Below are 71815 nucleotides of genomic sequence, written 5' to 3' on the forward strand. Positions count from 1 at the left end.
TTTAGTGGTTCTTATTGGAGACACTGTCCCACCATTATGCACTCTCTTTTTATTGGAAGAGCTAGAGTCATTCTGAGAAGTCACCAGATTAGCTTTCCATTGGCTGCTATTAACCCACTCTGAATAAGCACTACCACTGGTTTGTTGTTCGCTTTGACACCTGCTGGTGCAGATTTCGCACCTACCTCCTTGTTCTGCTGAACTCCAGAACCACCACCCATTTCCTCTTGCTGGACTGCAATGCCATTGTGCTATCCGGAGTTAGGTAGCTGGCTGCTATGGTTGCTAGGTGCATTATCCTTTAGCTCCTCCTCTTTTTTACCATCCTCATTCATTGGATCCTCCTTTTTTCCATTTTCTTTATCTTCATTTGTGGTAGAGTCCATGTCAATGACCTGAGGCTCACCATCGGACATATCTTTCTCAACACGCAATTGCAGCTCATAAACAAAATCCCCAATCACTATATCCACAAGGTTAGGGATAAGGTTGGGATCTAGCACGGCTACCTTCATTCTTGCACGACCAAACTTCTTAGTGAATTTCATATCTACAGTTCGGGGAACACCTAAAAGCCAATCGCCCAAATAATAGGAAATTCCTGAAACCTTGTCAATTTCATATTTATAAACTTCATTCTCAATCCCTTTCTCAAAACGAATTTTATCTTTCACTGTCTTTGTGTCCATTGGACCCTAGTTCACCACGCAATCCAATAGATCAGAGGATGGGAAATTAGTGATAAAGGTATCATTACCTTTCTCCTCAATCACCCACTTATTTTTGTCAGGTAGTACTTTTTCAAGTTCCGCTGCCAACTGATCAGCTGTTAGAGAACCCTCCAAAACACGTATCACAACTGATTTTTTCCTCTAAATTCAACTTGGGATTCTCAGCGACTGAAATAAAATAAAAGCCCAAACCTTCGGTTGCATAACCACATGGAATAGCAGTAGTCTGCATTTTTTTTATATTTAGGCAAGTTTTAGTGACATGTTCTCCATAGCAAATCAACATAGTGGCACAGTGCAAACTGCCATGGTATGGCCTTTAGTGTGACAGCAATAACAAAAATGGTTTACCCTTGCTTTTTTTATTTCCTTGGTGGGAAGACTCTGGCATGTCACTTGTCACGATTGAGACATTGGTGTTTGGTGGGACTGCGATGTTAAGAGCTTTGGATGCAGCCGGTGTCAATGTCGTAGTCGTGGTAGACGTAGATGCCTGTGGTGCAGCCCCCATGGTCGGTGCCCTTGCTAATGCGCCCCGGCAAATTTTCTTTGAACCAACTTTGCAACAATTGATTTAGGCCAAAGACAATCTCTGGAGGAAGCAGTGTTACCTAACACTAGAGCTTTTTCAGCTCTAGCCAATTGATCACCATGAACCCCGCATCCAGAGCCTCCATGAACTCTGGCGTCGATAGGCTATACTCCACTAGTTCTTCGTCGTCGGAGTCGTCTTCACCTTCATGTGCCCAGAACTTCGATGGAATCACATGTGCTGGTGAAGCATCGCGCGATGGCACACTGCCCAAGAACTGGCTTCGGCCGACGGGAAGCCTCCACAGCCAATACTATGGCCCTCTAAAGAGCCTCGCAGCCATGCTGGCTGTATGGGAAGAACAATGCTACTTTGTGTCATGGGTACCCTACTGAGTACTGTCCTTGCTCTACATCTTGTGTTTCAGTTGTAGCCTACATGATTTCTACCTTCTTGATTTTTCATCAGTATGTCTTCGATACAAAATGTTAACAATGGCACTGTATATGTTATTTTAGCATCATATTTGCAGAATTATTGCAGTGCACGTATGACATCTCAGGATCTGATTTCAAGATCCATCGGGGACTAGCTAGCTATCAAATAAGTTAGCCCATCCGGCCTTGCAATTTTCCCTATCAAATGAGCAGATGCCAGCACGCCATGCCTGAAACAAACCAATCATACCTGTTTGACCTCAAGATATGACAGATCCGCTCGTAACACCTTCTTGATCATATTGATGATCGATCACTACTAGTAATAGTGGCTGGCCGGTCGTCATGAACCTGCTGGTTTGACCACCAAGTTGAGTTCGATCGTGCCGTGGCAAATTATTTCAATCATGCGCGGATGTACTCGATTGAATGGAAGATCAGCATGCACAACACAGCAGGATCTCTCTACTTTATTCATGAACAAACAACTCTAGTTGCTGTGGACTATGGTCTACCTACAGCATATCAAAAGCTACAATTTGATTTCAAGATCGAATACCATATTCTAGAAGTATTATAAAAACAAGTTGGTCGTGTATATAAATAAATATACACACTAGCAAGCTATACTTAAGAGTATATCATCATATCAGTTATTAATTACTAGGGCTTTATTATATCCCTGTGCTATCCGCCTATAAATAGTACCCCTAACAAGCTGCGATCCATTCACAATAAATTGCAGTGCCCAGATCAGAGATACACGCACAGCGCTAAAGCAGTAGCTACCTGCAGTCTGATCTGCAGGCACGATAGCTACCTAGCTACTGTTGTGCTGTGCAGGAGTACGGCGTGGTAGCTAGCCATGGCGAAGAAAGTGGCAGTGCTGGCAACACTGCTGGCGCTAAACCTCCTTTTGTTCAGCTTCGGGGAGGCATGCGGATATGATGGGGCTGGGAGCGGAGGCACTGGAGGTAGTGGTGGGGGCAGCAACGGCGGAGGTGGCAGTGGCAGCGCAGGCACCGGTGGAGGCGGCAGCGGAGGGGGAGGGAGCGGAGTCACTGGAGGGAGCAGTGGGGGCAACACCGGTGGGGGCGGTAGCGGAGCAGGTGGGAGTGGTGGAGGCGCCAACGGAGCAGGTGGGAGCGGTGGAGCCGGTAGTGGAGGAGGTGGGAGCGGAGGCGCCGGAGGGAGCAGTGGGGGCAGCAACGGTGGAGGTGGTAGTGGCGGAGGCGGCAGCGGAGCAGGTGGGAGCGGTGGAGCCGGTAGCGGAGGGGATGGGAGCGGAGGCGTTGGAGGGAGCAGTGGGGGCGGCAGCAGCGGAGGTGGTAGTGGCAGGGGCGGCATCAGTGGAGGTGGCAGCGGAGCAGGTGGGAGCAGTGGAGGCAGCAGCGGAGCAGGTGGTAGCGGAAGTGGAGGCGGCGGGACGCTCGGGCGTTGCCCCATGGACACGCTGAAGCTGGGTGTGTGCGCCAACGTGCTGAATGGACTGATCAACTTGAACCTGGGGACGCCGCCTAAGACGCCGTGCTGCACGCTGATTCAGGGGCTGGCAGACCTAGAGTGTAATACCCGATTTTAAGGACAAAACCAGATATACACTATATATGAGTTTTAGTAGTCAAATCTCACATATAGCTACAAATAAGGGGTAATATCAAAAGACAATGCATAAATTATATAACGTACATAGTATAAGAGAGATAACCTTTAGTATCAAACAGCGGATACACAACTCCAACTTCGGGTATTAACTTCACTCTACAGGATCCAACTGACTGGTTGATCACAAGCCTAAACTTCTCCTGAGGTTTGAGAGAAATAGCAAGAGTGAGTCCATGTCGAACTCCACAAGTATAGCAACTAGATTGTATAGCTCCCACAATCTCATGATCAATGTGACATAAATAATGTAAAGCATTAAACAATAAACAATGAGCATATTTAACATATAAGAATCATCACCCTTAATGTAGATGTCCCCAAGGCCGCTCCTGACCGTGAGCTCGGCTAGTATACTAGTTTTTAACCCTCTGCAGAGGTTGTACATCTTTACCCATGAGTCATGATTTACCCTTTCGCCCGAGGTAGCTAATCTCTTAACCCCCTTCCTAGGGAGGTCGGCAGGGATCACTATGAAGTCTTTCAAAGGTTCGTCTAATAAGTTAGGGCCGCTTGGTTTCATTAGTCAGTCCATGTGATTCACCCGCAGGAATCCACGGTCTGCTATTCCCCAATTGCGCCACAACGGGTAACCGCTAACGAGCTAGAAAAGTTACTCATACTTAACTAAAGCCAGAGCCATTATAGCCCTCATGGTTGCACTGTTGTCCCAGGTGATCACGTACAGACAAATCATCAAGTTGCTAAGAAGTCATTTTTATCGTTTATTACTTAACATTAATCTAGTCACACGATCATGGTCACAGAAATAAAATCGAAATGCTATACTTGCCTTGATCCAAATGCTCTTGCTGATTCTGCTGATCTTGATCACCGAAGTACTCTTGTGCACCACGAATTATTCACCGTCTAAACTCGATCATCGATCACACAAACAATCGGAGAAAACATACACGAAGCAAACAAGGCTACAATTAGAACAGTACACCAATCATATGAAAACAGTATGAAAAGTTTATAAAATGATTCTACGCATCGCTACGATCTCACAGACGTAAAGATCACGAAAATCGGAGCTAAAACGGAGGAGATATGAATTTTCTAAGATTTTATATAGAAAAACAATTAATTAAATAGTACCACGAATTTAAAAAGTTTCAAAACAGTGAGATAATATTTTTAACATGTAAAGCTCGTAAATACGAACCTAACGCAATTTGAATGGACCAAATCGGATTTAAAATGAGCATGTTATAAGCAATTTAAATCTGGTGGCAAAACTGTAAATACTGAAAACGTATTTTGATTCAATCCGGGAGCATTTACGTTTTCTACACAGCAAAGCGTATTGTGGAAAGGCGCCAGGGACAGCGGGTTCCAATCCCCAAAACTCCAAGGACTCTTTAGCAAGAGTGCCAGGCGAAGGGGTATGTCAGGTTCTCGGCCGTTGATCTTGAATCGAACGGTCTGGATTAGAAACTGGGGAGGGAGAGAGGGGTGTCCCGGCCGGAACAGTACCAACACGGCGGCGCCATGGCTGGGGCTCGCCGGAGCTTTGCCAGAAAGCGATTCGGGCCTCGGTTTTCGACGAGATTAGCACAGGGAGATAGAGAAGCTTCGTGCGAACTTACCTAGGGCAAAACGCGAAGGCGAGGAGGGCTCGGAGATGACTGGCCACGTGACCCGGCGGATAGAAGCTCCTGCAGAAGTTTGGCGGTGAATAGGGCGACAAGGAGAGAAAATAACCGAGATTGGGAAGTGCAGGGAGGCTCACCACCTCCAACCGAAACGCGGCACACGATTTTCGGTGCTCGGGACGTAGCAGGGGACAGAAGCCACGGCGGCGGATCCTTTTTCTCCGACGAGATCCGAAATCGCGACAAGGGCCGCAATCCGAGCTCTTGAGCCTTGCAGGTAGGGAAGAGGGGATGCGGAGAAGATCTCGGGGCTTTATAGGGTGTCTGAAGCGCAAAATTCGGCAACAAATCCCGGCCGAGTTGGGATTGGCACGCTCGGTGGTCCTCAGGCGGAGTCCGGCTCGGTTACGCGAGGGAGAAGAAAGCCGGGGTCACTGCCACGCGGGCCCCGGTGTCAGCGACAGAAGAGAGAAAGGGGAGGGAAAGGCGCGCGGCTGGGCCAACTACTGGGCCGCGGTGCTGCAGAGCTGCTGCTGGAGCTTGGGCCAAACGCGGGGTCTGGGCAGGCTTCCTGCTGCGTATCGGGCCGAGAGGAAGGGGAGGAGGGAACGTACTGGGCCTCGGCCACAGGTCTAGGCCAAGAGCAGGTAAGTTCTCTTTTCTTCTTTTTTTTCTTTTTCTTTTAATCAAAAGCCTACTTCAAATCCATTTAAAAATCTGTTTGAACCATTTTCAAACTTTGGTCAAAATCACTCATCTCAGAAATAAAATGCACCAGCATGTTTCACACACAATTGTTGCTAAGACTTATGATAAATTTTATTTTAAAGAAAAATATTATTCTTTCTATATTTTCATGAGCACAAAAACAATAAATTAAATTGTTTTTCACCTATTTCGAAATGAGCAAAATTTTGGGTGTTACAAATCTACCCCCCTTAAAATGAATCTCGTTCTCGAGATTCGGATGAGACGCGGATTCCAAATGAGAAACAAGAACAAGATCTTGATATCTACTTCAACTTCACAACTTGTATTCCAAAAGCAAACACTCATGTCTCGGGATCACAACTTGTGAACAAAACTTCCATAAAATGTCTATTATTCGTAATTGCTCACTGTCCATCTTGACTACCAACTTTTCAACTTATACAACTCGAAGACATGATACCTCGGCATGGATATGCCTCCTCAGGTAGGAGTGGACCACCTTGATACTCAATTCTTTTCCCTGATGGTGCAGTTAAGAATATTTTCCACTGGGTAGCATAGATCACTGCCTTGTGTGCACATAACCATCCATTGCCAAGAACCAAAGGAATATTGAGTGACTCTAGCACAATGAGGTTTACAGTGAAGTTTTCCTTCTTTATGACAAGATTGATATTTGAGCAAACCTGATCTACCTGTATTTCTCCCATTGGGGTTTGAACTAACAATGGCTTTCTCGTCGGACACTTCACCCGTTCGATTGTCTTTACCAAGTCGGCGGATATGAAAGAATGCGAAGCACTTCGGTCAAACAGAGCAAAAACTAGTACTGAGTCCACTTGAATATAGCCTCCCACCACTTTGGTGGCTCCTTGAATGTTATGCCTATCCACATTGTTCAGTCTTCCATTGATATAATTTTGCTGCACTTTATTTCCAGGAGCATGCCTCTTACGAGCTTTCCTTTTACGCTTCCGTCGTTGTGGATTTTGATTTGATTCATTATCAACTTGCTCTTCAATATTATTATTTTGATAACACTCAGCTTTGTCATACTCATAGCATCTTTCTTCAAAGGCAAAATGATCATATTCTTCCCACCTATCCATGAGAGGCGTCATATTATGCTCCGAATCCATGGGACACTACACTCCCTGTCATCAAGTGACCAACGTCAGTAACACGGCAAGGATAGATGATCATAACCATAGAATATCTCAGAAGACAATTATCACTTCAAAATGCATCATCCTGATATCAGGGTACTACCCCCCTTAAAATTAGATTGATTGGGGAGACATTAGGGACTAGTCCTCATAACCTTTTTAAATGCTGCACATCATATAGTCTTTAAAATTCGTTGTACCGAGTCTCTTGATCCATCCAACATTATGCAATTCTTCTCCATGTAACCCCTTTATTTGGGCTACCCCACTTAAGAAAGGTCAACCAGGGGACACAAGAAAGGTAGCTAGCATGTTTTCCAGACAAGTTAACTAACATTGAGAACTTATGACATCCCAAAGAGCTTCTGTGCAAGAGAACAAGCATGTATCCTGAAATTTTCCCACGATATGAAAACACCAGCATAGAAAAACAGGTATAAATCTCATTCTGTTAATCCAATAGAGTTGTAGCTTATACCATTAGAAAGATTATGAAATTCCCTACAACTTTCATGTAGAAGACCTCCTTAGATTCTGTCTTTAAGCTTAGGTAAAACAACCAAACATAATATCCTTCCTGATAATGTCTCAGCAAAGGTGCAGTAACTTCCAGAAATTATATCTCGAGCTACTTAACTCATCTAGAGATGATCCTTATATTGTTGGAAAGCTTATGAAATCCTCTACATCTTTCGTATACAACGCTTTCCCAGATTTTGTCTTTAACTTGGCTGAAAATAGAAAATGCCAGATCTGTCCAGATCTTGAAACAGAACAGAAACATCCAACTGTAAATATCATATCTCAGGTTCTACTTATCCAAATGACTTCCAGCTTATACTGTTGGAAAGCTTAGAAAATTGTCTTCAACTTTTCTATAGAGAACTTTTCCAAATTCCATAGCTATGTTTGTCTCAAACAGTAAGCAACCAAAACTGATCCAGATTCTTGGCAGCACAGTTGTATCATCTTGTGATTTTTTTAACTTCTAAACCATAATAGCTATGAGGGTGATTCTTGTGGTCAGAGAAAGATCTTGGAGTCTATTTGTTCCCAGAAAAATTTGAGAAACTTTGCACGATCGAACCTTTAGATACACCAGAATTATTGCAGACTGCTCTAGAAAACAGCAAGGGATAGAAACAGGATATAACCAAACCCAACTACTTATGTCATTACTCCTTATGCCTTAGGCCTATAAACTAAATGATGTTGTGGAGAAACCTCACAAGATCATTGCACTCATTACAAAGATCCAAATCAAGCATAAGCATAATAACAAACCAATTAAGCACACTTCACTCAATTTGCGATACTATCGTTCGCTTCATAGCAAGGGTAGATATCTTAAAACACCTATTCCAACGATGCAAGAAGGTGGTAAGAAAAAGTTCTAAAAGCATATCAAGCAAGGAGTGGGGATGAGAATAAGTACTTTTAAAATAAGCATCAAGGTGAAGATGAATAGCAATGAAAAGGATATAGTATGGAGAAAAATATCAAGGTTTATAGAGCAAGGATTTTATGACAATTCCAAAACCTTAAGACGACAAATTTCTAACTAGGCTTGCGTCCTACAGTCAGCATTGCTCTGATACCACTTTGTAATACCCGATTTTAAGGACAAAACCAGATATACACTATATATGAGTTTTAGTAGTCAAATCTCACATATAGCTACAAATAAGGGGTAATATCAAAAGACAATGCATAAATTATATAACGTACATAGTATAAGAGAGATAACCTTTAGTATCAAACAGCGGATACACAACTCCAACTTCGGGTATTAACTTCACTCTACAGGATCCAACTGACTGGTTGATCACAAGCCTAAACTTCTCCTGAGGTTTGAGAGAAATAGCAAGAGTGAGTCCATGTCGAACTCCACAAGTATAGCAACTAGATTGTATAGCTCCCACAATCTCATGATCAATGTGACATAAATAATGTAAAGCATTAAACAATAAACAATGAGCATATTTAACATATAAGAATCATCACCCTTAATGTAGATGTCCCCAAGGCCGCTCCTGACCGTGAGCTCGGCTAGTATACTAGTTTTTAACCCTCTGCAGAGGTTGTACATCTTTACCCATGAGTCATGATTTACCCTTTCGCCCGAGGTAGCTAATCTCTTAACCCCCTTCCTAGGGAGGTCGGCAGGGATCACTATGAAGTCTTTCAAAGGTTCGTCTAATAAGTTAGGGCCGCTTGGTTTCATTAGTCAGTCCATGTGATTCACCCGCAGGAATCCACGGTCTGCTATTCCCCAATTGCGCCACAACGGGTAACCGCTAACGAGCTAGAAAAGTTACTCATACTTAACTAAAGCCAGAGCCATTATAGCCCTCATGGTTGCACTGTTGTCCCAGGTGATCACGTACAGACAAATCATCAAGTTGCTAAGAAGTCATTTTTATCGTTTATTACTTAACATTAATCTAGTCACACGATCATGGTCACAGAAATAAAATCGAAATGCTATACTTGCCTTGATCCAAATGCTCTTGCTGATTCTGCTGATCTTGATCACCGAAGTACTCTTGTGCACCACGAATTATTCACCGTCTAAACTCGATCATCGATCACACAAACAATCGGAGAAAACATACACGAAGCAAACAAGGCTACAATTAGAACAGTACACCAATCATATGAAAACAGTATGAAAAGTTTATAAAATGATTCTACGCATCGCTACGATCTCACAGACGTAAAGATCACGAAAATCGGAGCTAAAACGGAGGAGATATGAATTTTCTAAGATTTTATATAGAAAAACAATTAATTAAATAGTACCACGAATTTAAAAAGTTTCAAAACAGTGAGATAATATTTTTAACATGTAAAGCTCGTAAATACGAACCTAACGCAATTTGAATGGACCAAATCGGATTTAAAATGAGCATGTTATAAGCAATTTAAATCTGGTGGCAAAACTGTAAATACTGAAAACGTATTTTGATTCAATCCGGGAGCATTTACGTTTTCTACACAGCAAAGCGTATTGTGGAAAGGCGCCAGGGACAGCGGGTTCCAATCCCCAAAACTCCAAGGACTCTTTAGCAAGAGTGCCAGGCGAAGGGGTATGTCAGGTTCTCGGCCGTTGATCTTGAATCGAACGGTCTGGATTAGAAACTGGGGAGGGAGAGAGGGGTGTCCCGGCCGGAACAGTACCAACACGGCGGCGCCATGGCTGGGGCTCGCCGGAGCTTTGCCAGAAAGCGATTCGGGCCTCGGTTTTCGACGAGATTAGCACAGGGAGATAGAGAAGCTTCGTGCGAACTTACCTAGGGCAAAACGCGAAGGTGAGGAGGGCTCGGAGATGACTGGCCACGTGACCGGCGGATAGAAGCTCCTGCAGAAGTTTGGCGGTGAATAGGGCGACAAGGAGAGAAAATAACCGAGATTGGGAAGTGCAGGGAGGCTCACCACCTCCAACCGAAACGCGGCACACGATTTTCGGTGCTCGGGACGTAGCAGGGGACAGAAGCCACGGCGGCGGATCCTTTTTCTCCGACGAGATCCGAAATCGCGACAAGGGCCGCAATCCGAGCTCTTGAGCCTTGCAGGTAGGGAAGAGGGGATGCGGAGAAGATCTCGGGGCTTTATAGGGTGTCTGAAGCGCAAAATTCGGCAACAAATCCCGGCCGAGTTGGGATTGGCACGCTCGGTGGTCCTCAGGCGGAGTCCGGCTCGGTTACGCGAGGGAGAAGAAAGCCGGGGTCACTGCCACGCGGGCCCCGGTGTCAGCGACAGAAGAGAGAAAGGGGAGGGAAAGGCGCGCGGCTGGGCCAACTACTGGGCCGCGGTGCTGCAGAGCTGCTGCTGGAGCTTGGGCCAAACGCGGGGTCTGGGCAGGCTTCCTGCTGCGTATCGGGCCGAGAGGAAGGGGAGGAGGGAACGTACTGGGCCTCGGCCACAGGTCTAGGCCAAGAGCAGGTAAGTTCTCTTTTCTTCTTTTTTTTCTTTTTCTTTTAATCAAAAGCCTACTTCAAATCCATTTAAAAATCTGTTTGAACCATTTTCAAACTTTGGTCAAAATCACTCATCTCAGAAATAAAATGCACCAGCATGTTTCACACACAATTGTTGCTAAGACTTATGATAAATTTTATTTTAAAGAAAAATATTATTCTTTCTATATTTTCATGAGCACAAAAACAATAAATTAAATTGTTTTTCACCTATTTCGAAATGAGCAAAATTTTGGGTGTTACATAGAGGCGGCAGTGTGCCTTTGCACCGCGCTCAAGGCTAACATCCTGGGGATCAACCTCAACCTGCCCATCAACCTCAGCCTCATTGCCAACTACTGTGGCAAGGATGTCCCCTCGGGCTTCTAGTGCTCCTGAAGAGCCATGATATCCATCCATCGTTGTCGATCCTTGCACGCACGCCCTGCACCCAGCAGTGCTAAATGATAACGATGATTTATTAGCAAGAAGTACAAGCTACTAGTGGTAGACATCACTATTTGTTCGTTGCTTTAATTTGTTTTGGTTTGCTTTACTTTGCTTTGGGTGTGTTTCTTAACGAATCTATCAGCATGTATGCATGCAGCGTGTCAATTCCGCTTTGTCCTGTTAAGTTTGTGATGGATGGGATCCAAGATCGATAATGTGGAGAGGCCTACCGGGACCTGACATGATGATGATCTCCATCTCTAAATATAAATACCATTACTACAGTGTGGCAATTATCTGTGTGATCTGATGGATGAATGTTAGTATTTGACAAGATGTTTATATGTGCTATATATTACACCGTTACATAAAAATATTGTAGTACAATTGTTATATACATCACAGGTGGCAGGTATATGCAGCAGGATCCAGCAAGTGTACGTGTTATACTCGTCCAAATGTGCTGCCTTAATTACCTTCGATGAATGCAAAGAACTACCACAGTGGGACGCACGTTGCTCTGCCGGTTTCGACTGGGCACTATTTGGCATCGTGAGCTGTGGCCATAGATATAGAGAAGCAAAAGTCGCGAGTCTCTGTATAGTGAGGGTGCGACTGCATGAACAGGCAACGCCGCTGAACTTGCTCACAGTTGGACTATAGGGCCGAGCCCTGACATCCTTTGGTATGGGCTAACGAAGCGAAATAATATTTCTAAAATCAAATGTTAATAGTAATCAATAGTTAGAAAGTATAAGCACATTTCCGATTTGCGGTTGACCATAAACTAGCCTCCGCATACCAATGAAAACGACTCTTGTAGCCACGTCGTGGCCACCGTTCTTAAATAATTAAGAACTTCTTAAATATAAAACAGGGATGAGTCCCCTCTCCTTCTTTTCCGTGGGGCTTCTCCAAAGACAAAGAAGGGAGGCCCCCCTATGCAAACGTTCCAAATTCGAAGGTATTGACGGTAGTTGTTGAGCTCTTCCAATGCTTTAATTTCTAGACTAAAAATGTTCCTTACCACCTGTTGAGTTCGTCTCGTTGTCAAGGCAAATTATTCCTAATCATGCATGGATGTACCCCAACTCTAAGTCAGAATGCATAATATCGATACTTCAGAAAATTAGTTAATGTCCAATGGTGGTAGTGCTTTTTATTGATATTTCTAGATTGGTGAGTATATCATTTTTGGACCAATATATCTTCGGTTATGAATTAGGAAAAAATACTTGATGTTCAATGGTTTAACATATATGTCTGGTTGGAGACATCCTATGCCAAACATTATTGTACGAAAGTTACAGATACTGGAGTTTTTTATAATCTGGTACAGTTAATTATTTGATTGTATGGTTAAAAGTCTATGAAAAAAGAAGGGACATTGCTGCTGGCATGAATGGTTGTGACACCCAAAAAAATTACAAATTTTGAAATAGGTGGAAATGATTTAATTCTGTATTTTTTTGTGCTCATGAAAATATAGAGAAATAATATTTTTCATCGAATTAAAATTTATTATAGGATTTAGCAACTTGTTTGTGCATTCATTTTTGGGGCATTTGTTTTATTGTTTGGTGTGGATTTAACTAAAGATCAAAACATCTCAAACAGATTTAAAAAGAATTTTGAAATGAGTTTGAAATGGCTTTTATATAAAAGAAAAACAAAAGAAAAGAAAAAAAAGGGAAACATCTCCCTCCATTTGTTTTGGCCCGAAGACCCCAAGCCCCTCCCCTCTTCCCTTCCGGCCCAGCACGCCACCCTTTTTCCATCTCTCGCTCGGCCCACTCCCTCTCCCGGCCCAACCGCACGCGGCCACTCCTTTCTCCCTGCGGCCCGCGTCCCTCCCTTCTCTCCCTGACAACCGGGCCCAGCTTGTCAGCCACCCTTTCCCTTCTTCAACCCCGCGTCGGGTGCGTGTAGGACTCTGTTACTACCGAAACTATCCAATCTTGTGGGGATTTTTGCCCGATTCGCGGACCTTGGTCCTTTAAAGGGGAACGGGGATCCTACCGCCTCCGTTTCTTCCTGTTTTCCTGGACTCGAGCTCCATCCTACCCTAGCATAGCTCGCAAACGCCGCCGCCATCCTGTAGACTGACTCCAAGCGCGGATCAGTGTTTCTACCACGACTCCGTTCCCGTAAGCTTGATGCCGGGCTTCGTAATGAATTTGCGAAGTCCCTGGATCTCTTTTCCCTTTATTTTTCGCTTCGGTTTGCTCAGTTCGTGTTGCCGAACCTCGCAGGGACCCAGGATCCGCCAAAACACGACGCAGGTCATCTCCGAGTTGTCCTTGCCTTCGATTTTGCCTCGGGGTGAGTTCGCCGTTTCCTCCTCTTACTCCCCCTGCTCTCAGTTTTGTTTTTGGTTCCCTAAATCGCCGATTAGATGAACTCCGACGAGCTCCTCCTCTTTCCGGCCATGGCGCCGCCGTCGGTGCCCTCTGTTCCGGCCAGCCAGCCGTTCCCCTCTCCCTTGATCTAATCTGCGCCATCGGTTTTGCGATCAGCGGCCGAGATCTCAACATACCCCTTCGCCTGTGATTTTGCTAAAGAGTCCCTGAATTTTTCCAGGAATCAACCCACACTCCTTAGCGCTTTCTATAGATTACGTTTTCTAAGTTGGAAAGCGTACTTTAGACCGGTTTAGCTCAGATTTCGCTTTCTGATATTTACAATTTTGCCACTGTATCCGTTTTAGCCATAAAATATTCATTTTAAATCCGTTTTGACCCATTCAAATTGCGTTAGGTTCATAATCATGATCTCTACATGTTAGTAAAATTATTTACTCAGTTTGAAACTTTTTATTTTCGTGATATTATTTAATTAATTACTTTTCTGTATAAAATCTTAGAAAATTCATAACTCCTCCGTTTTAACTCCGATTTTCGTGATCTTTACGTCTATGAAATCGTAGCGATGCGTAGAATCTTTTTATAAACTTTTCATACTGTTTTTATATGATTGGTGTACTGTTCTAATTGTAGCTTTGTTGCTTCGTGTATGTTTTCTTCGATTGTTTGTGTGACCGATGATCGGAATAGACGGTGAGCAATTCGTGATGAACCAGAGTACTTCATTGATCAAGATCAGAGCCTTGGGCAACTAGCAAGATCAGCAAGAGTATTTGGATTCAGGCAAGTATAGCATTTGGATTTTATTTCCGTGACCATGATCCTGTGACTAGATTAATGTTAAGTAATAAATGATAAAGATGACTTTTTAGCCACTTGATGATTTATCTGTAAGTGATAACCGGGACAACAGTGCAACCATGAGGGCTATAATGGCTCTGGCTTTAGTTAAGTATGAGTAACTTTTCTACCTCGTTAGCGGTTACCCGTTGTGGCGCAATTGGAGAATAGCAGACCGTGGATTCCTGCGGGTGAATCACATGGACTAACTAATGAAACCAAGCGGCCCTAACTTGTTAGACGAACCTTTGAAAGACTTCATAGTGATCCCTGCCGACCTCCCTTGGAAGGGGGTTAAGAGATTAGCTACCTCGGGCGAAAGGGTAAATCATGACTCATAGGTAAAGATGTGCAACCTCTGCAGAGGGCTAAAAACTAGTATACTAGCCGAGCTCACGGTCAGGAGCGGCCTTGGGGATTCTTGCTGTGACGATGATGATTCCTGTGTGTTAAATTTGCTCATTATTTATTATTTAATGCTTTACATTATTTATGTCACATTGATCATGATATTGTGGGAGCTATACAATCTAGTTGCTATACTTGTGGAGTTCGACATGGACTCACTCTTGCTATTTCCCCCACACCTCAGGAGAAGTTTTGGGCTTGTGATCAACCAGTCAGTTGGATCCTGTAGAGTGAAGTTAATACCCGAAGTTGGAGTTGTCTATCCGCTGCTTGATACTAAAGGTTATCTCTTTTATACTAAGTACGTTATATGTTTACGCATTGTCCTTTGATATTACCTCTTATTTGTAGCTATATGTGAGATTTGCCTTCTAAAACTCGCATATGGTGCATATCTGGTTTTGTCCTCAAAATCGGGTATTACAATGGTAGAGTGAACAATGGGTTTTGGGCGTCTATAGCATTATTTATTATAGCTTTATTTATCGTTTGTTATTGCTTGTATGATTGTGCTGGTACCGTCTCCTTGTCATCAAGTGGTTTTGCCTTTATAGCATGTCTAGTTTTTTCCGATCAATCGTAGAGGAAAATATGGTCCACAGGCTTAAGATTTTGAATTGTCTGCTAAATTTCAATACACCATACTAACCAGATTATCTAAATTTAAACTTACAACTTAATTTGATGTATATGCTACTTTATATCTTGTGGTACTTCTCTATAAATTATGATTTGGAGACATGATTTTGTGTTTAATTTTAGCTTATCCTGTTTTTATTTCAGTTAAATCACGCAATTTCAAGTCACATGTTTTTTTGCAGGAAAACACGCACCTCACGGCCACCTGCGGTCGAATCCCCAAGCTCTAGCTTTGTATGTTAGTCCCCTAATAACCACTCCACCTGTAAGACGCTTGTGTCATTTTAAAATATTCATCCTTCCCATTTTATGTCACTTTTGTTTCCAAATGTGTATTTGGGATTCTAAACGAATTCAAATGAAAAATTGCCAGCTACAAAGTTTTACAACGTTTTGAGATTTACAACTTTGGTTTTGGTCATTCTCCCATCCAAGGTCATTTCAAGAATTTGAATTTTAAATGTAAGGAAATTCAACCATAATTTGTGTTGGATAGATGATTTTAAATGAAAAGGTCGTAAACTACAAAGTTTCACAACTTTTTTAGATCTACAAGTTTTTTGGGGTGTTTTTCTCCATTTGAGGTTATTTGAAAATTTTAAATTTTTTAAATTTTATAAATGAAATGTAATTTTCGTTGGATAGATGATTTCATATGAAAAGTTGTCAACTACAAAGGTGCATAACTTTTTGAGATTTACCACTTTTGTTTTGGTCAATTATCCCACAAGGATCCTTAACTACCACTACACACTCACATATCAGTATAGAACGTATGGATTCCTGTGGTATTACCTTCTATGAAATCGTGCAAATCATCATAGCTACTTCAAATAAAAAAGTTATGAAATACAAAGTTGCATAACTGTTCGAGATTTACAACTTTTGTTTTGCTCGCTTCTCCATCCAAGATCATCAGTACACATACTTGCGACTATATAGCATACAGACTCCTTTGTTATGTACTCTCTTCGAAATCTGTGGTGTATATTTGGACATCCATACGATCTCAAATAAAAAAATCAGCTATAAGTTGTAGATCTCATTGAGTAGAACAGCTTTGGTATAAACTTCGTATTCATTGGATATCATATGAGAAATTATGAATTTTTGTAGCAGATTACTGCGGATTCAAGCCACGAACCGGCAGCGATGGATGACCCAATATCACTGCCGGTTTATGCAAAAACCACAAGTGATGGGCCGGCACGGAAATTCAGTTCTATAGTAGTGTTTATCTCTATGTTTTGCCATTTTTAATTATTGATTGCTCTACTGAAGTGTAAAATGTCATGAGTAGTTGTACATTAATTTTTCATATATTTACATACTTGTCGTATCAGCGTATCCTTAATTTTAGAAAATGCCATATCCATTGATCAATGCCCCCATGAACTCACTCTCCCTTCTCAGCATCATATTTGCAGAAGTATTGCAGTGCACGTATGACATCTCAGGATCTGATTTCAAGATCCATCGGGTACTAGCTAGCAAAGTTACCCATGCATGATCCGGCCTTGTAATATTCCCTATCAGATGTGCAGATGCAGCGCCATCACGCCATGCCTGAAACAAACCAATCATATCTCTTTGACCTCAAGATATGACAGATCCGCTCGTAACACCTTCTTGATCATATTGATGATCGATCACTACTAGTACTAATAGTTGGCCGGCCGGTCATCATGAACCTGCTGGTTTGACCACCAAGTTGAGTTCGATCAGGCCGTGGCAAATTAGTTCAATCGTGCGCGGATGTACTCGAATGGATGATAAGAATGCACAAGACAGCAGGATCTCTCTACTTTATTCAGGAACAAGCAACTCTAGTTGCTGTGGACTATGCTCTACCTACAGCATATGAAAAGGTACGATTTGATTTCAAGAACGAATACTATATTCTAGCAAGTATTATTAAAACAAGTTGGTCGTGTATACATACACACACACTAGCTACTATACTTAAGAGTATATCATCACCAGTTATTAATAACTAGGGCTTTATTATATCCCTGCACTCTCGGCCTATAAATAGTACCCCTAACAAGCTGCGATCCAATCACAAGCACAGTGCCAAAGGAGTGGCTACCTGCAGTCTGATCTGCAGGTACGCTAGCAATCTAGCTACTATCGTGCTCCATAGGAGTACGACGTGGTAGCTAGCCATGGCAAACAAAGTGGCCGTGCTGGCAACGCTGCTGGCGCTAAACCTCCTTTTGTTCGGCTTCGCGGAGGCATGCGGATATGATGGGGGTGGGAGCGGAGGCAACGGAGGGAGTGCTGGGGGCGGCAATGGCGGAGGTGGCAGTGGCGGAGGTGGCACCGGTGGAGGCAGCAGCGGAGGAGGTGGTAGCAGTGGAGGTGGAAGTGGAGGAGGAGGGAGCGGAGGCACCGGAGGGAGCAGTGGGGGCGGCACCGGTGGTGGCAGTGGCGGAGCAGGTGGGGGTGGTGGAGGCGGCAGCGGAGCAGGTGGGAGCGGTGGAGCCGGTAGCGGAGGGGGTGGGAGCGGAGGCGTCGGAGGGAGCAATGGAGGCGTCGGAGGGAGCAATGGAGGCGGCAGCAACGGAGGTGGTATTGGCGGAGGCGGCAATGGTGGAGGTGGCAGCGGAGCAGGCGGCAGCGGTGGAGGTGGAGGTGGTATTGGCGGAGGCGGCAATGGTGGAGGTGGCAGCGGAGCAGGCGGCAGCGGTGGAGGTGGTAGTGGAAGCGGAGGCGGCGGGACGCTCGGGCGTTGCCCTATGGACACGCTGAAGCTGGGCGTGTGTGCCAATGTGCTGAACGGGCTGATCAACTTGAACCTAGGGACGCCGCCCAAGACACCGTGCTGCACGCTGATTCAGGGGTTGGCGGACTTAGAGGCAGCGGTGTGCCTCTGCACCGCACTCAAAGCCAACATCCTGGGAATCAACCTCAACCTGCCCATCAACCTCAGCCTCCTCGTCAACTACTGTGGCAAGGGCGTCCCCTCAGGCTTCCAATGCTCCTGAAGAGCCATGATCCATCCATCGTCGTCGATCCTTACACACATGCCTTGCACCTGGCAGTGCTAAATGATAATGATGGTTTATTCGCAAGAAGTACAAGCTACTAGTAGTAGTAGACATCACTATTCGTTCGTTGCTTTAATTTGTTTTGTTTGTTGCTTTGCTTTGCTTTGGGTGTATTTCTTAACAAATCTATCAGCATGCATGCATGCAGCATGTCCATTCCACGTCGTCCAGTTAAGTTTGTGATGGATGGGATCCATGATCGATCGTGTCGAGAGGCCTGCCGGGACCTGACATGACGATGGTCTCCATCTATAAATATAAATACCATTACTACATTGTGGCATTTATCTGTGTGATCTGATGGATGAATGTTTGTATATGGCACATGATGTTTATATGTGCTATATATTACATCATTACATAAAAAATATTGTAGTACAATTGTTATACGTTACATCACAGGTGGCAGATATATGCAGCAGGATCCAGCAAGTGTGTACGTGTTATACTCATACAAATGTGCTGCCTTAGTTACCTTCGAAGAATGGAAAGAACTAGCACAGTGGCACGCGCTTTGCTCTGCCGATTTCTACTGGGCACTCTTTGGCGTCGTGAGATATAGAGAAGCAAAAGCCGCGAGTCTGTGTATAGTGAGGGTGCGACTGCATGAGCAGGCATCGCTTCCGAACTTGCTCACAATTGGGCTATAGGACTGAGCCCTGAAATCCTTTGGTATGGGCAAACGAAGCGAAAAAAAATCTATCTTTCTAAAATCAAATGTTGAATCGATAGTTACAAAGTATAAGCACATTCCCCCTTGCGGTGACCACAAACTAGCTCTTCCGCCGACCAATGAAAAGGACTCTTGGAGCCTCGTCGTGGCCATCATTCTTAAACAATTAAGAACTTCTTAAATATAAAACAGGGATGAGTCCCCTCTCCTCCTTTCCAGGGGTGTTTTCTCCGAAGAGAAAGAAGGGAGGCCCCCCTATGCAGACGTTCCAAATTCAAAGGTATTGACGGCAGTTGTTGAGCTCTTCCGATGCATTCTAGACTGAAAATGTTCCTTACCACCAGTCGAGTTCGTCTCGTTGTTAAGGCAAATTATTCCTAACCATGCATGGATGTACCCCCAACTCTAAATCAGAATGCCCAACGTACCACTGGTTCAGAAATTTAGTTAATGTCTAACAGTGCCTTGGATAGATGATTTCAAATGGAAAGGTCATCAACTATAAAGTTTTATAACTTTTCGAGATATATAACTTTTTTTGGGCCTTTCTCCATCCGAGGTGATTTGAAAAAATATAAATTCTAAATTTTATAAATCCAACTTAATTCTCGTTAGATAGATTATTTTAGACGAAAAGGTTGTATAACTATTCTAGATCTACCACTTTTATTTTGGTCACTTCTCCCTCTAGAATCCTTAACTACCACTACACACTCATTTATGAGTATAGAACATATGGATTCCTTTGGCATTACCTTGTATGAAATCGTACATTTCAAATAGAGACATCATATCGACATCAAATAAAAAAGTTGTGAACTACAAAGTTGCATAACTTTTCAAGATCTACAACTTTTGTTTTGGCCGGTTTCTCCATCCGAGATCATTAATTAATAGTACACAAACTTGCGACTATAGAGCATACGAACACTACTTGTTACGGAGGCTGGCAAAATCGATTTACCGAGGCAGGCATCACAACCGCCTCGGTTACAAGGTCATGGTAAATGATACCTTTTCTAAGGTCTTTAAAGAGAGAGGGAGGGGAGGGGGCAAGTTAGGCGCCGGCCTCCACACACGGGTCGCGAAAAAGGGACGGGGCATGTCGTGATGGGGAGAGAGGGGAGTGCGACTAAAAACCCTAAGTGGCTAAGTGCGGTATATATACGTTGAGCATGCTATCGGGCCAAGATGGCTTGTTTAGGCTCCGAGATGGGCCAGTTTTATTCGAGGTGGGTCTTATAGTATGCCCGCCTCGCTTAATGTATTATTCGAGGCATTTGTGTTAGATCAACTGCTTTGGTTAACTAATGTTAACCAAGGCAGGCATATTAAGGTGCCCACCTCGATTAATGGTCGACGTTAACCAAGGTGGTTGAAAATCCTACCCATCTCGGAGGCCTATTTCAAAACGTCTTGCAAAATATTTTTTAGTAGGGGTACTCCTTTGGTATTACCTCTATAAAATCCTCTTCTGGTGTATATTTGTAAATCCATATGATCTCAAATCAAAAACGTTTGAGCCACAAAGGTGTAGATCTCGTCGAGTACTACAACTTTGGTATAAAACTAGTCTTCATTGGACTTCATGTGAGAAAGTTATGACTTTTTTTGCAGCATATAACTGCCGGTTCAAGCCACGAACCAGCACTGATGACCCAATATCACACGATTTATGCAAAAAACCGTCAGTGACGGGCACACACTGCAATTCAGTTCTATAGTTATCTATGTTTTGCCACTTTTATTGATTGATTGCGCTACTGAAATGAAAAATGTTATGAGTTGTGGTATATTTACATACTTGTCGTATCGGTGTATCCTTGTTTTTGGAAAATGACATATCACCGTATCCGTATCCACGGATCAACGCCCCCACGCATGAACTTCACTTCCCGGCATCATATTTGCAGAATTTTTTCAGTGCATTGTTGCTTGCACGTACAACCTCTCAGGATCTCTGATTTCAAGATCCGTTGTGTACTAGCTAGCAAAGAAGTTAGCCGCCTTACAATTTTCCCTATCAGATGGGCAGATCCACGCTAGCACGCCATGCCTAAAACAAACCAATCATACCTCTTTGACCTCAAGACACTCGTAACACCTTCTTGATCATATTGATGATCGATCACTACTACTAATAGTTAGCCGGCCGGTTGTCATGAACCAGCTGCTTTGACCACCAAGTTGAGTTCGATCATCACGCTAGCCCATCACCGTGGCGAATTATTTCAATCGTGTGTGGATGTACTCGAATGAATGATTAGAATACACAGGACAGAAGGATCTGTCTACTTTATTCACGTACAAATAACTCTAGTGGTTGTGGTCTAGGTACAGCATATCAAAAGCTATACGATTTGATTTCAAGATCGAATACTATATTCTAGCAAGTATTATAAAAACAAGTTGGTCGTGTATATATATACACACACTAGCAAGCTATACTTAAGAGTATATCATCATCAGTCATTAATTACTAGGGCTTTATTATATCCCTGCGCTCTCCGCCTATAAATAGCCCCTAACAAGCCACGATCCATTCACAAGTTGCAGTGCCCAGATCAGAGATACACGCACAGTGCTAAAGCAGTAGCTACCTGCAGTCTGATCTGCAGGTACGATAGCTATCTAGCTACTGTTGTGCTGTGCAGGAGTACGGCGTGGTAGCTAGCCATGGCGAAGAAAGTGGCAGTGCTGGCAACGCTGCTGGCCCTAAACCTCCTTTTGTTCGGCTTCACGGAGGCATGTGAATATGATGAGGGTGGGAGCGGAGGCAACGGAGGGAGTGCTGGTGGCGGCACTGGCGGAGGTGGCACTGGTGGAGGCAGCAGTGGAGGAGGTGGTAGCGGTGGAGGTGGAAGTGGAGGGGGAGGGAGTGGAGGCACCGGAGGGAGCAATGGAGGCGGCACCGGTGGTGGCAGTGGAGCAGGTGGGGGTGGTGGAGGCAGCAGCGGAGCAGGTGGGAGCGGTGGAGCCGGTAGCGGTGGGGGTGGGAGCGGAGGCGCTGGAGGGAGCAGTGGGGGCGGCAGCAACGGAGGTGGTGGTAGTGGCGGAGGCGTCAATGGTGGAGGTGGCAGCAGTGGAGGTGGTAGCGGAAGCGGAGGCGGCGGGACGCTCGGGCGTTGCCCTATGGACACGCTAAAGCTGGGCGTGTGCGCCAATGTGCTGAACGGGCTGATCAACTTGAACCTAGGGACGCCGCCCAAGACGCCGTGCTGCACGCTGATTCAGGGGTTGGCGGACCTAGAGGCAGCGGTGTGCCTCTGCACCGCGCTCAAAGCCAACATCCTGGGAATCAACCTCAACCTGCCCATCAACCTCAGCCTCCTCGTCAACTACTGTGGCAAGGACGTCCCCTCAGGCTTCCAATGCTCCTGAAGAGCCATGAGCGCCATCCATCGTCGTCGATCCTTGCACGCACGCCCTGCGCCCGGCAGTGCTAAATGATAATGATGATTTTTATTCGCAAGAAGTACAAGCTATTACTAGTAGTAGACATCACTATTCTTCGTTGCTTTAATTTGTTATGCTTTGCTTTGCTTTGGTTGTGTTTCTTAACGAATCTATCATCATGCATGCATGCATGCACTGTGTCCATACCACATCGTCTTGTTATGTTTGTGATGGATGGGATCCATGATCGATAATGTTGAGAGGCCTCTGGCGGGACCTGACATGACCATGATCTCTATCTATAAATATAAATACCATTACTACAGTGTGGAAATTATCTGTGTCATCTGATGGATGAATATTAGTATTTGGTATGATGTTTATATATGCTTTATTTATATTACACCGTTACATAAAGATATATATTGTAGTACATATGTTATACGTAGGTCACAGGCAGCAGAAATAGGCAGCAGGATCCAGCAAGTGTATGTGTCATACTCATACAAATGTGCTACCCATCTTATAATCTTAGAGCATCTTCAGTAGTACTACATATTTCTCTATTGGGGTAGCCATCTATTTTTATACTACCTATATTTTGCTCCCAACTCTAGCAGCACTACCTAAATCAGACTACCTAGATTAATCCTAGCAGAGAATGACGTGTGGATCCCATGAGTGATCCTCTTGTCTCTCTATCATAGATGAACTCGGCCATGGCGGGGAGGGAGAGAGGCGCGTCCGACGCACAGCACTGCGTGGGGAGGTCGCGCGGGGTAGATGAGGTCCGGTGGGGACGAGGAGGCGCAAAGCCGTCTTGGAAGGTCGCACGCGCTGATGTTGGCTACTACGCTGGGGGCATAGCATGGCCGCCGCCGCATCGTCGGTGCTTCCACTATGGTCGGGCACCGCCGCGGAGTGCGATCTGGCGTCAGGCGCTGCCGGGGAGGGCCGCCAGGGAGGGATGGGAAGACGCTGGGGAGAGCCGATCTCGGGTCCTTGGCGGCGGCGAACAAAAGGCACGGGGAAGAAATCCTCAGACATATATAGAGAGGAAAAGGCGTAGAAGGAAATAGGTAGTGAGATTTGTTGGCCCAACATATGTAGGTAGTGGGAGGGGTAATTTGTTGGGCCAACAAAAATAGGTAGTCAAGTAGGTAGCTTGTTGGAGTAGGTTTTTTGATCTTCACTACCCAAATATAAGATAGGTAGTGAGTTTAGGTAGTCTGCTGGAGATGCTCTTATAAAGCAAAATCTCATTATCTATTTCTTTCAACATGCAAGCTATTCAACTAGACAATCCACTATCACACCCTACTACTTATTTCTCTCAACATGCAAGCTATCCAATTAGGCAATCCACTGTCACACACAATTAAAATCCACTAGCTCATGGAATTGTAATATCCACGTCAGCATGTTACCTATTTCTCTAAACATACAAGTTATCTAACTACACAATACACATTTTAACCTATTTATATTTCTTCTTCATAACTGCGGTAACGCATGGGGAATCCTCCTAGTTATCTAAATTTAAACTTGCAACTTAATTTTAAGTATGCTACTTTATAGATTGTGATACTTTTCTGTAAATTATGATTTCAAGACATGATTTTGGGTTTAACTTTGGCTTGCCCTATTTTTATTTCAGTTAAATCACATGATTTCAAGTCACACGATTTTTCCTAGGGAAAACACGCACCTTGCGGCCACCTACGGGCGAACCCCCAACCCCCAGCTTTGTGTGTTCGTCCCCTAACAACTCCACCTATAAAACGCTTGTCTCATTTTGGGATATTTGTCGTCCCTATTTTATGTCACTCTTATTTTTAAATATGTATTTGGAATTCTAAATGAATTCAAATGGAAAAATTGTCAGCTACAAAGTTTTATAACTTTTAAGATTTACAACTTTAGTTTTGATCATTTTCCCATCCAAGGTCATTTCAAGAATATGAATTTCAAATGTAAGGAAATTCAACTCTAATTTTTCTTGGATAGATGATTTCAAATGAAAAGATCATCAACTATAAAGTTTCATAACTTTTTTAGATCTATAACTTTTTTCGGGCGGTTCTCCATCTAAGGTCATTTGGAAATTCAAATTTTAAATTTTAAAAATTAATCATAATTTTCGTTGGATAAATGATTTCAGATGAAAAAATTATCACCTACAAAGTTATATAACTTTTTAAGATCTACCACTTTTGTTTTGGTCACTTCTCCCTCCAAGATCCTTACCTACCATTAGGCACTCGCTTATGAGTATAGAACGTATAGATTCCTTTGCTATTACATTCTATGAAATCGTACAAATCATCATAGCGACTTCAAATAATAAAATTATGAACTACAAAGTTACATAACTTTTGGAGATCTATAACTTTTATTTTGGTCACTTCTCCATCCAAGATCGTTAATTAGCAATACACATAAACTTGCGACTTTAGAGCATACAGACTCATTTGGTATTAACTCTACAAAATCTTGTGGTGTATATATATTCGGACATCCATAGGATCTCAAATAAAAAAAAATGAGCTACAAAGTTCTAGACCTTGTTGAGTACTACTATAGCTTTGGTACAAAGTCTATCTTAGGACATCATATGAGAAAGTTTCGAATTACTGGCGGTTCAAGCCACGAACCACCAGCGATGACCCCATATGAGTACCGGTGTTTATGCAAAAACCACTAGTGATGTGCCGGCACTGAAATTCAGTTCTATAGTAGTGTGTGCGTCTATGTTTTGCTATTTTTATTTATTAATTGCTCTACTGAAGTGAAAAATGTGATGAGTAGTTGTACTTTTTTTAAATTAGTATGTTTACATACTTGTCGTATCGGTGTATCCTCGGTTTTGAAAAAAGCCGTATCGCTGTATCTATATCCATTGATCAACGCCCCCATGCACGAACTCTCCCTTCGCAGCATCATATTTGCAGATTGCAGTGCACGTATGACCTCTCAGCATCGGATTTCAAGATCCATCGATCGGGTACTAGCTAGCAAATAAGTTAGCCATGATCCGGCCTTGCAATATTCCCTATCAGATGTGCACATGCTCGGGCCAGCACGCGATGCCTGAAACAAACCAATCATATCTCTTTGACCTCAAGATATGACAGATCCGCTCGTAACACCTTCTTGATCATATTGATCATCGATCACTACTAGTACTAATAGTTGGCCGGCCGGTCGTCATGAACCACCTGGTTTGACCACCAAGTTGAGTTCAATCGTCTCGCTAGCTCGCCACCGTGGCGAATTATTTGAGTCGTGCGTGGATGTACTCGAATTAATGATTAGAATGCACAACACAGCAGGATCTCTCAACTTTTTATTCACATACACACAACTCTAGTTGCTGTGGTCTACCTACAGCATATCAAAAGATACGATTTGATTTCAAGATCGAATACTATATACTAGCTAGTATTATAAATAACAAGTTGGTCGTGTATATATATGATTGTTTTTGCTACACTTAAGTATATCGTCATCAGTTATTAATTACTAGGGCATTATTATATCCCTGCGCTCTCCGCCTATAAATAGTGCCCCCAACAAGCTGCAAACGATCACAGGTTGCAGTGCCACAGTTCCAGGCAGGAGATCTGAGACATAAGCTCTAGCTACCTGCAGTCTGAGGATCTACGCTAGCTATCAAGCTATCTGTTGTGCTGCGTAGGAGTACGACGTGGTAGCTAGCCATGGTGAAGAAAGTGGCCGTGCTGGCGACGTTGCTGGCCCTCAACCTCCTTTTGTTTGGCTTCGCGGACGCATGCGGATATGATGGGGGCGGGAGCGGAGGCACCGGTGGGAGCGGCACTAGCGGAGGTGGTAGTGGCAGTGGCGGCACCAGTGGAGGCGGCAGCGGAGGAGGTGGAAGCGGTGGAGGCGGCAGTGGAGGGGGTGGGAACGGAGGCGCCGGAGGGAGCAGTGGGGGCGGCAGCATCGGAGGTGGCAGTGGCGGACGTGGCAGCGGTGGAGGTGGAAGTGGAGCAGGTGGCAGCGGTGGAGGTGGCAGTGGAGCAGGTGGGAATGGAGGAGGAGCGGGTGGGAGCGGTGGAGGCGGCAGCGGAAGTGGTGGTAGCGGCAGCGGAGGCGGTGGTAGCGGAAGCGGAGGCGGCGGGGCACTCGAGCGTTGCCCCATGGACACACTGAAGTTAGGTGTGTGCGCCAACGTGCTGAATGGGCTGATCAACGTGACCCTGGGGACACCGCCCAAGACACCATGCTGCACATTGATCCAGGGGCTGGCAGACCTAGAGGCGGCGGTGTGCCTCTGCACCGCGCTCAAGGCCAACATCCTGGGGATTAACCTCAATCTGCCCATCAACCTCAGCCTCCTCGTCAACTACTGCGGCAAGGACGTCCCCTCGGGCTTCCAGTGCTCCTGAAGAGCCATGATCCATCCAATCATGTCTCTCCATCCATCGTCGCCTCCTTCGATTCCTCCGTCGTCGTCGATCCATGCACGCACGCCGTGCACCCGGCAGTGCTAAATAATAATGTTGATTTCTTTGCAAGATGTACAAGCTACTCGTAGTAGACATCAATGTTCGTCCGATCCGTTGCTTCAATTTGTTTTGTTTTCCTTTGCTTTGATTGCTTTGGGTGTGTTTTTTCACGAATCTAACATCATGCATGCATACATGCAGCGTGTCCATAACGCTTCCTGTTAAGTTTGTCATGGATGGGATCGATGGTTGATCATGTCGAGAGGCCTTGCTGGACCTGACACGACGATGATCCCCAGCTGAAAATATAAATACCATTGTTACAGTGTGGTAATTGTCTGTGTGATTTGATTGATGAACGTTAGTATTTGGCCTGATGTTTATATGTGTACACTGTTACATACAGATGTAGAAAAGGTGGCACAACCACAGATACGTTACTACAAGGAGAAAGCGGGAACACCATGACACACAGGCTGAAAGCTGGAACACCATGACACACAGGCTCTTCGACAATGACACAAGAGGGTGAACGATGCCAGAACGTAATCATCGTCAGCCAAAGTAGGAGCTTAATCTGGCTTTCACCTAAGTCCTATGTCATAGAGGACTGCATTGCCCTCACAGACCGAAGAGAGGAGGCAACTAGAGGCTATTCAGCAACACTTCGGGAAGGAAATCGTCGTCGCTTGCTCAGCCAAGAGCTGCACTGAGCTTTTGCCCAGTAACCTCTCCCAAGTGCACCTGCTGCAGACACCTCAATGCCGCCACCACATTGTCACTTCCACCAAGAACACAAGCATGGGTGACGTTGACAATCTAAATGAACGGCGCTCTGCCCTCTCCGACAAGAGGCATAGGGGGAGGGCGCTCGTGGACATGCAGTCCACCGCGGGGCGGGCTCACTCGCAGCCAAACTATGTGCACCCCGTATGCACATGTATAAGATGCACCGCTGCATGGGCACCACTTGTGCCCAGAGCCCGAGCGGACAACTACAGCTCCTGTAGATCCGGTCATGCGGCTGTCGGGTCTAGGAAAATGGAAATCCATGGGAACACAGTCCTGGCGTCAGCATGCCTGAGCCAGACTGCCTGCCCCGGACCCCTGCACATGTGCATGAAGAAAAAAGAATGTCGTACCATAGCAAAGAAAAAAATAGATGCGGGGCAGGTTTGCTGCTAAGCTATTTGTATTTTTTCCGCTATCACAACTTTCACCGCTATTATGCGCTATAGCGCTGTTAAATTGCATTTGCTATGACAACTTGCGCCGCTATTACGCGCTATAGCGCCGCTATGACAAATCTTCTCGGTCTAACTCTCAAAACTTCATCTTAGACTAGATTATCAATTATTATTAGCAACTAATTTGGTATTTTGGACAATTAAGATTTCATGAACCATGCTGAAATTTCATATTGGTATCTAGTTATATTATCTAGACTTATGGAAACATATTTTTATTCATCAAAATTCATATTTATCATGTATTTTTCATCTATTACTCGTGTTTTCATGTATTTTTTATAAAAACACTATCAGTCGTAGTGCCGCTATAGCAGCGCTATAGCTACACAGCTGCTGAAAAAAGTTGCCGCTATTTATAATAGCCCGCTATTTTAAACTTTGTACCATAGAACAGCTCCACCAGATCAGAGGTGGAGCAGACGCCGGTCGGTAGGATCCCAACGGGCGGATGACGCCGGAGGGCTCGGCGTGGATGCACGAGCAAAGAAAAACATCCACGTCAGATGGGGGTAGGGGTGGGACCGATGCTACATCCGTCGGAGCTCTTCCGCTCGGTAGCACCGCAATGAGGAAATTCACAGTGGGACGCAAGCACCAACACAGGGCCATGTCAAGCAGCCTGCCTCCAACTAACCTACCAGACAGCCAGATCTACCCGTAGGTAGGCATCAGTGAGCCGACCGACCGTAAGTTACCTTGCAGTGGCCAACACCGCCTTGGTCGCGATGGCTAGCCATGGTCTAGCAGACCAAACCCCAGCCAGCCGCGCGCCTGGCTAGCCATGGCTGCTGGCCCCCGGCTGAGAGACGGGTATGCGGGATGCAGGGGCAAATCCAAACTCAAGAGTGACAGATCTGAGTCTGGGCCGGCCAGATCCGACCGCCCATAGACAAGGATGCATCTCTATGTTTGTTTGAATGCACATAAATAATCAATGAATTGACCAATAAAAACCGTATGGAAGTACAAAACACGGCGAAACATACACATAGAACGGAAATATGGAATGCAAACACGAGGACCCTAGTTTTCTCTCTTTTTATTAAAATATAAAATAAAATAATTAGAGCTAGCTTATATAATTCATTGTTGGAGCAATAGTTTAGTTTTTAGACAAACTAGAAGCCCGCCTCAAGAAATAGACCTATTAACCGAGGCGGCCCACTTAGAAAGTCTGTCTAGGTTAATATGTTCGAGCCCACAAGAAAGCTCATTCGGCCCAAACTCAGTCACAGCATACATAAAGAGTCAAAAACCTAGCCCATCTTGTCTCACTCCCTCACCTGGCCATCCGACTCCCTTACTCCTCTCCCCCTCGCCCCTGCCCTCCACTCCTTTCCCTGGCGTAGCCTCCTCCCCTCTCCTGACCTCTCTGGACCGCCGCCTCACTTCCCTTCCTCTCCCCTCCCTAGCCTGCCCCCTTCCCGACGATGCTCCCTCCCACTCTACCTTGGCGATGCCCCGTCCCCTTCCAAGAGGCTGGCTTTGGCTGCGTGCCGGGTGGCCCAACCCTTCGTGATGGTGTGCGCCATGGCCATGGCCATGAGAGATAGGCACGGCGGCGCGGTGGTCTAGTGGCCTAGAGGCGCACTGCCTTGATGGTGCGGCGACCTAGCACGCGACTATGCCAGGATCAGCCAAACTTGCACGCAGCAGTGCATGGCGGCGTCGGCCTCATGTGCGGGCCCGGTGGAGGCGGCGGCATCCACACGCGTAGGCCTAGTGGACGTTGTGGCGGATCAAGCTCCTACGATGTGAATCAAGCTCCTCCGATGTGAATGAACCTTCCTCTAGCGCGGAGGAGCCGGATCTGCTGGTAGGGCGCGTGGAGGAGGCGGATCCAGCTATGGCGACGCTTAGGGAGGCCTCCCTCGATGGCGGCAGAAGCCAGAGAGCAGCTACGGCAGTAGCGACCCATAGATGGGCTCGACGATCCTGTGGATGGGCTCACTAGGCCTATCCATGGATTTTTTTGACTTTTTTGTTTTCTATTAGATTAACTGAGGCGGGTAGGAAAACGCCTTGGAAAATATTTTTATTTACCGTGACCTTTCATCCGAAGCGTTGAGATTGCCCACCTTAGTGAATCCAGAATGCCCACCTCGGAAAAGAATTTATATAGTAGTGTGACCACCTTGGTTAATGTCAACCGAGGTGGATGGAAATCCTACCCACCACGGAGGCCTATTTCAAAACGTCTCGCAAAAGTTTTTTTATACTAGTGGGAACTCATTTGGTATTAACTCTATAAAGTCCTCTTATGGTGTATATCTGTAGAACCATGCGATCTCAAATCAAAAAAGTTCGAGCTACAAACCTGTAGATCTCGTCGAGTAGTACAACTTTGGTATAAAATTAGTTTTCATTGGACATCATACAAGAAAGTTATAATTTTTTTACAACATATCATTGTCGGTTCAAGCCACGAACCGGCAGTGATGACCCAATATCACTGTCGGTTTATACAAAAACCGTCCGACACTGAAATTCAGTTCTATAGTAGTGTTTGTGTCTATGTTTTGCCATTTTGATTTATTGACTTCTCTACTTAAGTATGAAAAATTAATGTTATGACTAGTTGTACTTTGGTTTTTGGTATATTTCACTACTACATAACAGGCCTTTGGTCACTTGCCCAAAATGAACAATAATCTCGGCCAAAACAGAGTCCGGGACAAAAACATATTTAGTCCCGGTTGGTGAGAAAAACCGGGACTAAAAGTCCCCTGCCCAACGGCTATTATGTCAGACATCGGCAGAGGGGACTTTTAGTCCCGGTTGTTCTCACCAACCGGGACAAAAGCCAAGCCTTTAGTCCCGGTTGGTGTTACCAACCGGGATTAAAAGCTTTTGTCCAGGTCCGTCCCACCGGCCGAGACTAGTGTTGGAATTTAGTCCCGGTTTTTAAAAGGAACCGGGATTAAATGTCCCTCCCCAGATTTGAACTCTTCTTCCCGTGGCCGAGCCCATCGATCTTCACTCTTTTGCTGTGTTCTTCATTTGGAGTTGCTTGTTCTAGCTTGCTCTCATCTCCGGCTATTGATTCATTTCATCGTTTCTACACCGTCATCGACTTGTTAAGAGGTCACTAGCTTCATCTTCTCAACATTTAGAAGCGGCGTATGGCATTTCCTAGTGTTATATTATTTTTTATTTTATGGTTTTTTTAAGAGGTTATTAGCTTCATCGCCATTTCAAAAGCGACGCGTTTTGTTAGAGAAATAGTGGTATTATGTTTTTTATTTTAATTAGTTTAGAAAAAATAAAATCATATAATACTTTAATTTGCAATTTTTGACCGATTTAGTTAGTTAATTATAACTAGTATACATACCACGTTTCATGATTATTTAAGAAAATAGAGAATTTTTGTGCTTTTTTAATTTAGCTTGTTTAGAAAAAATAGAAATATAGAATTTTAGGTTTTTTGTTACTTTAATTTCTCTATTAAAAATAAAAACATATAATACTTTAATTTGTAATTTTTGACCGATTTAGCTATTTAATTATAACTAGTATACATACCACATTTCATGATTATTTAGGAAAATAGAGAATTTTTGTGCTTTTTTAATTTAGCTTGTTTATAAAAATTAGAAATACAGAATTTTAGGTTTTTTGTTACTTTAATTTCTCTATTAAAAATTAGAAACTTATAATATTTTACATTGCAATGCAGACAATGACACGTCATTGGATGTACAATGCCGATCGCCGCTCCAAAGAATTCATTGATGGTGTGCATTATTTCTTAAGAGTGGCCGAGGAAAACAAGCGGGATGGATTCATATGTTGCCCATGTGCCTTGTGTCAGAATTTGAAGGAATATTCTAGCTCTAGAAATATTCACTCACATTTGTTGAAGTCGGGTTTTATGCCAAACTATATTTGTTGGACCAAGCATGGAGAAAACGGTATAATGATGGAAGAAGGTGAAGAAGAACAGTTGGAGCCTGACGACATTATTGCTCAATACGGTGACATCGGTGATACAGCAATGGGAGAAGCTGAAGATGAGGCAGATGCAGAAGGCGCACCTGTTGAAGATGATGCTCTTGGTGATGTCATTCGTGAGGCACAAAAAGATTGCGAAAGTGAAAAAGAGAAGACAAAGTTTGACCACATGTTAGAAGATCACAAAAAATTATTATACCCATCTGCCCAGGATGGGCAAAAAAAACTGGGTACAACACTAGAACTGTTAAAATGAAAGGCACAGAATGGTGTATCCGATAAGGCATTTGGGCAATTACTGAAGATCCAAAAAAAATGCTGTCAAAGCCTAATGAACTGCCCACTACTACGTACGAAGCAAAACAGATCGTCTGTCCTTTGGGATTAGAAATCAAGAAGATACATGCATGTCCTAACGACTGCATCCTATACCGTGGCAAGGACTACGAGAATTTAGATGAATGCCCCGTATGTAAAGCATCACGGTATAAGATCAGGCGAGATGACCCTGGCGATGTTGAGGGGGAAGAACGTCCCAGAAAAAAAATCCCTGCAAAGGTTATGTGGTATGCTCCTATAATACCACGTCTGAAACGTCTTTTTAGAAATAAGGACCATGCAAAATTATTGCGGTGGCACAAAGAATACCGTAAAGTAGACAACATGTTGAGACACCCTGCTGATGGGTCCCAGTGGAGAGCAATAGACAGGGAATTTCCAGAGTTTGCAAAAGACGCAAGAAACTTAAGGTTCGCTTTAAGTACGGACGGTATGAATCCTTTTGGTGAGCAAAGCAGTAGTCATAGCACTTGGCCTGTTACACTATGTATCTACAACCTTCCTCCATGGTTATGCATGAAGCGAAAGTTTATTATGATGTCGGTGCTCATCCAAGGCCCGAAGCAACCGGGCAATGACATTGATGTCTATCTAAGGCCATTAATTGAAGAACTCCTTCTTTTATGGAGTGAAACAGGTGTTCGTGTGTGGGATGAGTACAAACAGGAACGCTTCGACTTGTTGTTTGTGACAATCAATGATTGGCCTGCCCTAAGTAATCTTTCAGGGCAGACAAACAAGGGATATAATGCATGCACACATTGTTTTGATGACCTTGATAGTATATATTTGAAAAAATGCAGAAAGGTCGTGTACCTTGGGTATCGTCAATTTCTTTCTATGAATCACCCAGTTAGAAAGAAAGGAAAGCATTTTAAAGGTAAGGCAGACCACCGATGCAAGCCTCGCAATAGAACTGGAGAAGATGTATTTGAGATGGTTAAGGATGTGAAAGTAGTTTTTGGTAAGGGACAAGGCAGCCAACCAGTTCCAAAAGATGCAGCGGGTCATGCACCCATGTGGAAGAAGAAGTCAATATTTTGGGAGCTACCCTATTGGCAAGTCCTAGAGGTCCGGAATGCGATCGACGTCATGCACCTAACAAAGAATCTTTGTGTGAACCTTCTAGGATTCATGGGTGTATATGGTAAGCCTAAGGATTCACTTGAAGCACGACAAGACTTGCAACGCATGGAAGAACGAGACAACCTGCATCCAGAGAAGACAGATGATGGACGCCAATATTTAAGACCTGCTAGCTACACTCTTAGCAATGAAGAGAAAGAAATCATGTTTGAATGCTTAAGCAGCATCAAGGTCCCATCTGGATTCTCCTCTAATATAAAAGGTATAATTAATGTGTCTGAGAAGAAATTTCTAAACTTAAAGTCGCATGACTGCCATGTGCTTATGATGCAATTGCTTCCAGTTGCATTAAGAGGAATTCTACCTCCACATGTACGTCTGGCCACCGTAAAGCTATGTGCATTCCTCAATGCAATTTCTCAGAAGGCAATCAATCCACTAGAACTAGCTGCTCTACAGAATGATGTGGTTCAATGTCTTGTCAGCTTTGAGTTAGTGTTCCCACCATCCTTCTTTGATATCATGACACACCTCCTAGTTCATCTGGTCAAGGAGATCAATATTCTGGGTCCTGTGTTCCTACATAATATGTTTCCCTTTGAGAGGTTTATGGGAGTTCTGAAGAAATATGTTCACCAACGTGCTCGGCCAGAAGGAAGCATCGCCGAGGGCTATGGGACAGAGGAGATCATTGAGTTCTGTGTTGAATTCATTCCTGAACTTGACCCAATTGGTGTTCCTGAATCGCGCCACGAGGGCAGACTGAGTGGAAAGGGAACACTAGGAAAGAAAACATACATCGGTACGGGGGACGATTCTTTCAATAAAGCACACTACACAGTTCTTCAAAACTCATCCGTGGTGGAGCCGTATGTCACGAAACACAAGGACTTCCTACGATCGCAATTCCCAGAGAAGAATGAAGGTTGGCTTATGCGTCAGCACATAGACACTTTCAGTGATTGGTTACGAAAAGAATGTCAGGGTAATGACCAGATTGATGAGCAACTGTATTTGTTGGCTAGGCAACCATCATGGCACATCCTCACGTACAAAGGGTACGAGATAAATGGAAATACATTTTACACCCTAGGCCAAGATAAAAGAAGCACGAACCAAAATAGTGGAGTTCGCGTAGACGCCACAGACCCGAATGGAAACAGACAAACATATTATGGTCGTATAGAGGAGATTTGGGAACTAGACTACGCACCTAATTTTAAAATCCCTTTGTTCCGGTGCCAATGGGTGAAGGTTACCGGAGGCGGGGTGACAGTTGACAAAGACTATGGAATGACAACAGTGGACCTCAACAATGTTGGTTACAAAGATGAACCATTCGTCCTTGCTGCTGATGTGAATCAGGTGTTCTATGTGAAAGACATGTCTACAAAACAGAAGAGAGGGAAAAATGACAACAAATCAACAAACGAGCCAAAACGCCATATAGTTCTCTCAGGGAAAAGAAACATTGTGGGAATTGAGGACAAGTCAGATATTTCAGAAGATTATGAAAGGGATGACCGAATCACGCCTTTCAATGTGACCAAAGATCCGAGCATACTGATAAATGCTGAGGACACTCCATGGTTACGTCAAGATCATGACCAAGGAACATACGTCAAAAAGAAGATCACTATTGTGCCCGCCTAATAAATAGATTGCAATATAGTATGTGTATGTGATAATTGTAACTTAAGATGTTTATATTAGTTTTTCTTATTTTATATCATTTCAAATAATGAAATGACATTTAAGTTTGCTATTATAATAGATGTGTCAATTATTTGTCAAATGCAAAAATAGTCAAACTTGGTCAAATGACAAACTAAATTACTTAAAATGAAAAAATTTTGAATACCAATTTGTTAGATATCATCAAGATCTAAACTTTTTATATAGACAACTTTTCTATTTGAGAAAGTTTAAGTTCACAATACCCACCAATTCTTGAATCTCACACAAACTATATGAAACTACATGTGTCAATTGTGGATTTTGAACTACACCTTCGCAACACTTTGTCAAATGCAAAAATGGTCTATATATTAAATGTAGATTTTGATGAGTGGAACAATATTGGTATTCATGACTTTTCCGTTCGAGACCATCTAGGGTTTCGAAAACCCATGCGTGGCTATGAATTCTATCAAAATTCAAAATTGAGTGGTTCAAACTTTTCCAAAAGAAAAGTTGACCATTAGACAAAATGTAGAACTTGATGAGTGCAACAAACTTTGTATTCATTACTTTTCCATTTGGGACCATATAGGGTTCGGTCAAAGTGTGTTTCTAAAAACCAATGCTTTGACTTTGGTCAAACTTGGTCAAATGACCCATTTGATGACTTGAAATGAAAAAAATTTGAATACAAAGTTGTTAGAGATAATCAAGATCTACATTTGATATATTGTCCATTTTTCCATTTGGATAAATTTGAGCCAATCCTAAGCACATTTGTTCAAAATCCAAGACGGGTATTGGTCAAACTTGGTCAAATGACAAACTAAATTACTTAAAATGAAAAAATTTTGAATACCAATTTGTTAGATATCATCAAGATCTAAACTTTTTATATAGACAACTTTTCTATTTGAGAAAGTTTAAGTTCACAATACCCACCAATTCTTGAATCTCACACAAACTATATGAAACTACATGTGTCAATTGTGGATTTTGAACTACACCTTCGCAACAATTTGTCAAATGCAAAAATGGTCTATATATTAAATGTAGATTTTGATGAATGGAACAATATTGGTATTCATGACTTTTCCGTTCGAGACAATCTAGGGTTCCGAAAACCCATGCGTGGCTATGAATTCTATCAAAATTCAAAATTGAGTGGTTCAAACTTTTCCAAAAGAAAAGTTGACCATTAGACAAAATGTAGAACTTGATGAGTGCAACAAACTTTGTATTCATTACTTTTCCATTTGGGACCATATAGGGTTCGGTCAAAGTGTGTGTTTCTAAAAACCAATGCTTTGACTTTGGTCAAACTTGGTCAAATGACCCATTTGATGACTTGAAATGAAAAAAATTTGAATACAACGTTGTTAGAGATAATCAAGATCTACATTTGATATATTGTCCATTTTTCCATTTGGATAAATTTGAGCCAATCCTAAGCACATTTGTTCAAAATCCAAGACGGGTATTGGTCAAACTTGGTCAAATGACAAACTAAATTACTTAAAATGAAAAAATTTTGAATACCAATTTGTTAGATATCATCAAGATCTAAACTTTTTATATAGACAACTTTTCTATTTGAGAAAGTTTAAGTTCACAATACCCACCAATTCTTGAATCTCACACAAACTATATGAAACTACATGTGTCAATTGTGGATTTTGAACTACACCTTCGCAACACTTTGTCAAATGCAAAAATGGTCTATATATTAAATGTAGATTTTGATGAGTGGAACAATATTGGTATTCATGACTTTTCCGTTCGAGACCATCTAGGGTTCCGAAAACCCATGCGTGGCTATGAATTCTATCAAAATTCAAAATTGAGTGGTTCAAACTTTTCCAAAAGAAAAGTTGACCATTAGACAAAATGTAGAACTTGATGAGTGCAACAAACTTTGTATTCATTACTTTTCCATTTGGGACCATATAGGGTTCGGTCAAAGTGTGTGTTTCTAAAAACCAATGCTTTGACTTTGGTCAAACTTGGTCAAATGACCCATTTGATGACTTGAAATGAAAAAAATTTGAATACAAAGTTGTTAGAGATAATCTGATGTAATGGTGAATATTGTTGTAAGCATAAATAAATAAGAAATAGAGAAAAAATTTTAAAAAATAATTCGATGTAATGGTGAATATCACGTATATCATGATTTTGGAGATAAATGATGATAAATAAACAAAATTTACGTTTAAATATTGCACAAACAAATTTTTCTATCAAAAACATCTGCTTTAAGATATTAAAATTAAATAATACATTTTTGCATTAACAAAATACTAATTATTTTTCATATTTAAGTTTGTTAATATAAGTGATGAAAAGATTTTATGTTTCCAAATTTATTATGTAACCAATTAGACAAAAAGAAATGGAACTATTATTTTTTAACAAATTAATACCTATTTTTCTATTTACTATGCAGTTAACAACATTAATCTAATTATTGTATGCATAAATAAATAAGAAACTGAAAAATACATTTAGTCCCGGTTCCTGGCTAGAACCGGGACTAAAGGTTGCCTTTAGTCCCGGTTCTAGCCACGAACCGGGACTAAAGGGTAGATCTTTAGTCCCGGTGCGTAGCACCAACCGGGACTAAAGACCTTTTAGTCCCGGTTGGTGCTACGCACCGGGACTAAAGGTCCCTCTGGGTATTTAACCGAACCGTCGTCTTCCTCAGATCGACGTTGCCCTAATTTCCTCCGCCGCGCGCCGCTCCTCCTCAGACCCTAATTTCCTCCGCCGCGCGCCGCTCCTCCCCGCCGTCGCCTCGCGCCCTCGTCCCCAGCCACCACCGCCGATAGCTCGTCCTCGGGAGCGACGCCGCCGCCGCCGCTAACCATCGACCCCGCCCCGAGCCGAGAGGACCGTACGGAGCACCTCGCCGAGCTCTTCGCTTCTTCTCCGGCACCGACGAAAGCTCGTCCCCGGCCATCGTCCCCGGCACCGACGACCCTCGTGCCCGACCCTTCGTCCCCTGCCGCCGAGGACCGTACGGAGCGCCGCGCCATCTTCTCTCCGGCACCGAGTAGTTTGATTGTTTACTTGCAAAAAAATGGCCATGTTTACTTGCAAAAAATTATGTAAAATGTGGACAGTGTGATTGTTTGTTTTTTCCTATATGCAAATTGTTTGTTTTTTCTTATATGCAAAACGTGAACAGTGTGATTGTTTGTTTTTTCTCATATGCAAAATGTGAACAGTGTTAACAGTGTAGTTGACCTTCATCGTCTCGCGAATTACATATATACAAACTGTGTAATTAGTTATTTTTTAACCTATATTTAATACTTTATGCATATGCCGCAAGATTCGAATGCAATGCAATTCGCTTTTTTAGAAATCAAATACATTTCTATAAAAGATATAAGGCGGCATTACTGTCATCTAAGCATAATTGCAAAAATACAGATAATTTTAATGAAAGTTAATATAAAAATAACTATACAAGTGGGTCAATTATTTTTCCAAGAAAAGGTCAAGATTGCACACAATCAACTATATATGCTATGGATCAACAAATGCTTAATTAGTTTAGGTTAGCCCTTAGTTGTTGTTTCGAATATTTTCGAAACTAAACAAGTCTTTAGTTGTTGTATCGAATAATTTATGGAATATCGAAAATAATTTATTTTCGAAACTAAACAAGTCTTTAGCAGTTTGGATATTAATTATAAAATTAATTATATAATTTATCTAAAAATTGTGAGACAAATTTATTATATCTAACTAATCTGTTATTAGCATATATGTGTTATTATAGTAATTATGGCTAACATAAACTAATTAAGCTTAAAAGGTTTATCTCGTGGTTTCCCTATCAACTGTGTAATTAGTTATTTTTTTCTCTATATTTAATACTCTTAGCTAATTTTATCTAATTTTTAGCTAAGGCATGTATACATATATGTATGGAAGTGTTTCGTTTATCATATTTATCGCGCAAATTAATTACATGTTGTAAACATATCAAAATTTTTATGACATTTCTATAAAAGATATAAATATTATTAGATTAATTATTTATATATTTTTATACTATAAATTTACTTGAGACATAATTAAAAACCTTGTTGTGTATAGTTGAACTTGAATATAGAAAGCACAAGTTACTTTAATTTAATTTATAATTTATCTTTTGTATTATATAATTTATATGATATAATTTATCCTATGTTGTAATTAGTTAGTATGGATAGATATTCAGATGAGATGTATAATTTTTATTTTATAATTTATCTTTTGTATTATATAATTTATATGATATAATTTATCCTATGTTGTAATTAGTTAGTAGGGATAGATATTGAGATGAGATGTATAATTTCTATTTTATAATTTATCATTTGTATTATATAATTTATATGATATAATTTATCATGTGTTGTTGTATCGAATATTGTCTAAGTTTAGTCTATCTAAATAATTTTTGTTGATCGCGTCAAAAACTTTTAACACTTGATTAAATTTGTAGAAATGGCCAATCCGAATGACAACATGGATGATGCAATGATGGACCTAATCAACAGCGGTGCCAATCCAGATCCCCAAGGCGAAGATAATGGGAGTCAGTACTTTGTCGATTATGAAGAACTTGTGGAAGACAATCCTGATCAGGTCTATCTACTATCTAGTATATATGTATATATATGAAATTAAAATAAATGACATTTATACTAATATATTTATACTTGTTTGTGTAGCCCTCTAAATCGGCGACAACTTCTGAGAAGAGTAGAAAAGTGCGCGGCCCGAAGAAGCCGTTGGAGGGTCGGTACATTCTGTCGAAATTCGATGAGGGTACAGGACAAGTACTTGGAGCTAATTCTAAAAAATTTGTTGCGTACTGTGGCTACCTTGTAAGGGACAGGCTCCCGGTTAGTGCTCGTGAATGGAGGCAACGGAAAGATAACCCTAATATTAGTTTTGTCTCAGATCGTGACAAGGAATTGATTTGGCAAGATATCCTTCAACATTTCACGCTCGATACACAGGATGAAGCTTTGAAGGAGAAGGTTAAAATCTGGGCTATGCAGAAGATGGCCAAACAATTTCAGGCTTGGAAGAAGACATTATACAAGACTTTTGTTGCACAAGGCCGGACACCAGATTTCACCAACAAGGCCTACGTCAAGTTGAGGCCTTTTTGGGATGAGTTCGTAGAGTTTAAGAACTCAGAAGAGGGTCAGGCACGGATGATCAAGAATCAAGAAAATGCTAAACAAAAGCAATACCACCATCACTTGGGTTCAGGTGGCTACAGGACTGCTATTCCTAAGTGGCAAAAGCTGGAACAGGAGATTCTTGGGAGAGGGATCGAACCAGAATCAATGCATTGGCCCGAGTGCGCCAAGTATTGGTTCTTTGGTCATGGGGGAACCATAGACCTAGAGACCGGAAAGATAGTGTACGGCGAAAAGCTCGAGAGAGTAGGACAGAGAATGGCCTATGCTAGAGGATTAATTGAAAGCGGCACCTGGCAGCCAAATAGAGAAAAAGATGAGCTGACATACGCCCTGGAGACTGCTGAACACGGTGGGCGAACCAGAGGCTATGGGGAGATATCATGGGAGCATGGCTTCCCTAAAGATAGACCGACTTATAGAAGCCGCCAACGAAAGAAGGAAGAGGAAGCAGAGCGGTTGCATAGGTTGGAGGCAATGGTGATTGAGTCACGCGAAGCGGCTCGTGAAGCGATAGCGCGAGAGAAAGCGCTTGAAGAGAGAATGAACGAGGAGATCAAAAGACAAGTGCAGATTGCATTAAGTTCTATACAAGGGCAAACTGCATCACAGTCTATAGTCAACATTAGCCCCCCCCGGTCAGTTGAAAAGTAGTTGCGCTTCCACAGAGATGCCAACTATTCAAGACGACGTGGGGCTGCACTTTCCGGTGGATGACATCACTGAGCCTCTGACAACATGTGAGCTGCACATTCCACAGGGGACTGCCACAGTCATGGTTGCTGTCGCTGTTGTAACTCCTGTCGACCCTACAAGGACACCAAGAATCCATGGGGCGATAATTCCACCTGGATATGCTAGTGTCTCGGTGGATAGAGTTGTCAAAGGCTTCAGTAATGTGCAGCTTGAGATAGAAGGAGGTGATGGAGAGAAGACTCTAGGAAAAGCAGAGAAGACTTTTATTTGTTGGCGCAAGCGCTACATCATTATTCCTGGGGCATCACCTAGTAGTCTACCACCACCTCCTCGTCATGAATCTAATCCTAGGTGCGGATGAAAATTGACTATACATTTGTTCACTAAATTTATTTTGCATTCTCTTAGTTAGCGGTTTACTCATATACCTTTTATTTTCACAGGTGGTCACCGACATGTCATAGTGCTGCGGGTGATGACGAGGGAGTGCAATACACAGCTGCATCGCCTCGGTCTCCAACGCCACCACCTAGGGCTCCAACACCGCCACCTCGGGCTCCAACACCGCCACCTAGAGCTCCAACGCCACCTAGGGCTCCAACGCCGCCTCCTCGGGCTCCAACACCGCCACCGGCCGCCCCATCGCCTCCACACGTGGCTCCAGCACGAAAGAAGAGGCCGGCCACAAAATCAAATGTGTCGGCCGCCCCGCCGCCAAAAAAGAAAGCCTCTGAAAAGAAACAAGCTATCATTCCTAAGAAGCTGTCCTATGATCAGATGACTGATGCAGAAATAAATGCTGCAGTTAAATCAGATGTGGATAGTTTCTTCAAGAAACTTAAGACTGAAAGAGAAGCCAAGCGAAACCCTGAGAAGTCGTACCTCTTACTACGGCCAGAAGATCTACGACAAAGGGTTGAGGCTGAACAAAAAAAGAGGCGTGAAGCTCAGAAAGAATCATCATCTTTATCAGACTATGATCGCACTTTAAGAAAATCCATAGAAGAAGAGAAGAAGAAAGAGAAAAGAGCACGCAAGGGTGTAGCACAGCTCGGGGAACAATCAAAGCAATCAGTGCCCCCGCTAGTCATTGGAAATGAATATGGTTCAAACATTGACGTGCTAGACCAGCAGATACCGGCAGATTTAAAATTTGAAGAGCTTGAAAATTTTTTTGCGGAAACTGGTCTTAGCTTAGCCCAAATGATAGCGGGGGCACCAATTGAAAGTGCTCCACAAATTGATCATTGGCAGAAGGAATATACATATGGCAAGAGTTTATACAACCCTGCGGCCCTCAGCAAGCTTGGAACGCAAATGTACATGCTAAACAAATGGTACATGGAAGCGTGTGCCAGAAAAGCAGATGACTATATTTGTGTCCGAATTAGAAACTATCATTACTTCCGTGGTGATGATATTATTTATGTTCAATTTAATGAGCTACACCAACTATGCCACATGGACGCTCTTGACAAATCTCTAATGAGTTGCTTCTGTCTGTAAGTGATTCTTCCTTTCAATAATGTCTCTGTAACTTATCATGTATATATATAACTAATTACAGAAACCCGCTATACATATGCAGAAACATGATGAGGGACCTCAGAGTTAGAAATGACAAGGAGATTGGATTTGTGGATCCAAATGTTGTATTCAAAGACCACAAGACCCCGTATGTTTTATGGAGAACTCAAACGGAGAGAAATCTACGGAGGTTCTTGATCAACCAAAAAGATAAAAGATATATACTCTTTCCCTACAACTTTAAGTAAGTGTCGTTATCGTGTGTACATTCTATTTAACTAATTAATCAGATCAATATGAAGATATATACTAATTTTGCCTACATATGCACACAAATGCAGCTTTCATTGGATACTAATTGTCATTGATCTCTGGCAATGTCAATTGGTAATCTATGACTCATTGAGAAAACCACAGGATGATTACCAAGAAATGATAGATATTATCCAAGGGTAACTCCGATCTCTATATATTAAATTCTGCTCTTTTAAGTTGGTAATGGATAATTAATAATGATCGTTTTATTGCTAGGGTTTGGGCTGGGTTCGTGCAGAAACACCGTCCAGAGTTGAATGCATCACTTTCAAAGCCCATCTTACTTCAGTGGGTTCTACGGCAGACACCGGGCAACAATTTGTGTGGCTACTATGTGTGCGAGTTTATGACGGTGTATGCCAAAAGAACTAATCTTGAGCACCTAAAAGTATGTAACATGTATATATAATAAGTATATTTCATTTATTTGTTGCTATTTAATAAATCCTATTCATACCTCTAACTTTTTTCTTTAATGTCTATTAAAGGAGATGTGGCTGAAGGAGCAGGTGTTGGATGCGGTGCGCCTAAAAGGAATTCAGGAGACAATCGCAGGATTTCTTAATGACCAAGTCCTGGATTCCGGCGGCGAGTGCTATTTCAACCCTCAGGAGCAGATGAAACCAAATAACGATGATCATTTGTACGATGCTTGAGTGGTGGAGAAAAATTGTGTTGTAAATACTTTGTCCGTGAAGCATATGTGTAAATATTTTATTATGGACCTATAGATATAATTATTTATATATATATAGTGTTTTATAGTATATTTATATGTTATCCTTTAAATTATATAAATTATATAGGTGCGCGTTCCATAAACTACCAGCAAACAATACGCATTCGAAAATAACAATAACATAATTGTAAACCCTAAATAGAAAACCAAATGAAAAGAAAAAGAAAAAAGAAATAAGAAAAAAAAGTCTTTAGTCCCGGTTGGTAACAACAACCGGGACTAAAAGAGGAGGCCAGGTGGCACACCCTGGCGCACCTTTTAGTCCCGGTTTCTGTTACCAACCGGGACTAAAGGTGGACCTTTAGTCCCGGTCCACGGAACCGGGACTAAAGGTGGGACATTTAGTCCCGAAACCTTAACCCCGGTTCCGTAGCCGGGACTAAAGGCGCTTACGGCCATTCCCTGTACTGGTGTTTACATAGTTGCCGTATCGTCATATCCTTATTTTTGGAAAATGCCGTATCGCTTTATCCACATCCATTGGTCAAAGCCCCCACGCATGAACTGTCCCATCCTGGCATCATATTTGCAGAATTATTTCAGTGCATTGTTGCTTGCACGTACAACCTCTCAGGATCTCTGATTTCAAGATCCGTTGGGTACTAGCAAGAAAATAAGTTAGCCATGGTCCGGCCTTGCAAGCAATGCCTGAAACAAACCAATCATCTCTCTTTGACCTCAAGATATGACAGATCCCGCTCGTCACACCTCCTTGATCATATTGATGATCGATCACTACTACTAATAGTTGGCCGGCAGTCGTCATGAACCACCTGGTTTGACCACCAAGTTGAGTTCGATCGTCTCGCTAGCTCGCCACCGTGGTGAATTATTTAAGTTGTCCGTGGATGTACTCGAAGGAATGATTAGAATGCACAACACAGCTGGATCCCTCTACTTTATTCACGTACAAACAACTCTAGTTGCTGTAGTCTACCTACAGCATAACAAAAGCTACGATTTGATTTCAAGATCGAATACTATATACTAGCTAGTATTATAAATAACAAGTTGGTCGTGTATATATATGATTATCGTCATCAGTTATTAATTACTAGGGCATCATTATATCCCTGCGCTCTCCGCCTATAAATAGTGCCCCCAACAGGCTGCAAACGATCACAGGTTGCAGTGCCACAGTTCCAGGCAGGAGATCTGAGACATAAGCTCTAGCTACCTGCAGTCTGACGCTAGCTATCAAGCTATCTGTTGTGCTGCATAGGAGTACGACGTGGTAGCTAGCCATGGTGAAGAAAGTGGCCGTGCTGGCGACGTTGCTGGCCCTCAACCTCCTTTTGTTTGGCTTCGCGGACGCATGCGGATATGATGGGGGCGGGAGCGGAGGCACCGGTGGGAGCGGCACTAGCGGAGGTGGTAGTGGCAGTGGCGGCACCAGTGGAGGCGGCAGCGGAGGAGGTGGAAGCGGTGGAGGCGGCAGTGGAGGGGGTGGGAACGGAGGCGCCGGAGGGAGCAGTGGGGGCGGCAGCATCGGAGGTGGTAGTGGCGGACGTGGCAGCGGTGGAGGTGGAAGTGGAGCAGGTGGCAGCGGTGGAGGTGGCAGTGGAGCAGGTGGGAATGGAGGAGGAGCGGGTGGGAGCGGTGGAGGCGGCAGCGGAAGTGGTGGTAGCGGCAGCGGAGGCGGTGGTAGCGGAAGCGGAGGCGGCGGGGCACTCGAGCGTTGCCCCATGGACACACTGAAGTTAGGTGTGTGCGCCAACGTGCTGAATGGGCTGATCAACGTGACCCTGGGGACACCGCCCAAGACGCCATGCTGCACATTGATCCAGGGGCTGGCAGACCTAGAGGCGGCGGTGTGCCTCTGCACCGCGCTCAAGGCCAACATCCTGGGGATTAACCTCAATCTGCCCATCAACCTCAGCCTCCTCGTCAACTACTGCGGCAAGGACGTCCCCTCGGGCTTCCAGTGCTCCTGAAGAGCCATGATCCATCCAATCAAGTCTTCATGAAAATTCATATTTATCATGTATTTTTCATCTATTACTCGTGTTTTCATGTATTTTTTGTAAAAACACTATCAGTCATAGTGCTGCTATAGCAGCGCTATAGCTACACACCTGCTGAAAAAAGTTGCCGCTATTTATAATAGCCCGCTTTTTTAAACTTTGTACCATAGAGCAGCTCCACCAGATCAGAGGTGGAGCAGACGCCGGTCGGTAGGATCCCAACGGGCGGATGACACCGGAGGGCTCGGCGTGGATGCACGAGCAAAGAAAAACATCCACGTCGGATGGGGGTAGGGGTGGGACCGATGCTACACCCGTCGGAGCTCTTCCGCTCGGTAGCACCACAATGAGGAAATTCACAGTGGGACGCAAACACCAACATAGGGCCATGTCAAGCAGCCTGCCTCCAACCAACCTACCAGACAGCCAGATCTGCCTGTAGGCAGGCATCAGTGAGCCGACCGACCGTAAGTTACCTTGCAGTGGCCAACACCGCCTTGGTCGCGATGGCAGACCTAACCCCAGCCAGCCGCGCGCCTGGCTAACCATGGCTGCTGGCCCCCGGCTGAGAGACGGGTATGCGGGATGCAGGGGTAAATCCAAACTCAAGAGTGACAGATCTGAGCCTGGGCCGGCCAGATCCGACCGCCCATAGACAAGGATGCATCTCTATGTTTGTTTCAATGCGCATAAATAATCAATGAATTGACCAATAAAAACCGTGTGAAAGTACAAAACACGGCGAAACATACACATAGAACGGAAATATGGAATGCAAACACGAGGACCCTAGTTTTCTCTCTTTTTTATTAAAATATAAAATAAAATAATTAGAGTTAGCTTATATAAGTCATTGTTGGAGCAATAGTTTAGTTTTTAGACAAACTAGAAGCCCGCCTCAAGAAATAGACCTATTAACCGAGACGGCCCACTTAGAAAGTCTGTCTAGGTTAATATGTTCGAGCCCACAAGAAAGCTCATTCGGCCCAAACTCGGTCACAGTATATATAGTGAAAAACCTAGCCCATCTCGTCTCACTCCCTCACCTGCCCGTCGGACTCACTTACTCATCTCCCCATCGCCCTTCCACTCCACTCCTTCCCCTGGCGTCGCCCCCACCCCTCCCCTCTCCTCACCTCCCTGGCCCACCCCATCACTTCCCCTCCCCTCCCTGGCCTGCCCCCTCCCCTCCCTTCACGACGACGCTCCTTCCCACCCTTCCCCGACGATGCCCCCTCCCCTTCCTAGAGGCTGGCCATGGCTGCATGCGGGGCGGCCCGGCCCTTCCTGATGGCGTGCACCACGGCCATGGCCGCGACAGCTCGGGCACAGCGTCGCGGCTGTCCAATCGCCTAGAGGCGTGGTGCCCTCATGGCGCGACGACCTAGCACGCGACTTGCTAGGATCAGCTAAACTCGTGCGTGGTAGTGCATTGGCTGCGGCGGCCTCGTGTGCGAGCCCGGTGGTGGTGGCGACATCCACACGCGCGGGCCTAGTCGACGCTTGACGGATTGAGCTCCTACAACGTGAATTGAACTCCTCCGACGCGAATCAACCTTCCTCTAGCGCAGAGGAGCTAGATCTGGTGACAGGGTGCGCGGAGGAGCCGGATCCAGCTATGGCGGCGCTCAGGGAGGCCTCCCTTGTCGGCGGGCAGAGAGCAGCTACAGCAGTAGCGACCCATAGATGGGCTCGGCGGTCCCGCGGATGGGCTCATTGGGCCTATCCATGGATTTTTTTTTTTTTACTTTTTTCTTTTTTATTAGATTAACTGAGGCGGGCAGTAAAATGCCTTGGAAAATATCTCTATTTACTGTGACCTTTGATCTGAGGCGTTTTGATTGCCCACCTCAGTTAATCCAAAATGCCCACCTCGAAAAAGAATTTATGTAGTAGTGTGACCACCTTGGTTAATGTCAACCGAGGTGTATGAAAATCCTACCTACCTTGGAGGCCTATTTCAAAACGTCTCGCAAAAAGATTTTTTTCTACTAGTGGGGACTCAGTTGGTATTAACTCTATAAACTCCTCTTGTGGTGTATATTTTTACAACCATATGATCTCAAATAAAAAAGTTTTAGCTACAAAGCTATTGATCTCGTCGAGTACTACAACTTCAGTATAAAATTAGTCTTCATTGGACATCATATAAGAAAATTATGATTTTTTAACAGCATATCACTGTCGATTTAAGCCAAAAACCGGCAGTGATAACCCAATATCATTGTCGGTTTATACAAATACCGTCAGTGATGGGCCGGCACTAAAATTCAGTTCCATAGTAGTGTTTGTGTCTATGTTTTGCCATTTTTATTTATGGATTTCTCTACTTAAGTGTGAAAAAATAATGTTATGACTAGTTGTACTTTGATTTTTGGTATATTTCCATACTTGCCGTATTGACATATCCTGGTTTTTGGAAAATGTCGTATCGCTTTATCCATATCCATTGGTCAAAGCCCCCACGCATGAACTGTCCCTTCCTGGCATCATATTTGCAGAATTATTTCAGTGCATTGTTGCTCGCACGTACAACCTCTCAGGATCTCTGATTTCAAGATACGTTGGGTACTACCAGAAAATAAGTTAATTAGCCATGGTCCGGCCTTGCAAGCCATGCCTGAAACAAACCAATCATATCTCTTTGACCTCAAGATATGACAGATCCGCTCGTCACAACTCCTTGATCATATTGATGATCGATCACTACTACTAATAGTTGGCCGGCAGTCGTCATGAACCACCTGGTTTGACCACCAAGTTCAGTTCGATCGTCTCGCTAGCTTGCCACCGTGGTGAATTATTTTAGTTGTCCGTGGATGTACTCGAAGGAATGATTAGAATGCACAACACAGCAGGATCCCTCTACTTTATTCACGTACAAACAACTCTAGTTGCTGTAGTCTACCTACAGCATATCAAAAGCTACGATTTGATTTCAAGATCGAATACTATATACTAGCTAGTATTATAAATAACAAGTTGGTCGTGTATATATATGCTTGTTTTTGCTACACTTAAGTATATCGTCATCAGTTATTAATTACTAGGGCTTTATTATATCCCTGCGCTCTCCGCCTATAAATAGTGCCCCCAACAAGCTGCAAACGATCACAGGTTGCAGTGCCACAGTTCCAGGCAGCACATCTGAGACATAAGCTGCTACCTGCAGTCTGAGGATCTACGCTAGCTATCAAGCTATCTGTTGTGCTGCGTAGGAGTACGACGTGGTAGCTAGCCATGGTGAAGAAAGTGGCCGTGCTGGCGACGTTGCTGGCCCTCAACCTCCTTTTGTTTGGCTTCGCGGACGCATGCAGATATGATGGGGGTGGGAGCGGAGGCACCGGAGGGAGCGGTGGGAGCGGCACTGGCGGAGGTGGTAGTGGCAGTGGCGGCACCGGTGGAGGCGGCAGCGGAGGAGGTGGAAGCGGTGGAGGCGGCAGTGGAGGGGGTGGGAGCGGAGGCGCCGGAGGGAGCAGTGGGGGCGGCAGCATTGGAGGTCGTAGTGGCGGACGTGGCAGCGGTGGAGGTGGAAGTGGAGCAGGTGGCAGCGGTGGAGGTGGCAGTGGAGCAGGTGGGAATGGAGGAGGAGTGGGTGGGAGCGGTGGAGGCGGCAACGGAAGTGGTGGTAGCGGCAGCGGAGGTGGTGGTAGCGGAAGCGGAGGCGGCGGGGCACTCGAGCGTTGCCCCATGGACACACTGAAGTTAGGCGTGTGCGCCAACGTGCTGAATGGGCTGATCAACGTGACCCTGGGGACGCCGCCCAAGATGCCATGCTGCACACTGATCCAAGGGCTGGCAGACCTAGAGGCGGCGGTGTGCCTCTGCACGGCGCTCAGGGCCAACATCCTGGGGATTAACCTCAATCTGCCCATCAACCTCAGCCTCCTCGTCAACTACTGCGGCAAGGACGTCCCCTCGGGCTTCCAGTGCTCCTGAAGAGCCATGATCCATCCAATCATGTCTCTCCATCCATCGTCGCCTCCTTCGATTCCTCCGTCATCGTCGATCCATGCACGCACGCTGTGCACCCGGCAGTGCTAAATAATAATGATGATTTCTTTGCAAGATGTACAAGCTACTCGTAGTAGACATCAATGTTCGTCCATTGCTTCAATTTGTTTTGTTTTGCTTTGCTTTGATTGCTTTGGGTGTGTTTTTTCATGAATCTAACATCATGCATGCATACATGCAGCGTGTCCACAATGCTTCCTGTTAAGTTTGTCATGGATGGGATCGATGGTTGATCGTGTCGAGAGGCCTTGCTGGACCTGACACGACGATGATCTCCAGCTGAAAATATAAATACCATTATTACAGTGTGGTAATTGTCAGTGTGATTTGATGGATGAACGTTAGTATTTGGCCTGATGTTTATATGTGTACACTGTTACATACAGATGTAGAAAAGGTGGCAAAACTACAGATACGTTACTACAAGGAGAAAGCGGGAACACCATGACACACAGGCTGAAAGCTGGAACACCATGACACACAGGCTCTTCGACAATGACACAAGAGGGGTGAACGATGCCAGAACGTAATCATCGTCAGCCAAAGTAGGAGCTTAATCTGGCTTTCACCTAAGTCCTATGTCATAGAGGACTGCATTGCCCTCACAGACCGAAGAGAGGAGGCAACTAGAGGCTATTCAGCGACACTTCGGGAAGGAAATCGTCGTCGCTTGCTCAGCCAAGAGCTGCACTGAGCTTTTGCCCAGTAACCTCTCCCAAGTGCACCTGCTGCAGACACCTCAATGCCGCCACCACATTGTCACTTCCACCAAGAACACAAGCATGGGTGACGTTGACAATCTAAATGAACGGCGCTCTGCCCTCTCCGACAAGAGGCATAGGGCGAGGGCGCTCGTGGACATGCAGCCCACCGCTGGCTCACTCGCAGCCAAACTATGTGCACCGCGTATGCATATGTAGAAGATGCACCGCTGCATGGGCACCACTTGTGCCCAGAGCCCGAGCGGACAACTACAGCTCCCATAGATCCAGTCATGCGGCTGTCGGGTCTAGGAAAATGGAAATCCATGGGGACACCATCCCGCCATCGGCATGCCCATGGCCAGACTGCACGCCCCGGACCCCTGCACATGTGCATGAAGAAAAAAGAATGTCGTACCATAGCAAAGAAAAAAATAGATGCAGGGCAGGTTTGCCGCTAAGCTATTTGTATTTTTTCCGCTATCACAACTTTCACGCTATCAGGCGCTATAGCGCTGTTAAATTGCATTTGCTATGACAACTTGCGCCGCTATTACGCGCTATCGCGCCGCTATGACAAATCTTCTCAGTCTGACTCTCAAAACTTCATGTTAGACTAGATTATCATTTATTATTAGCAATATAATTTGGTATTTTGGACAATTAAGATTACATGAACCATGTTGAAATGTCATATTGGTATCTTGTTATATTATCTAGACTTATGGAAACATATTTTTATTCATCAAAATTCATATTTATCATGTATTTTTCATCTATTACTCGAGTTTTCATGTATTTTTTATAAAATAACTATCAGTCATAGTGCCGCTATAGCAGCGCTTTAGCTACACAGCTGCTGAAAAAAGTTGCTGCTATTTTAAACTTTGTACCATAGAGCAGCTCCACCAGATCAGAGGTGGAGCAAACGCCCGTCGGTAGGATCCCAACGGGCGGATGACACCGGAGCGGCTCGGCGTGGATGCACGAGCAAAGAAAAACATCCACGTCGGATGGGGGTATGGGGTGGGACCGATGCTACACCCGTCGGAGCTCTTCCGCTCGGCAGCACCGCAATGAGGAAATTCACAGTGGGACGCAAGCACCAGCACAGGGCCATGTCGAGCAGCCTGCCTCTAACCAACCTACCAAACAGCCAGATCTGCCCGTAGGCAGACATCAGTGAGCCGACCGACCGTAAGTTACCTCCTTGCAGTGGCCAACACCGCCTTGGTCAATCGCGATGGCTAGCCATGGTCTAGGTAGACCTAACCCCAGCCAGCCGCGCGCCTGGCTAGCCATGGCTGCTTGCGCCCGGCTGAGAGACGGGTATGCGGGATGCAGGGGCAAATCCAAACTCAAGAGTGACAGATCTGAGTCAGGGCCGGCCAGATCCGACCGCCCATAGACAAGGATGCATCTCTATGTTTGTTTGAATGCGCATAAATAATCAATGAATTGACCAATAAAAACCATATGGAAGTACAAAACACGGCAAAACATACACATGGAACGGAAATATGGAATGCAAACATGAGGACCCTAGTTTTCTTTTTTTTACTAAAATATAAAAAAATAATTAGAGCTAGCTTATATAAGTCATTGTTGGAGCAATAGTTTAGTTTTTAGACAAACTAGAAGCACGCCTCAAGGAATAGACCTATTAACCGAGGCGGCCCACTTAGAAATTCTGTCTCGGTTAATATGTTCGAGCCCACGAGAAAGCCCATTCGGCGCAAACTCGGTCACAGTATATATAGTCAAAAACCTAGCACATCTCGTCTCACTCCCCCACCTGCCCGTCCGACTCCCTCACTCATCTCCCCATCGCCCCTCCACTCCACTCCTTCCCCTGGCGTCGCCCCCACCCCACCCCTCTCCTCACCTCCCTAGCCCACCCCATCACTTCCCCTCCCCTCCCTAGCCTGCCCCCTTCCCTCCCTTCCCAACGACGCTCCCGACAACCCTTCCTCGGCGATGCCCCCTCCCCTTCCTAGAGGCTGGCCATGGCTGCATGCGGGGCGGCCCAGCCCTTCCTGATGGCGTGCACCACGGCCATGGCCGCGACAGCTCGGGCACAGCGTCGCGGCGGTCCAATCGCCTAGAGGCGTGCTGCCCTCATGCCGCAGTGACCTAGCACGCGACTTGCCAGGATCAGCCAAACTCGTGCGTGGTAGTGCATTGGCGGCGTCGGCCTCATGTGCTTGCCCGGTGGAGGTGGCCACATCCACACGCGCGGGCCTAGTGGACGCTTGGCGGATTGAGCTCCTACGACGCGAACCAACCTTCCTCTAGCGCAGAGGAGCCAGATTTAGTGACAGGGTGCGCGGAGGAGCCGGATCCAGCTATGGCGCCGCTCAAGGAGGCCTCCCTCGTTGGCGGGCCAGAGAGCAGCTACGGCAGTACGTAGCGACCCATAGATGGGCTCGGCAGTCCCGCGGATGGGCTCATTGGTCCTATCCATGGATTTTTTTTTGACTTTTTTCTTTTTTATTAGATTAACTGAGGCGGGCAGTAAAATGCCTTGGAAAATATCTCTATTTACCGTGACCTTTGATCTGAGGCGTTTTGATTGCCCACCTCAGTTAATCCAAAATGCCCACCTCGGAAAAGAATTTATGTAGTAGTGTGACCACCTTGGTTAATGTCAACCGAGGTGTATGAAAATCCTACCCACCTCGGAAACCTATTTCAAAACGTCTCGCAAAAAGGATTTTTTGTACTAGTGGGGAATCATTTGGTATTAACTCTATAAACTCCTCTTGTGGTGTATATTTTTACAACCATACGATCTCAAATAAAAAAGTTTGAGCTACAAAGCTATTGATCTCGTCGAGTACTACAACTTTAGTAAAAAATTAGTCTTCATGGGACATCATATAAGAAAGTTATGATTTTTTTACAGCACGTCACTGTCGGTTTAAGCCAAAAACCGACAGTGATGACCCAATATCAATGTCGGTTTATACAAAAACCGTCACAGATGGGCCGGCACTGAAATTCAGCTCCATAGTAGTGTTTGTGTCTATGTTTTGCCATTTTGATTTATTGATTTCTCTACTTAAGTGTGAGAAATTAATGTTATGACTAGTTGTACTTTGATTTTTGGTATATTTCCATACTTGCCGTATTGACATATCCTGGTTTTTGGAAAATGTCGTATCGCTTTATCCGTATCCATTGGTCAAAGCCCCCACGCATGAACTGTCCCTTCTTGGCATCATATTTGCAGAATTATTTCAGTGCATTGTTGCTCGCACGTACAACCTCTCAGGATCTCTGATTTCAAGATCCGTTGGGTACTACCAGAAAATAAGTTAGCCATGGTCCGGCCTTGCAAGCCATGCCTGAAACAAACCAATCATATCTCTTTGACCTGAAGATATGACAGATCCGCTCCTCACACCTCCTTGATCATATTGAACCACCTGGTTTGACCACCACCAAGTTGAGTTTGATCGTCTCCCTAGCTCGCCACCGTGGTGAATTATATATTTTAGTTGTCCGTGGATGTACTCGCAGGAATGATTAGAATGCACAACACAGCAGGATCCCTCTACTTTATTCACGTACAAACAACTCTAGTTGCTGTAGTCTACCTACAGCATATCAAAAGCTACGATTTGATTTCAAGATCGAATACTATATACTAGCTAGTATTATAAATAACAAGTTGGTCGTGTATATATATATATGCTTGGTTTTGCTACACTTAAGTATATCGTCATCAGTTATTAATTACTAGGGCTTTATTATATCCCTGCGCTCTCCGCCTATAAATAGTGCCCCCAACAAGCTGCAAACGATCACAGGTTGCAGTGCCATAGTTCCAGGCAGCAGATCTGAGACATAAGCTCTAGCTACCTGCGGTCTGAGGATCTACGCTAGCTATCAAGCTATCAGTTGTGCTGCGTAGGAGTACGACGTGGTAGCTAGCCATGGTGAAGAAAGTGGCCGTGCTGGCGACGTTGCTGGCCCTCAACCTCCTTTTGTTTGGCTTCGCGGACGCATGCGGATATGATGGGGGTGGGAGCGGAGGCACCGGAGGGAGCGGTGGGGGCGGCACTGGCGGAGGTGGTAGTGGCAGTGGCGGCACCGGTGGAGGCGGCAGCGTTGGAGGTGGAAGCGGTGGAGGCGGCAGTGGAGGGGGTGGGAGCGGAGGCGCCAGAGGGAGCAGTGGGGGCGGCAGCATCGGAGGTGGTAGTGGCGGACGTGGCAGCGGTGGAGGTGGAAGTGGAGCAGGTGGCAGCGGTGGAGGTGGCAGTGGAGCAGGTGGGAATGGAGGAGGAGCGGGTGGGAGCGGTGGAGGCGGCAGCGGAAGTGGTGGTAGCGGCAGCGGAGGCAGTGGTAGCGGAAGCGGAGGCGGCGGGGCACTCGAGCGTTGCCCCATGGACACACTGAAGTTAGGCGTGTGCGCCAACGTGTTGAATGGGCTGATCAACGTGACCCTGGGGACGCCACCCAAGACGCCATGCTGCACACTGATCCAGGGGCTGGCAGACCTAGAGGCGGCGGTGTGCCTCTGCACCGCACTCAGGGCCAACATCCTAGGGATTAACCTCAATCTGCCCATCAACCTCAGCCTCCTCGTCAACTACTGCGGCAAGGACGTCCCCTCGGGCTTCCAGTGCTCCTGAAGAGCCATGATCCATCCGATCATGTCTCTCCATCCATCGTCGCCTCCTTCGATTCCTCCGTCGCCGTCGATCCATGCACGCACGCCGTGCACCCGGCTGTGCTAAATAATAATGATGATTTCTTTGCAAGATGTACAAGCTACTCGTAGTAGACATCAATGTTCGTTTGTTGCTTCAATTTGTTTTGTTTTGCTTTCCTTGGATTTGATTGCTTTGGGAGTGTTTTTTCACGAATATAACATCATGCATGCATACATGCAGCGTGTCCATAATGCTTCGTGTTAAGTTTGTCATGGATGGGATCGATGGTTGATCATGTCGAGAGGCCTTGCTGGACCTGACACGACGATGATCTCCAGCTTAAAATATAAATACCATTATTACAGTGTGGTAATTGTCTGTGTGATTTGATGGATGAACGTTAGTATTTGGCCTGATGTTTTTATGTGTACACTGTTACATACAGATGTAGAAAAGGTGGCACAACCACACATACGTTACTACAAGAAGAAAGCGGGAACACCATGACACACATGCTCTTCGACAATGCCCACAAGAGGGTGAACGATGCCAGAACGTAATCATCGTCAGCCAAAGTAGGAGCTTAATCAGGCTTTCACCTAAGTCCTATGTCATGGAGAACCGCATATTGCCCTCACAGACCGAAGAGAGGAGGCAACTAGAGGCTCTTGAGCAACACTTCGGGAAGGAAATCGTCGTCGCTAGCCCAGCCAAGAGCTGCACTGAGCTTTTGCCCAGAAACCTCTCGCAAGTGCACCTGCTGCAGACACCTCGATGCCGCCACCACATTGTCACTTCCACCAAGAACACAAGCATAGGTGACGTTGACAATCTAAATGAACGGCGCTCTGCCCTCTCCGACAAGAGGCATAGGGGGAGGGCGCTCGTGGACATGCAGCCCACCGCGGGCCAGGGGCGTCCTGGGCAAACATGAGGCCCAATTCAAAACAACAAGTGGATGCCTAATATTTGTTGTCAAAATCTATAAAAAGATAATATCAAATATCAATATATTACAAAGGCAATGTATAAAAGATTAACTAAATAAAATAGAGATTGTGTATGGAATTTATACCAAACAATGATCTCCGTCTGGCGTTCTAATTAATCTAGGTCCGACCGTCTAGGATTGCTACTAGATCTCGACTCTTGAGCGACGTACAACACCACGGATGAGGAACAAGTCCAAGGGACGGAGCCACAAACTCACGAAGGGTTACAAACTTATGCGAAGAAGAATTACCGGCCATAGACTTTTCTAACTCACGATCATAGACTCAATGTGCTTTCTCTCGAAGGAAGTAGCAGGCTACGTTTATTGAATCTCTGTGACTAATTTACTAATTAAAACAAACCTAAAATTATTATATATACTTAGAACACTTAATAAATTTTGGGGCCTATGAATTTTGGGGGCCCAGTTCGATCGCACAGCCTGCACGGGCTCTGGGACGCCCCTACGCGGGCTCACTTGCAGCCAAACTATGTGCACCGCGCATGGACGTGTAGAAGACGCACCGCTGCATGGGCACCACCTCTGCCGAGAGCCTGAGCAGACAACTACAGCTCTCATAGATCCGGTCGTGCGGCTGTCGGATCTACGAAAAGGGAAATCCATGGGAACACAGTCCCGCCGTCGGCGTGCCCACTGACAAACTGCATGCCCCGGACCCTTGCACATGTGCATGAAGAAAAAAAGAATGTAACCGTGTTTGATCTCAAGATGGCAATGCTGGCTAACCCTACCTCAACTTTGTTCAACCTCCCACTTTCTTTTGAAGCCTTCAACCAATTTGAACAACTTAATCTCATCTTCACATCCTCTCCTCGGACTGAGGAACATGACAATTGGTTCTATATCTGGGGCAGCTCTATCTTTACTTCAAAAAAAGCTTATCGCCACCTCATAGGTAACATTGAGGCTGATCAAATGTTCAGATGGATCTGGAAATCTTCTTGTCAACCCAAGCACAAGGTCTTTTTATGGTTGCAGATTAAGCACTAGAAATATTCTTAAGCGCAAAAACACATCATATTACTGTGTTTTATGCGGCCTAAACATGAAAGAGACAGTTCAGCATCTTTTCGTGAAAAATGGTAGTGGCTGCAGTGAGTTGAATAATGAGTTATATCTAGTACTGCCTTTTCTTTTATATTCAGCTTTGTTGAAATAATAATTAGTTGCTTGACTCCTTGTTATGCATAAATGCTTCCAGGGACAACAACTCACATCTCCCTGATGGATTTATGGGTATTTTTTTGAACAACCAGGCTAATTTGCATTTGGTTGGCGCTCCTTCTCATTATGCACCTTTCAAGGCTCTAAGATCTGCTGGTGAATTAGTTACCTATTGCTTGTATGGTAGCTATTTCAGAGAAGTGATTGCCATATTCTATTCCCTAGTATTGGTCTTCGTTTTCCAATTTTTGTTATCTATCGCCTGTATCTGTATGATCCCTCATACAGAAGCTCGTGTCTCTGCTTGCCTGATATATTTTCAAAATTTTGAAAGTCATCAAACCCCTAGGTGTATTGTTTTTATTTCTCATTTTTGCTGCCTTTTCTATATTAGATCATTTTTTTTCATGCTGCGTGCATGGCTTCTACCGTGAAGCTGTTGTGGTCGTGTCCTAGATCCATAGCGAGCTGAGGCCTTGTTTACTTCGCGAAAATTTTTGGATTTCGCTAGGTAGCACTTTCGTTTTTATTTGACAATTATTATCCAATCATAGACTAACTAGGCTCAAAATATTCATCTCACAAATTACAGATAAACTGTGCAATTAATTATTTTTTATCTATATTTAATGCTTAATGCGTGTGCCGCAAGATTCGAAATGATGGAGAATCTTAAAAAATTTTGGGAACTAAACAAGGTTTGAATGTAAAGTTGAAAGAGAATGCCAGGGAGGCTCCTTGTTTGCTTGTGAGTGAAATAGAATTATTTACGATTATAGTATGAACATTTGTAATCTTTGATTGATTATGGATACGAAATCATTTATGTCAAATAGCAACGCAATGATATTACTAAAATGATGTTTATGATTGATTACATGGCTATATATAAACATTAAACCACTTGTAGACAGTCAAATAGATGACTTTGTCTGTCGATTGTATGAGTTGTCTATTCAGTTGTGTGCGTTGTGTGGACTCTAAAAACTTGCATACAGTACCTGTCTGTGGCTATACATGCCCTAAGCAAAAGAAAAAATGTGAGTCCTCCGAGAGCATCTCTGTGTTTGTTTGAATGCGCACAAATAATGAATTAATTGACCAGTAAAAACCATATGTAAACGACAGAACACTGCAAAACATACACATGGAACGGAAATATGGAATGCAAACACGGAGACTCTCCCACTCAGAAACAGCTGAACGCGTGCATGCGTCACGGGAAACCCGGTGCGGCGCCGGCGAGGAACCTCTGCGCTCGGCGCTCGTAGCGGAACCCGTCGTCGATGGAGTTATCGGCGGCCCAGACGAAGATGCCGTGGAGCCTCCCCTGGCGGCGCAGCTCCCGGCACGCCCTGAAGAACCCCTTCCCGGGCCTCAGCCCGTTGCTGGCCGGGTCCGTCCCGAAGCTGACGAGCACTTTGCCCCCGCCGCCGGCGCCGGCGTACCGTCCGCTCTGCTCGTAGTAGTATCCCAGGAACTCCGGCACCGTGGTGTTGGACGGGTACGCGTAGAACTGGAAGTTGACGTAGTCGAAGTCGCGGCCGTAGCGGCGCCACAGCTCGCCGTAGTGCGCCTGCACGTCCGGGTTGGCGAAGGGCGCCATGGACGCGACGGAGATGACGCCGGTGGCCTTCAACGCGCGCACGAGGCGGCCGATGCACTCCGCGAAGACCTCCGGCGTCTCGCGCTCCCCGAAGTGCTCGTAGTCGACGTCCACCCCGTCGAGGCCGTACCGGGTGAGGATGGCCGTCAGCGACGCCACCGCGTTGTCCACCCACACGTCGACGGAGGACGCGCGGAACGTCGCGTTGGCGCCGAACACGGTGTCGCCGCCGAGGCTGAGCGCGACGCGGACGGAGGAGGAGGAGGAGGAGGACTTGATGGCGGCCACGGCAGCCGGGGTGAGGTTCACCTCGTCCCAGAAGACGGCGAAGCGGCCGTCGGTGGGAACCGGCGGCGCCGCGGAGGCGTTGGCGGCGTCGGCGTCGGCGGCGGCGTAGTCGATGGCGAAGGAGAGGATGAAGTCGAAGTCCACGCCCGGGTGCACCGGCACGTCCGCGAACGTCACGTTCCTGCCCATCGCGCCGATGTACTCACGGAACAGAGGGCGCGGCGGCGGCGACGACGACGACGGTGGTGCCCAGCTCGCCGCAGCCGCTGCTGCTGCCGCCGTGGAGGCCGCGACGACAACGAGCGCAGCAGCGATCAACAGGTTGGGAGAAGCCATGACGATGACGACGACGGTAGGAGGTTAATTAGTCGAAGATGGCTAGAGGATGAAGATTGACATGGGTTTCCAACGCATATATCTAATAAGGTGAAGAGGAGAATTGACTCGTTCAGTGTTGTTGGTGAGCTAGTGTGATCGATATGATCCAGCTGCCGCCTGCAGGCCGTGCACTGGAACTCAACTATGGCCGGCAAGTGTGCATGTGTATCGTGTACGTACGGTCGTCGTCGTGCTCTCATTCCAATGCAAGCACACAATCACCTGCTCCTGCCAACCCTACGTGTGTTAATTATGGCCAACAGCTACAGGCCGGCAGCGTGCAGGCGATCACGAATGGCCTACAACTACAGACAGCACAATACAGTAGTGACTAGTAGTGTATATTGTAATTGTCTGTTTGTCTCTCTTCTAAGAAAACAAATGAGGCCTTGTTTAGGCCCTGTTTAGTTTGTCACCTAAAATTTTTTCATCCATCCCATCGAATCTTTGGACACATGCATGGAACATTAAATTTACATAAAAAAATAAACTAATTACACAGTTTGGTTGAAAATCGCGAGACGAATCTTTTAAACCTAATTACTCCATGATTAGCCTTAAGTGCTACAGTAACCCACATGTGCTAATGACAGATTAATTATACTCAATAGATTTGTGTTGCAGTTTCCTGACGAGCTATGTAATTTGTTTTTTTATTAGTTTCTAAAACTCCTCCCGACATCCTTCCGACATATCCGATGTGACACCCAAAAAATTTTCATCAGCAATCTAAACATGGCCTTAGCCGAGCAGGTGAAAAATTTTGGATACATTTTTATTTTTATTTGGTAATTATTATTCAACTATGGATTAATTAGACTTACAAAATGAATCTTTCATTTTTATCACAAATGAAAGATTCGATTTGTAAATTACAAGTAAATTGTACAATTTGTTATTTTTTATTTATATTTAATGTTTTATGTATGTGCCGCAAGATTCGATGTTATAGAAAATCTAAAAAAAAGTTATGTTTTAGGGTGAACTGAACAAGGCCTGAGTAATATTAGTCGTATATGATTATACAGATGGTCGGATACTCCGATGGACGCGTGCGTTTTCTATTATACGGACCACCGAGGCCCCATTTAATGTGTCACCGGAGGAGCAGGAACCAAAGCCAATCCCAATGGTCATTTTGTAGACATAGTTTTCAAGAGAGAAAAAAAAAGCAATTAATATCTTGTAAAAACTATACCTCTCAGCACATAGTTTCTATAACATTGTTCATATCAAGAAAAACTTAAATGCAAGGTAGACGAAGTAGATTGGTTGTGGCAAGCAATTGTACGTACAACCCCTCTGTGACACTCGAGATCGAGCCAGAGCATTGAGTGCAGGCAGAGAGCAGAAAGCAGTTTTTTTCTGTCAAAGCATATGCTCACACTCTCTCCATCACTAAATTCGCATTGAGAAGTGTGCAAACACACATCTCAATTCTCAAAGCAGATTCGCATTGAGATATGTGTTTGTACACTTCTCAATATGAATTCAATGGTAGAGAGAGTGGAAGCACATGCACTTAAGGGCAAAAATAACTTTCCCACAGAGAGCATGCATGGGGATCTGGCGAGGCGGCGGTGGCGCAAAGGATCGAGAAGGAAGATTAAGGACACTCACAATGCAAACTCTATTATAAAGTCTAAAATTATTTATTACCTCAAACAATGTAAATTGTGAGTCTAAATAAGACTTGGAGTCTTATTTTTTTCTATCTCTTTCTTCAATAAATATGCTCCACATCAGCAAAATATCATAAATAATACGTAATTAATTGTCTTGGACTCTGTGATAGAGTCTTGCATTGTGATTGCCCTAATAGAAACGAGTAGAGTCCTCTTAAGAGTGTTTTACCGGTTTCTTGACGTCTTGATTCCCGAGTCGACACCGTACCGACTCTTAGAGAAGAAACGGTTTTTTTTATTTGCAATCTCTCTTTATATTAATTTGATTGTTACATCAGCAATTTACTTAGTTGTTGCTGTAATTAAGCTAGAACTTTGTTTGGCCTAGTTTTAGATTTTAGAAGAACATATATAATTAAAATAAATGCATATCTCGTTTTACGAGGAATCAAATTTTTTTAAGTTTGACCAAATAATACAAAAATATATATTAATATTTATCATATATAATATAGATTATTAGGTTGAGCATGAAATACACTTTTATAATATACTTATTTATATATATAAATATTAATATTATTTAATATATTTTTAGTTAGACTTAAAAAATTTGAGTCTTCTTAAGACGTGTATTTATTTGTGCATGGAGAGACTACATTGAATCTAGCCCTGGCATCGGGGTAGTGGTGGCTAGGGGCGACCAGATGCCTCTAGGTTCGGCTAGGGAAGAAGAGGCCAGTGGTGGAGTCGGCGATCAGCTTCTAGAGGCGGCGATGGCTTATTCGTCGATGCGAGAAGGATGAAATGATGAAAGAACTAGTGGATTGTGCGCGCCCCGGCGCGCAAGAGCCAATGATACAATGGTGCTTGAGCAATACTAAAAATAAATAATGATATATGTTGAAAATATTAAATATCATAATCATGCTTATTAACAATTATCGAGTTTGTCAACCAGTACATGGAAGGATAGTATGGCCTTGTTTAGTTCCTAAAATATTTTGTAAAATTTTTCGCATTCCCATCACATTTAATCTTGCAGCACATGCATGAAACACTAAATATAGATAAAAGAAATAACTAATTACACAATTTATCTGTAATTTGCGAGAAGAATCTTTTGAGTCTAGTTAGTCTATGATTGGACAATAGTTGTCAAATACAAACGAAAGTGCTATTGTTCATATTTTGCAAAAAAAAAAATGGAACTAAACAAGGCATATGTTACAAAAGTATTCTACACCTGCGATGATATGGCATAAGGTAAAGCGGTCTTCGGTTGGCTAAAAACATAGCGTTTATTTTGTGTTTCTTTTTAAGCTGCATAGAAGGATGATCAGTAGTTCATGCTGCGGTCGGATTCACAGCTAAATTCATGTTCGCTTGAGTTCCGCACTGGCGAAAATCTTTCTATATCTGAGAAAATATGAAACTATTTAGAAAATCTAAATATATGATCTTACTTTTTTTATGACTGGGTTAGGGAGTTTGTAATACGTGCCTCTTACATGTAGGCTTTGAGTATTGGTGGATAGTTTAGAAGAAGAAAGCATAGATTTAACAAGAATAAAACTAAATAAATCTATAACTAAGTTATACCTAATCCAATGAGTACGAAACTTTTACCATAGTTCAAACATATAATAATGAGCCTAATATAAAAATTTTACCACAGATGAACAATATGAAGTACATATATGAATTGTTCTTATTAATTATAGAAAAACATAGATTTAAAGCTACAACAAAAACTTTGTACTAAGGCCCTATTTAGTTCACCCCCAAAACAAAAAAACTTTTCAAGATTCCCTGTCACATCGAATGTTGCGGCACATGTATGGAGCATTAAATATAGATAAAAACAAAAACTAATTGCACAGTTTGCCTGTAAATCGCAAGACGAGTCTTTTAAACCTAGTTACTCTATAATTGGATAATGTTTGTCAAATAAAAACGAAAGTGCTACAGTGTTAGAATCCCAAAAAAAATTTAGATCTAAACAAGGCCTAAAGTATATCATATTATATATTCATTCCGTAGATCTGACCCCAACAAAATTGATTTTTTATTTTATATTTTTTTCTGATTTATTACAATTTTTAAAATATTTAGTGGAAATAAATAAATAAAAGACAAAACCACCCTCTAAAATCATGGGTTATTTAACCGGTTTTGAAAATTCAGGGTGTAGAATATCCGGTTTATAATTTAGGGATGAAGTATTGCACCCTAAATAGTTTGAGGTGTTATGTACTCCCTGCATCCCACAAATAATTGCATTTCTTTGACTTCTATAATTCATGTTTGACCGTCCGTCTTATTAAAAAATATAATAAATATTATTTTTTTATTTATGACTTATTTTGTTGTTAGATATATTTTTATAATAATTTATTTATTTTATTGTTTGATTAAAAAAATAAATAAGATGAATAGTCAAACATGAATCGTAGCAGTCAAGAAATGCATTTATTTTTGGATGAAGGGAGTAGCCTTTTTACTTTTTTCGGTTTTTTTTCTCTAACCACCACTTTAACCACCGAGATGCTAGAAGAAAATATAAAAGGCTCCTCTTTTTTTCCCTTTTATTATCTAGAACAGAGTACACAGCGGGCAGCACAAATAATTGAGAAAGAAAACACAAACAGGGTGCAAGTGGACACGTGGCCCAAGAGATATTTTTAACTGCACACTGTAGCAGTAGGTGGAGTGAATTTGGAGCGTTGATCGAAGAATCCAATGGCTAAGAATTTTGGGACGACGTGTCCCATGTAGTCTGCGCTCTTCAACCTAGCCATTGTAGAGAGTAACTTGCGCCAACGTGGATTGAAAGTTGCCCCCATGATGGGATCGAGCTGTAGCTCGAGCGGTAATGATTCTCACCGGAGTTTTCTCCCATATTAAGATGCAGCTTTTCTCGCGTAGAGCCATAAAAGGATAGTGAGGTATCCATCGTCTACGGAGCTTGGATGGTTTTGGTGATCTTCTTAAGGACGCGATCTTCGAATCTACATGTAGTTATAGGATCTGTTTGTATACACGGGGTCTGAGTAAGGTGTGCGTGTGTATGTGGTGTTAGTGTGTATTTGTTTATGGACAAATACTAGAGTTGTACTTATGAGAGGTGTCAAAAAAAGTTGCCCTCATGATATACTTTTTCTCACATGTTGAACAGTTTTCCTGAGTGCCGTAAGATTGAGAGCTGAAATGAGAAGTTGTTGGAGAGAGCATTTTTAATGCTACCAAAAAAAACAAAGATTGGGAATGAACTTTGAGAACTATTAGACATGCTCGAATAATTTTTATCTTTTCTCTAGAAAAAAAATAACTAGGAGCTCTCGCTACCACACAAAACATCTTTAAAGACACCTCTTTTTTTAACTATGGGTGGTTGTCTTAGTACACCATTTCTAACATTCGCGAAAGGCATCGTAGCTATAAATCGGTAGAACTCAATTTTCAAAAGCGGTTCTATTAAGACAAGTGTCTTTGAAAATAAGTGATTTTCAGCAGCGGTATTGTTAAATCAACCGTCTATGAAAATTGATTTTAAAAATGTTAGTTTAAAAAAGAATCTAATGTCAAAATTTAAAATTGTTTAAAAAAATCCGGGACAAAGGTTTCCGGAACCCACCGGCCGCGGGAATTGGCGCAAAAATGCAGTCGAGATGTCTTGTACTCGAGTCGACAAAGGTGCTGCAGCAGTGTTCAGTGTGTCACCGGTATATGTAACGCGCGGACACCGGCCGGGACACGCACGTTGATGCGTGTCGCCTGCACTCGCCACGTCCGATGCACGTGTCGATCGGCACCACAGCGTCGTATAAACAAGCAACAGGGTACCATGCATGCGGCGCCGATCCACCATCTCCAAGGAAGCTATCGAGCACGCGCGTTCCTAGAGGCTAGTAGTAGTAGAGAGGGGGCGCGCAATGGCCTGGAGCTCGCTGAAACCGGCCGCCGCCGCGCTCGCTCTCCAGCTCCGACGCGGGCGGCCGGCTGTTGCTGTTGCTGCAGCAGCACCACCGGCGGCGGCGCTGCTACGCCGTCACATGGCGACCTCCACAACAACGAAGCCGCAGCCGCACGTCGGGAACAGGGACAGAGACGGCGACGGCGACAGCAACAGCGGCGGGGCCGGCCGCGTGATAGATAACCCGCCGCCGGGGATGGCGCCGCTCCCTGGGGACGCGCCGCGGCAGATGCCGCCGAGGCTCGGGGAGCCGGACCCCTTGGGCCCGCCGGTGCCACCGACGTCCAAGGACAAGATTGGCGGTGGCGCCACGACGACGAAGGGAGGCGCGCCGCCGCCCGACGTCGAGGTGCCCCCGGTCTCCCCAGACGGTAGCAACTGTTGAAAATCAAAGTAAAAAACAGTATGTGAATATAGACTTTGAATGGAGGTCAAATTAATAAAGGAGGAGAGAAATTTCAAGAGTTCAAACACTGTAAATCCTTTGTATCCATTCTCTTTGTCCCCTGTAAATAGAGGGTCACTTTCATGCTTGTATTACACATCAGAAAGGAGAAACAAAGGAATACAAAGACCACTCTTCTCCCATCTCTCTGTCCAAATATCTGTGTTCTTGAGTGCATTGTGAGCGATTCAGTGACTCGATTTCTAACACGTTATCAGCACGAGTTCTACCGAGCTAAGGGTAAGAAGGTGAGAAATCGATCCATTTGGTACTCTTGCACTCTATTGTTCATGAACAGACACATGCACAATAGCAGCACGAACCGCCGCCGTCCCGAAGACGTGCGCGTGAATCCGGCAGGCCCGTCCCCTGCAGGGACGAGAACATCGAGGCCACGCCGGGCTGGCAGCGGGTGCCGCTGCGCCGCCACCACCGCGTGCCGGGCTGGCCGCGGGCGCCGCGCCGCCGCACCGCGAGCCGCCGGGGCAGCGCGCCTGGCTGCCAGCCGCCGGGGCCGCGCGATGGGCTGCGAGCCGCGCCTGGCCGCGTGCCGCCGAGGCCGCGCTCGCTCCACGCTGCGCCCGCGCCTGGGGCCGAGGCCGCGCCGCGCCGAAGCCAAGGCCGCGCCGGGGCCGCGCCCGCGCGCCGCGCCTGGCCGGCCGCGGGTCGCCGGCGCCGCGCGCATGGCCGCCGTGCCGCCGAGACCGCGCGCCTGGCCGCCGCGCCGCCGGGGCCGCGGGTCGCCGGGGCTGCGCGCCTGGCCGCCGCGCCGCCGGGGCCGCGGGTCGCCGGGGGCTGCGCGCCTGGCCGCCGCGCCGCCGGGGGCCGCGCGCCTGGCCGCGAGCAGGGAGCCATGGCGGCTGACATCTCCTCCTCTCTCTGTTCTTTGCCTGAAGAAGAGGATAGGATGGAGAGAGAAAGAAAATGGTTAGGGTTAGGGTTTACCTTCCCTATTTATATGATCTCTGGACGAATCTAAGCCGTCCATCATGATGGACGGTCACGGTTGATTGGGTCGATATGGCCAACCCATAAAGGGTGAATTTGGCTCAATTAAGATACAGCGCATATTTTTATTATTTGCGCAAAATAGTGGCCCGAAGCCCACTATAATAATAACAATAATAAAACACACGGCCCGAAGTCCGTGAATTATGTGCGGCCCGAAGTCCGCCATATTTATTTATTTTATTATTATTATCGCCATTATTTATTTTCTGCAATTATTTATTGTATTTAATTCCATATATTTACTTTATTGCAATACTTTCTATTTAATTACAAAGTAATCCTGAAGATTACGCCTGGAAAATTATATAGTCCTGAAGACTATATTAAGTCGTAATCCTGAAGATTACGCACCGACATCTACTAATCCTGCGCATTAATGGTGCAGGCATGTCGGACATCGCAAAGAGGGATTTCGAGATGCTCGCCGTGGATGGCAGCAACTACCTCACTTGGGCGACCGACATCGAGATCAGACTCGATGGCATGGGCCTCGATCATACCATTGTCCAGCCTGAAGCTGGCAAGGATGAGCGCACAAAGCAGGATAAAGCAAAGGCATTGCATTACCTGCGACACCACCTTCATCCTGACTTGAAGTGCGAGTACATGACGGAGAAGGACCCGCTAGTCTTGTGGCAGTCCCTGAAGGACCGCTTCAGCCAGCAGCTGACCATTGTGCTCCCCAGAGCACAACAAGACTGGATCAACCTACGCTTCCAAGACTTCAAGTCTGTGGCAGCGTACAACTCCGCATTGCACAGGGTTGTGACCAAACTGCGTCTATGTGGCCAGAAGATCACTGACGCTGATATGATCGAGAAGACCTTGTCCACCTTCCACCCCGGCAACATTGTACTTCAACAACAGTATAGAAACTCAAGGTACACCAAGTACTCTGAGTTGAGTGAAGTACTATCTGTTGCCGAGCAACAGAATGAAGTTCTCATGAACAATCATTCTGCCCGGCCTACTGGTTCCATAGCTGTGCCTGAAGCACATGCCAATATTGCTGAGAGTTCTCGCAACCGCAAAAGGGGCCGTGGAAAGGGAAAATGGAAGGGGAAGAAGGGTGCCATGTTCAAGGTCAAGGGAAAGGGAAAACCCAAGGGTAGGTTCGACCCCAAGAAGAAAAGAGGTGACCACAGTGGGGAAGAGCAAGGCGATTGCTATAGATGTGGAGCAAAGGGGCATTGGTCCCGTAATTGCCGCACCCCCAAACACCTCGTTGACCTTTACCAGCAGAGCAAAAACAAGAATAAATGTCAGCATGAGTCCCACTTCCTCACTGAGCCTGAAGCTCGGTCTGAGAAGCACGACGACGGGGTCGTCGGTGCAAGTGGAGACGTCCGAATGGACGAGAGTGAGAACAACCTTCTTGATGACTTTGATATATTTGGAGACCTGCAGTAATCTCCAAAGAGTCATGTTAGCGATGCCCACATGTACTAGTTTGGTCATGTATGCTCCTGAAGAGCATTTGTAATGTAGTAGATGATCCAAACTGTTGTAACGTTTCCCAGAAATTATGTAATGTTGTCTTTATGATAATGCATGTTTATGTTAAATTCCTGTTTTTACTTTATGGTATTTAACAGAGCCTGTGGGACCCGATGGCGGAAGCGGAACTCTGTCTTGTAGACAGTGGTACCACCAATACGATACTAAGGGATACTAGATATTTCCAAACATTAACAAAGAAAAGTGGAAATATTATGACCATTGCCGGAAGCAATGCTCATATTGTGGGCACCGGAAGTGCCACACTAGTTCTCCCTATGGGTACTCAAATCTTTGTAAAGGATGCACTATTGTATCCCGACTCAAAGCGCACGCTTTTGAGCTTCAAAGATGTCCGTGCGAATGGTTTCCATGTAGAAACCGAGATCGAGCAAGGTGCTGAATACCTGCTGATCACTAAATTCGACGGGTACCAAAAGCGAGTGGTGGAAAGGTTCTCTTCATCGCCAACGGGTTTGTACTACACGTACATAAAGCCCACAGATGAGTATGTTGCGATGAAGACCATATTCAGAAACACAGAATCGTTTCGAATATGGCATGACCGCTTAGGTCATCCTGGGTTGGGAATGATGAAAAGAATCATCAACAATTCTGCTGGCCATGATGTTAGAGGCTTCCCAAATCCTGAAGATTTTATTTGCACCGCATGTGCAAAAGGGAAGCTAATCACTAGACCATCCCTCCTGAAGATTAGGGATGAGTCACCTGTGTTCCTGCAAAGGATACAAGGTGACATATGTGGACCTATCCAGCCCCTGTCGGGCCCATTTAGGTACTTTATGGTACTGATTGATGCATCTACCAGATGGAGCCATGTGGACCTGTTGTCCACTAGAAACCATGCTTTCTCCAAGCTCATTGCCCAGATAATCAGGCTAAAAGCAAGTTTCCCTGATAACCGCATCCAGTCCATTCGGATGGATAATGCTGGTGAGTTCAGGTCGAAAGCTTTTGATGATTATTGCTTAGCCCTGGGCATTAAGGTAGAGCATTCAGTACCACATGTCCACACACAAAATGGTCTAGCTGAGTCCTTGATCAAGAGGATCAAGTGGATAGCCAGGCCGTTGCTGCAGAATTGTAAGCTGCCAACCAGTTGTTGGGGCCATGCGGTGTTGCATGCTGCAGCACTAATCCAACTCAGGCCAACTGCATACCATGATACATCCCCCTTACAGTTAGTGCGTGGGAAAGAACCAAGTATTTCCCATCTGCGAATATTTGGCAGCGCAGTGTACGTGCCAATACCACCACCCCAGCGTACCGCAATGGGACCCCACCGGAAGTTGGGGATATATGTTGGTTATGTGACTCCGTCCATAATCAAATATTTAGAGCCTATGACTGGGGATCTTCATACGGCTCGGTACGCTGATTGTGTCTTCGATGAAGACCATTTCCCAGCATTAGGGGGAGATAGGCATCCAGAAGAATGCCGGGAAATTGAATGGAATGCATCGGGGATGCAATCCTTAGACCCACGCACTAGCGAATCTGAACTGGAAGTTCAGAGAATTATTCATTTGCAAGGTCTTGCGAATGAGCTGCCAGATGCCTTCACTGATCACAAAAGGGTGACAAGGTCGCATATACCTGCAGTAAATGCGCCGGAGAGAGTTCAGGTACCCCTGAAGGCTACCAACTCTACAGTCTCCCGTAATCCTAGGAATAGGGGGAGACCTCCGGGTGCTCAGGACAAGGTCCCGCGGAGACGTCCGCAGAGGCGACGGTCTGAGACACTTGCACCACTCGAAGAATCAGTTGAAGAGGCTCGACCCGAAGTCGAGAATGCCCCAGAAGTGGCAACTCAACCTGAAGTTGAGGAGGTCCCTGAAGGACACCATCCTGAAGATGGAAATCCCAATGCGTCGCGCGCGCACCATCGCATTGGAAGATCGGAACGCCCCAACTCAATCGTTACGGGAAATCACGATGAGTGGGAGGACGATCATGAGGAGATCGCCACTAACTATGTGGAATCAGGAGAGTCATATCATAGAAAGACCACTATTGTCGACATATATTTTGCCTCAAAAATTGCTGACTCAATGGATCCGGATCCAGAACCAAAGTCCATGATAGAGTGCCGGAAGCGCTCGGACTGGGATAAATGGAAGGCAGCAATTGAGGCTGAGTTGCGCTCGCTTTGCCAAAGAGAGGTCTTTGGGCCTGCAGTCCCAACACCTCCAAAGGTCATCCCTGTAGGATGCAAATGGGTCTTCCTCCGGAAGAGGAATGAACATGGCGAGGTGGTAAGATACAAAGCGAGGCTAGTGGCACAAGGGTTCACGCAGAGACCCGGCATCGATTATGATGAGACTTACTCTCCTGTTATGAGTGGCATAACGTTCCGATATCTTATATCTATGGCAGCTAACTTGAATTTGAAAATGCAGTTGATGGATGTTGTGACCGCATACTTATATGGGTCACTTGATTCGGAAATATACATGAGAGTCCCTGAAGGGCTCAAGATCCCTGGACCGAATCAAAACCGCAACATGTTCAGCGTCCGCCTACAGCGGTCGTTGTATGGGTTGAAACAATCTGGAAGGATGTGGTTCAACCGATTGAGTAACTTTCTCCTGCAGAGAGGTTACATCAATAATGATGATTGTCCCTGTGTTTTCATAAAGAAATCCAATGATGGATTTTGTATCATCTCCGTTTATGTCGATGATTTGAATATTATCGGGACTACAAGGGACATTGAGGAAGCAATGGCTTACCTCAAGGCGGAGTTTGAGATGAAAGACTTGGGCAAGACCAAGTTTTGTTTGGGCCTGCAGCTCGAACACCTCCCTCAAGGAGTGTTTGTACACCAGTCCACTTATACTAAGAGGGTACTTGAAAAATTCAATATGAGCAAGTGCCACCCTCTTAAGACCCCCATGGTGGTCCGATCCCTAGAAGCGAATAAGGACCCATTTAGACCCAAGGGCGATGATGAGGAAGTATTGGGACCCGAAGTTCCATACTTAAGCGCCATTGGAGCACTGATGTACCTTGCAAACTGCACTAGACCTGACATTGCGTTTGCAGTAAATCTATTGGCAAGGTACAGTGCTGCCCCAACCAGGAGACATTGGGTTGGCGTCAAAACCATCTTGAGGTACCTACAAGGTACACAAGACCTTGGTCTATGGTTCCCGAAGAACCAAGCTCCAACCATGGTGGGATATGTGGATGCTGGCTATATGTCTGACCCGCATAATGCCAGATCACAGACTGGTTTTGTCTTTCTCTGTGGTGGTGCAGCCATTTCCTGGCAGTCTGTAAAGCAGACCCTAGTTGCCACATCGACCAACCACTCAGAGATAATCGCTCTATACGAGGCTGCACAAGAGTGTGTTTGGTTGCGACGAATGATTAATCACATCCAGAAGTCATGTGGTTTGAACGTCGCCGAGACCCCCACCATTATCTATGAGGATAATGCGGCTTGTGTTGCACAGATGCACATGGGTTATGTCAAGAGCAATCTCACGAAGCATATTGCTCCAAAGTTCTTTTATCCCCATGAGCTCCAGAAGAGCGGGGAGATAAATATCCTGCAAGCAAGATCGTGCGAT

General features: G+C 44.7%; 7 protein-coding genes and 1 pseudogene across 8 annotated transcripts; 7 read left to right on the top strand and 1 right to left on the bottom strand.

Annotated features, from left to right (window-relative positions):
• LOC8070114 lies at positions 2445-11186 on the top strand (annotated as a pseudogene).
• Positions 17532-22949, top strand: LOC110437632 (uncharacterized PE-PGRS family protein PE_PGRS10-like). The gene is made up of 2 exons (XM_021466128.1): positions 17532-18480; positions 21890-22949. Exons 1-2 carry the CDS (start codon positions 17662-17664, stop codon positions 22598-22600), a joined length of 1530 nt encoding a protein of 509 aa, XP_021321803.1. The 5' UTR covers positions 17532-17661; the 3' UTR covers positions 22601-22949.
• LOC110429909 (acanthoscurrin-2-like) lies at positions 26147-55465 on the top strand. Of its 2 annotated transcripts, none has more exons than XM_021446654.1 (2): positions 26147-26324; positions 45112-45998. In XM_021446654.1, exon 2 carries the CDS (start codon positions 45122-45124, stop codon positions 45809-45811), a length of 690 nt encoding a protein of 229 aa, XP_021302329.1. In that variant the 5' UTR covers positions 26147-26324; positions 45112-45121; the 3' UTR covers positions 45812-45998. The 2 variants fall into 2 exon arrangements, with proteins under 2 accessions (XP_021302329.1, XP_021302327.1); XM_021446652.1 differs by lacking the exon at positions 26147-26324 and adding an exon at positions 55190-55465 and having other exon boundaries at positions 45096-45807.
• Positions 26310-27418, top strand: LOC110429908 (acanthoscurrin-2-like). The gene has a single exon (XM_021446651.1). The coding sequence runs from the start codon at positions 26335-26337 to the stop codon at positions 27022-27024; it is 690 nt and encodes a 229-aa protein (XP_021302326.1). The 5' UTR covers positions 26310-26334; the 3' UTR covers positions 27025-27418.
• On the top strand, positions 45022-50160 carry LOC110429906 (putative glycine-rich cell wall structural protein 1). The gene is made up of 2 exons (XM_021446649.1): positions 45022-45111; positions 49072-50160. The coding sequence occupies exon 2, from the start codon at positions 49082-49084 to the stop codon at positions 49778-49780; it is 699 nt and encodes a 232-aa protein (XP_021302324.1). The 5' UTR covers positions 45022-45111; positions 49072-49081; the 3' UTR covers positions 49781-50160.
• On the top strand, positions 54289-55465 carry LOC110429907 (acanthoscurrin-1-like). Its single transcript, XM_021446650.1, has one exon. It carries the CDS (start codon positions 54495-54497, stop codon positions 55191-55193), a length of 699 nt encoding a protein of 232 aa, XP_021302325.1. The 5' UTR covers positions 54289-54494; the 3' UTR covers positions 55194-55465.
• On the bottom strand, positions 58368-59876 carry LOC8076656 (chitinase 2). The gene has a single exon (XM_002443460.2). It carries the CDS (start codon positions 59621-59623, stop codon positions 58610-58612), a length of 1014 nt encoding a protein of 337 aa, XP_002443505.1. The 5' UTR covers positions 59624-59876; the 3' UTR covers positions 58368-58609.
• Positions 67110-68132, top strand: LOC8076657. The gene has a single exon (XM_002442438.2). It carries the CDS (start codon positions 67110-67112, stop codon positions 68130-68132), a length of 1023 nt encoding a protein of 340 aa, XP_002442483.2.

The sequence above is a fragment of the Sorghum bicolor genome, chromosome 8, assembly GCF_000003195.3.
Source record: "Sorghum bicolor cultivar BTx623 chromosome 8, Sorghum_bicolor_NCBIv3, whole genome shotgun sequence".
Classification (NCBI taxonomy): Eukaryota; Viridiplantae; Streptophyta; class Magnoliopsida; order Poales; family Poaceae; genus Sorghum; species Sorghum bicolor.

Excerpts from the sequence above, each read along its gene's own strand:
- LOC110429906 (XM_021446649.1), top strand. The coding sequence starts at position 49,082 with ATGGTGAAGAAAGTGGCCGTGCTGGCGACGTTGCTGGCCCTCAACCTC.
- LOC110429907 (XM_021446650.1), top strand. The coding sequence starts at position 54,495 with ATGGTGAAGAAAGTGGCCGTGCTGGCGACGTTGCTGGCCCTCAACCTC.
- LOC110437632 (XM_021466128.1), top strand. The coding sequence starts at position 17,662 with ATGGCAAACAAAGTGGCCGTGCTGGCAACGCTGCTGGCGCTAAACCTC. Across the intron at positions 18,481-21,889 it reads CCTCAGGCTTCCAATGCTCC|CTAGCCATGGCGAAGAAAGT; the intron begins TGAAGAGCCATG and ends ACGGCGTGGTAG.
- LOC110429909 (XM_021446654.1), top strand. The coding sequence starts at position 45,122 with ATGGTGAAGAAAGTGGCCGTGCTGGCGACGTTGCTGGCCCTCAACCTC.
- LOC110429908 (XM_021446651.1), top strand. The coding sequence starts at position 26,335 with ATGGTGAAGAAAGTGGCCGTGCTGGCGACGTTGCTGGCCCTCAACCTC.
- LOC8076656 (XM_002443460.2), bottom strand. The coding sequence starts at position 59,623 with ATGGCTTCTCCCAACCTGTTGATCGCTGCTGCGCTCGTTGTCGTCGCG.
- LOC8076657 (XM_002442438.2), top strand. The coding sequence starts at position 67,110 with ATGTCGGACATCGCAAAGAGGGATTTCGAGATGCTCGCCGTGGATGGC.